Raw genomic sequence first — 69,573 nt, 5'->3', positions numbered from 1 at the left:
CTCTCACAATGATATCTCCATAACCATTTTCCCAATAAGAGCTTTGTTAAAGAGCCTCAAATTATGCACCCCCAAACCTTCACAAGAAATTGGTTGACACACCTTATTCCAACTTACCAAGTGAAACTTTCTTTCCTCCCCTTTACCTTCCCACAAGAAATTCCAAAAAATCCTCTCAATTCTATTTGCCACCCCTGCCGGCATAGGGAGAAGAGAGAGGAAATAAGTAGGAAGATTAGAAAATGTACTTTTTATCAAAGTAATTCTTCCCCCTTTAGACAAATATAACTTTTTCCAAGTAGCCAACCTTCTCTCAATCTTCTCGATCACCCCATCCCATATCAAAACAGATTTGTGAGAAGCATCCAAGGGAAGACCAAGATACTTCAAAGGCAGTGAAGGTATCTTACACTCCAAAATATTAGCCAAATCTGAAATATTGGATACAGAGCCTATTGGTCCAATTTCAGACTTGATTAAGTTAATTCTGAGACCTTAAACCGCTTCAGAACATAACAACAAGGCTCTCAAAGAACGAAGATGTTCTTGATTGGTCTCACTAAAATTAAAGTGTCGTTGGCAAAAAGCTGTGATGCTTTTAAGCTATTCTGAGACCCATCTCTCACCACAAAACCCAACAAGAAACTTCCTTCTACTGTTGCTTCAATCATTCTACTCATAGCATCCATGACTAGAACAAAAAGAAAAGGAGATAACGGAGATAACAGATCTCCTTGTCTCAAGCTATGTGAATTATTAAAAAACCCAACCGGGGTGCTATTCACCAAAATGGAGAATATCGACGTTGAAATGCAATGCTTGATCCACAGACACCACTTCTCTCCAAAACCATATCTCCCAAATAACTACAAAAGGAAATCCTGACTAACATGGTCGCATGCCTTTTCCATGTCCAATTTGATCAAAATCCCAAATTCATCCAATCTAATTCTATTATCCAAACATTCATTAGCAATTAAGACTAAATCAAGAATTTGTCTCCCTCTCACAAAGGCACTTTGAGATTCCAAAATAATTTTATCCAACACCACACTTATGCGATTAGCTAGCACCTTGGAAATGATCTTGTACACCCCATTTACCAAACTAATAGGCCGAAAGTCTGGCATTTCCACATCCCCCCCACCCCCCTTAGGATTTAGTGCAATAAAAGTAGCATTGAAACTTTTCTCGAATTTCACATAAATGAATAAAATTCAAGAAAAACCTTCATAATATCTTCCCACACTATGTCCTAACTAGCTTAGAAGAAAGCCATTGTAAACCATCCGGGCCTGAAGCCTTATCCCTCACCATTCCTCTATCCACATCAACAACTTCATCATCTTTAAAATTTCTCTCCAACCAGTCTGCACTTACCAGGTCAAAGGAATAAAAAAACAGCCTATCAAGCTTAGGTCTCCATGAAAATTCTTCCCTGAACAGCTTCTCATAGAAATTGACAATATGTTCCTCAATGGCCTCTTGATCTTAAAGGATGCAGTCATGAAGTACCTCAATAGCATTATTCTTCAATGAGAGTACTCCATTGGGTGCAAAAAATTTGTACACTAGTCACCTTCCTTTTCAACCAAAGGACTGAGATTTCTGCCTCCAAGAAATTTTCTCCATTAAAGTTATCTTTTCTAATTCAGCCATCTCCTCTCTTTTTTCTCTCCAATTCCTCACCGGATATGTCCCCAACAGCTCCCTATCCTCCAAGCACTGCAGTTTTTGCAGCAAAAGCTTCCTCTTATTTTCTGTGATCCCAAGCTCCTCCACATTCCATTTCTTCAGAGCTTGTTTTAATGCCTTGAGTTTAACAGTCAATACAAAGCTCGGAGTACCAGAAAAAAAGTACAAAGACCACTACGACCTCAACCTATCCACGTGGACTTGTACTCCAAAAGAATTAATCCATGTTACCATTCGAACCCTTGAATCATTATAAGATGCAAGAACTTCTCAGTCTCAAGTAATGGGGGATCACATTAACTACCTTCTCATACAAAATCCAGGATATTACAATACCAATTAACAGTTCCAAAAAAATTAACAACGTTACAATTAGAGCTCCTTGGAATTATCATAGACCATAAGAACTCCCTCCAAGGCAATATAGAATTCACCTCTCATACTGAATTGGGGTATTGCAAGAGGTACCTTAAGTTTCTAAACCTTAACAATTCCAACGAGTGGTACAGACACGAAATCAGATCTTCAAAAGGAAAAACTCACTTGGTGTTCGTTGTCACGGATAGACAGAGAACTTTATACACAACTGAAATATGTAGTCAATTAGCATGAAAACCCCAGTTTAGCATACTTGAGCTCATAGGCTTGAAATCTCAGTGTTCAACAACAAAAACTCCCGTATTGAAACTGACTAAATACTAGGTCATGTTCCCTTTATCTATCACATCTAGGATATATTTGAATGCATCCAGTGCGCAAATTACACATAGGAGGAAGGGGAAAGACTTCTCTTATAGAAGGTATAAAACCTACCAGCTACGACAAGATCTGTAATCTTAGCGTTATAGAACAAGGCATTTGAATTGAATAAAGCAGAGAAGAAATCGAAATCCTTCACAGATGAGTTCAATGGTCCTGAAACCACATAAATGCGACATGTATGGGAGGTTGATTGGCCAGCCAATCTAACCAATAAGATGTTTCATACAAAACACAGCCAACAAGAATTTTATATGATGTCAGTCAGGACAGCTGAAGATGAAATTTATCTCTAGTCCCTAGAAAACCAAACGCCAACTGGAACATCTACAGGAAATTAAAAACCTAAAAAATTCAAATTAGGAAATAGGAAAAGGGATCAAATGAAGATGAAACTGCACAAGCACAACCCAACCTCAAACTGTTCCAAGATGGCATAAGCTCCACTAGTAAGTTTATTCCTCACGGTTCCAAAATCCATTGGGTGCTCTATCACCTCATGGTAGTCAGGAAGCTGCATAAACAAAGAAATAACAATACAAAAGTAAGAAACAGATGCAGACAAGCCTCAGAAATTAATGCGTCACCTTTCATTTTGAAGAACTGACCTCATTCGGGTCCACTGGGTCAGAGAACACACCATAAGTGTCCTTCCTGGTATTAAAATCAAAAAACACATCAGAAAACTGAAAACCTAAAGCTACATCAAAGTAATCAAAATACGATCTGGGAAACTGAAAGACACACTTTTGAAGCCTGTCGAGAATGAACAGTAACAGCTTTTTATCCGGTAAAGGCGTTGAGGGTCCCGAATCCAACTGACTCCCTGCAGATCACCATGCACATAAGCACCGACCAGAAGCGAAAGGCTAATTTTTTTCTTATTTAAGCAAATGGGCGTCAGGCTATTCGCAAACCTTGGTGGGCGTCTGTGGGGTTTGCACCAGAAACGGACTTATCGCCCTGCAAAAAAATAGAGGGAAACATATATTTTCCATTATGGGTATGGAAGAAGAACCAAAGTGGCTGAAAAAGCAAAGTACGCTAGCATTCAAAACGTCCAAAAAGGGCAAATACAGTTACAAACTGTGAAAACTAATTATTAAAAAGAAAAAAGAAAAAACAAATTAAAGCTTTTCATCAGATTTGACAGTCAACTCATTATAAGAGACGTTCAGTAAATAAAGACGGATTAAATGTTAAACAATCCCAATAAAAACTCGTACGATAATTGTAGGATTACAAAGAGACTCAATTTCCCAGAGCAAACCCGGGGCCAAGTCAAACCTTTTACCGCCTGAAATTCTAGAAGCTCAAAAAAGGCAAAGTCCAAACGGTGCGAAATTCAAGGAGTTTTCAAATTTATGGCAACGCATGAGTCCGCCGAGAAAAGAACAGTTGTCCAGATTAAAAAGCCAATTTGGCGGGTACGGCCGCAAAACTTTTTTTTTTTTTTTAATTCAGGCAAAGCAACGAGAAATTCGATACCTTGGGGTTGTCCAGGGACCCAGATCCATTCCCGATCGCATTGATCTTCCTCTTCTTGTTGCTATTCGAGGCAGCGTTGTTCTCGTTCACTTCCTCGGCCTTGGAATCAGAACCGCACAAATCGGGAGAGGCGCCGGAATTGAGTGGCGAGTTCTGGGAGGGCAATCGGAGCACCAGCTTCAGCTTCTTCTCGCGGCGCTTTCCGGCCAATTCGTCTTCTTCGTCGTCGTCGTCGTCCTGGGTGTTAGGGTTACGGCGAGTGGAACGCCGGAGAGGGGTAGGAGAGGCAGCTGGGAGAGTTGAATGATTGGGGGTGGAATGACGGGCAGAGTCGTGGTTCCGCTTCTGTAGCTGGTGCTGCTGTTCTTGTTCCTTGAGCGTACGCTTCTGGAGATCTAATAGAGAAGGCCGTCCTTTCTTCTTCTTCCTCTCCACTATCTTACCCATCTCTCTCTCACAGACTCTCTCCCTCTCTCCCATCTGTGGCCTCTCCCATCTGTGGCGAGAGAGGGACAAACAAACAGGGTGTTAGTTTTTTTTTTTTAAATTATTTTTTAATTAAAAAATTGTTTTGTTTTGTCTTCCTTTATTTTAATTTTTATCTTATTTCGGAAAGAGGGGTTTGTTCTGTGAATGTTAGGAAAGGTGGCATTCTAAGCACGTGATGTTGGCACGAGTTACCCTGCCTTTGCCACGTCTTCTTCTGTTTCGAACTTTCGAGCTCGAGCTCTGCTGGCTTGTTCTGGTTCAGTCGGAGTAAACATGTACAGAAACCACAGACGAGATCAAAAAGTTCAGTCAACAAGCTGACAATATCTACCTTGACCATCAGAAAGCGAAAGAAGAGAACAGTCGCGGGGCGCAGAAGAAAAGGAGACGAAATTTATTAGCTCAAAGAAAAATTATGATCTTTATGCCACCGAATTAGCCATGTGTATTGCAGCGTTTCTATGGCAAGTTCACCCAGTATACTAATTCCTTATCTTGCTTAATAGGTACGAATATCACAGTTGGTGAGCCGGATTCATCTTCTGGGTCTTTTTTTTTATTTGGATTGATCTTGGTTTCCCTGATATGGTTTCCGAGGTTGACGAGGCGCTAAATTTTTGGGTTTGTTTTGGTTTGGCATTTGAAGCCCGATTCCTCTTCTGGGAATGTTTTTTTTTTTTTTGGTTTACTTTTTCTGCAGTCTGATATAGTTTCCGAGGTTGACGAGTGCTAATATTTCTGGTATGTTATAGTTTTTCGCTTTTGAAGGCCTAAAAGACCATTGGAATGGTGGGAAGGTGGTGACATTTTGGGAGGGAGAGATGATGTTGCTGGTGGGACATGGCTCGCTTGTAGCGGGGATGGACCGGTGGCTTTCCTCACAAATGTCAGGGAAGTTCAGAAGCTTCAAGAGGCCAAGAGTAGAGGGGATCTCCTAGTCCGTTTCTTGAAGGCTATTGGTTTGATCAAATTTTGGCACCCGGTCCCTGTTTGATCTGTTTTCTGTGTGAATGATTTAAAGGGTTCTAGAGATATGCATGTTGATTCGAACATATGGGTTTTGCCGTGTACTTGTGGACGAAGACGCGCAGCAAGATAGTATAATATTTTATACAATATAGAGTAGCGTTGTTGTTGCAGGAAGTCGTTTGGTTTCGTAAGAAGTCATTTTTGATCTACAATCTGTAAATTGTCAACCATAGACAACTTATCAAAAAAATTGCCAACCATAGAGAACTGATCTCATTTTCATTTCAAGGACATGCAAAGTCTATCATACCTCTTTCCTCGTTGGTTGGATTATTTGATTTGAATATCGATTGTGATTGATGTGAGATGCTGAAGTACTTTAGTTCTCATGCACATCGGGGACGTTTAGAACTTCAAAAGTGAAATTTCAACTTTGAAGCTTTAAGCTTAGTTCATCAATTGAGGCCTAACTCAAGTGATCTTGATTAGAAAAAAAAAAAAAAAAAACTTAAGTGATCTAGAGTTCGAAGACCAACTTTGTTTCTTAGAAAATTATTGTTATAAGTTTCTATATCATGGTGAAGAAACCCATAATGGGTTTAACCTGATATTAGCTGATCGATCTTGGTTCCAAAACCATGCTTTACGTAATTAATAGTGAAAGAAGGTAACAACTTCGTTACCCAGGTGGAACCTGGGATTCATGTGTACACAAGTGTACGGTTAGATTCTCCATGGTCAAAGGTAGAAGGTATGTTACCCCCGGTGTACATAATTGCAATTCTGGTTACACGAGAGTTTTATTTCTTTATGCCTTGATAAGAAATGAGAACTCGCAGATACAAACTGACAGGACAGATGGCAGATATCAAATGATTTAATAGCCACTTCATTTCCCAAAAAGTATCAAATGTAATATGTTTACAATACCCTCACCTCAAACTTCATCACTCCATCCTTTATTGCTTTCTTACATCATTTTCTTCATCTTTTTTAGTATATAAGCTACTGATTTATTATGACGTTACTTACGTTTGTGGTGAGATTTGAATGGTTTACTCTATTGCAAATTATAATGACTTGTCTTCTTTTTCAAGCTCAACAACTGGGTAACAATTTCAAAGAGCTACGGAATAAATATGCCGAAAAATAACTGCTCATGAAAGAGATGGTTGAAAATCTAATGATGAACACGGTTAAAGATGATGAAAGCATGCTCCCTCGCATTTTCCCCCAAAATGGAAATACCAATTAAGTTTTATACTTGTCGATGCAGACATTCCGTCAGGAAGTCAATTTATTGGTCAGCCAAAAAAGTTATCCTTACGTTGCATAGGGACAGGATTTCTGAGGTTGTCTCTTTTATTTATATGTTGCATAGGGACGTTATGGCACTAGAAGCGCTTCTGCATTGTTTGTGAAAGCAACGGGCTGAGTAGATTTTTATGAGAGGCATCTGGAGAATGAAATTTGGAAATGGAAAACCATAACTTACTGGGTAGAAGAGACGAAGTGACTGGTAAGAACATAACTGGTTCAACAAATTCATGTGGCCAACAGTGTCTGATGAGAGTACAAATGGATAGCTTTTCAGTTGACACATAAGTTTTATTGTACACATTGCAGTTGACACATGAGTTTTTTGGTTGTACCTTTGTTGTACACATTGCAAACAATTTTTCATATACATTTTAACCTCTCTTTTTTCTCTTTTGATTATAATGTAGATTTGCCACTCTACATTAGTTAAGCACTCATTACTTGTACGAGCTGATAGAGAACACACTGCATATGTACTTATACGTATAGTATGCTCTTTTACTCTCTCCTAAGGTACGGCAAGTTGAACACGTGCAAGCAACAGCACAGCACAGCCCATTGTTAGAACCAGGACTCCCTGCCATTCCCAGCCATCAGAGCTCTCTTGGGACATGTACAAAGGTTGCAGCTGCAGTGCTCGCCACATGAACATATTGTTTTTGGTCGTGCACTTGTTCATCACATTACATTTCAGATTTTATAGTAACTGAGAATGATCCAATTATCAAACTTGAACATTTATTAATTATGCTAGGTGTCAAACTTGGATTCTTTTTAAGACTTTAAGTTAGTGAACAAGTGAATTCTTTTTATCCCCAGTTACATCAACTGATGTATTATATTTTTAATTTACATTAGAGCATTTTTAGGACTTGGTGATTAGGAATTAACAATGGAAATTCAGGTAAGCCGTGAGGGATCATGGGCACCAAGACTATTTGCATATCGTACATGAAATACCTTTATTTCTCCTGAGTTCACATTTAATTATCTTCATTCATGCCCATTCTTGGACTTTAAAGTTCAAAGTCCTAGTTCATCCTCGGCCATACAATGTAGCTAGTCTTAATGCAGTGCCAAAATCATCTTTATAACGCTCGAGTGCAACTGAGCCCCAATTCCTATCACGACAACAAAAATCAATTACATGCATGAGCCTAGTGGTAAATTGAATGCCCAACTACTTATAATTTATTTATTAGGCATTCATGTGGGGAAATGGTAGAAATTTGGTTATCATGGTGCTAAACTTTTTATCAAATAAGTTTTACTATATACAAGCACAGTCGCGTACTAATCTGTGTACCAATACTGATTCATTCATACTTAAAATTTAAATTAATACTATTTTTAATAAAATTTACTTTTTGACCAATTACATCATATTATTATACAGATTAGTACATAATTGTGCTTGCAACTATATTTTTCTTTATCCAAATATATTGAAAAACGTGCTCCATGCAATCATGTTTATAGCTGAAGTCCTAAAGTTGTGATAGCCAACAAGAGAGTTCAATGAATGAGGGGGATGGGTGTATGATGGAATGACTGACAGACGTGCTCTATTTATCATCCACCCTTTTGCTCTGTTCATGCTGTGTATCTTTTAATGTTTTGTGTATGTCTTCTTGTTCATTATGCATAGCGCATCTAAATTTTAAATGGCATGTAAAGATAAGCAACTTTTATGTGTTTTTTTTTTTTTTACAAGTGATAAGGAACTTTTATGTTATAGTTCCTAAGATGCCAAAAGTTTCCAATTTGTTATTTATTTTAAATTTGTGTGTTGGAGGATATGACATGGACATAAATATTTAATTTACTAGATTTAGTGCACTCTTTAAGGTCACCAATTTTGGAGCAAACTGAACATATCCTATTCGTAAAGAGCCTATTGGAATTAACCTTATATCTATTTACATTTGAGTACTTCTGCACTTAAAGAGTTTGAGAAAAAGTAAAAAATACTAATATTCTTTTATGCATTTTCCTTTGTTTAATCCCATAAAAATAGAACTTTATATTGAATCATGTAACTCTTTCTAATGCATTATATGATCTACACACTGCATGTATGGAACAACATTCCCATGCAAGCGATCGAGAAAAGGCATCTTGATGGATAATCAAGATTCAAGAGTCACACTTTCCTTTGACAGATGACGTACAGACGACAGAACTTTTATTGTGGATTAACAGTCAACAGTCTGAGATTGTACATGTTTAATGCCTAAACTTGGTTGGTGAAACACAGGGATCTGCATCAGATCGTCTCTGTTTTTTTATCCATTGAGGGCAACCTCTTCATGGGATCGCATCTGGCTCTCCAGCTCACAGATAGGACCAGCTCTTTGTTGGTCCTTTCCCCCGGTGGGCCATGCGTTACACAGACAAATTATTCCCATTGATATTCGAACCCCATACAACGGATATCCTTTTCCTTTCTTCTATATCTCCATTATTTGTTTTGTTAGAAGCCCAGTCACTGCCCCGTTTGGATTGTTGCCAGATTCAATTGAATTTAATTTAATTTTTAAATTATTAAATTATTTTCATTTTAAAACTTTTTTATATGTAAAATTTATAATTTTTTTTCGATTCAGTATATCTTTATACGTGAGATTTATATTTTTTTTAATTTTTTATAAATAGTATTAAATTTACTTTAATATCTAAATTTATTTTAAATAAATCTTATATAACTCTAATAATTTTAATTTATTATTATTTATAAAAAATTCGATTCAACTTAATTAAACATCCAAACCAAGCTAAGAGTCTAAGAAGACACGTGCCAGTTAGATTTTCAAAACCATTTTCCTTGTCCTTGTCCTGTGAGTGGTTTTGATATTCAACTGTATCATCCCAGAGAAAAATCCTGTGCCCAAAATCGTAATAATCAGCATCCTTAATGCTAGACAACCGGCTAAACAATTCTACATGATTAAATCCAATTAATACTGGCATTTTTTTGATTAGGAATCTTGAAATCATGTCGTCTGTCTGCAAAACTCTTTAAATATTCTCAATATTCTTAAAGAGAAATATTATAATCATAAATAAAATTTATAGAATAAATTTATAAATTAATATAATTTGATACATTTAATTTATTTTATAATAAAATTAATTTTATAATTTAATATATCATGTCAAGTCAATTAATTTATAAATTTATTTTTATAAAATTCTTTTGATGGATTAAGCATTTCTCTATTCTTAATAACAATTAAACAATTTATTATATATTGTAACAAGTGATGACTACAAGGCTGGTTTGGAGTCTCAAATAAAATATAAAATTTTTATTTAATCTCATTTTATCATATTTAATTTTATTTTTAAACATAATTTAAATATAAAATTTTCAAATTACTCGTTAAAATTTTTTTAAATTTTTAAATAAAAAATTAATCCAACCTTTTTTAAATTTCTAAATAAAAATAATTTTACAAAACTATATTTTTATAATATTTAAACTTTATAATATTTTTTATTTAATATTTTCTTTTTTATTCAATTCAAATTATCCTACTATTATTTATTACTATTTATAAAATTCATTATCTCACCTAACTCTCCAACCCTCCACTGAAGGATAATAATTCAGACTTCGCGTCTAAAAGTCCCCATCATCCATATTCTCAACTTCAACTTTTGACAGAGATTCCACGAACCAACAAAAATATTCTATATTATTAAAATGGATGTCTGGTGAGTATGCATTTTTTGTTTCTGAACAGCACCAACAGACTTCTGCAGAATTGGGTAAATGAAGCCATTTTGTATCGTCGTTGAACTCAATAGTCATTGAAACCAGCTGTAACCCTACAACAACAGACTTTCCCACCGCCCAACAAGTGGGCCACTATAACCGGTCTGCGGCATCATGGGTCTGAAAATATCTACTATCTCATAATAATATCATGGGTCTGAAATATCTATCTCATAAGTCACAATAATATCTACCTCATTTATGTGTACTTTTGTGGGTCCCAATCTTAGCTGTAAATCACATATGTCTACCCCCACTCAATCTACAGTCTCTACCGCCCACTCGAATAGGCTTGAATTAAAGAGGATGACGATCTGCCTGCTTTTGTCCTTTCAAGATTTTGAAGACACAAGCCAAAACCCTTTTGCCCAAGGATAGGGAGGGAAAAAGTAACAAAACAACAGGACAAACAGATACATAGATATCTGCTGCTCTCACGATCAATTACCATCTAAGTGGAGATCGAGGTTTTGGGTAAACCTTTTTGCTCTATTTGACTTCGATCATAATCATTAGCAGTGGGCTTATCAAATTACTTCGCTCATCTCATCATTTTGACAGTCTTTCCTACTAGTTGTTTTCCATCAAAATGGCAAAATATGCAAATGCAATCACTCTTAACATTCATTTGAACTGGCATTTGCAGTGGAAGACCAGTAACAATGGCGTAGACAATGCTAATGCAGGAATCAGAAAGGGTTTCAATCTCCAATTTCACCTGGAGAATAGCATTCAACTCTTTTGTCATTGTAATTTCTGTCCCAACAATTTGTATCAATCTTTGATTATGCATAAGTTCAAGCAATGTATCAATCTTTGTACCAAAACTTGGAAAAACTTAATAACTCTCCATTCATGAATATGAACTCTTAGATTTTCTCAAAATAATAACTGAAATCTAGAAAATCTCACAAGGGAAAAAAATTGAAGACTAGCTAAAGCATAGCCTATCAAATTCATTAAAATGAAGGTGGGGAATTGGGGGAATCAAGAAAGAAGTGGCTAATCCAAAGCATTAGGACCAGCACAAGCCTGCAAAGCAGGGCTCCAGATCCACTGCACCAGAAACCTCCTTCCATTCCTCCCATTCAGATTAAATGTCCTCCCCACCCTATCCCTCGTTACCTGTCCTATATACCCACCACCACCTCCCGTGCCGTACAACCCTTCGCACAAGTCCCCGATCTCCGTCGGTGCCGTGGGATCTTCCCCGGCGTACCACGCGTTGACCAATGGGTTCGACGACAGTTCGGCCAGCTCGTGTCCGATCACGCTGATCATGCCGTCCACGCCGATGTTCTTGTTTGGCGGTCGAAGAGCCCCGGGACCACCGCCCGCCATGTAACCCGGTAAAGCGAAGGGGTAGGCACACACCTCGGGGCACTGCTTGGCGGAGTTTCCGATCCAGGCGTAGGGGATCGTGGAGCCGACCATGGACGGGAATGTGAAGTAGTGGAAGCCGCAGACGGCGCGGCAGAAGTCCTGGACGACGACATCTTGGGCAGTGAGAACGAGGTAAACGCCATTCCGGTGATCCACGGGGAAAGGCGCGGACTTGACGGCGGTGGCGATGACTTGCTGGATGCTGAGACGGGTCAGTTGGGTCCCGTGGGAGTATTTGAGATCGCAATACTCGCCTGCGATGAGGACTGTTCGGGATACATTGGCGCCTGTCTGGTCGGTGTAGAGCGAGACTGTCCGCCACCATTCCGAGACCGACGGTGATGGGGCGGCCGGAGTGGAGGGGGAGAGTGAGAGGATGAAGTCTTTGATAAGTAGCTTGTGGGAACGAGACCAGAGGCCGTACCAGACAAGGTAGATGTTGATGGGAGAGGAAGAGAGGACGGGACCCATATGGTAGCGGAGGTGGACGAGGTTGGAGGAGCCCTCGAATTTGTTCGAGGAAGAGAGCGCTCTTGGTGGGAGTTTGGGGTTGATCATGTATTCAGCGTGCGTGTTTAGGGTCTGCGATGAAGAGGAGGAGGTGGATGCATCGGCGGTGATGGCGAAGTGAGAAACGAACAGCAAAGCTGCAACAAAGAAAAAATGAGGTGGTGGTGGTGATAACGACATTTTCAGTGGAGATTGTGAGTGAAAAATTAAGAGGCAGAGGGAGGGGCTATATATAGTAGTACAGAGGGGGAGGAATTGCGACTGCAGTGGCCAACGTCCTTCGGCCGATGTATCGTCAGCCTAGCCCCGTTTGCACGTTGGAAGATTACTAGACCAATTGTTTAGTCTAATTTTAAGTTAATCTAATATTTAAATATTTAATTTTTAAATTATTAAATATCATTCAACTCAAAAATTCTTTATACATAAAATTTATAAATTTTTTTAACACAATATTTCTTTACATGCAAAACTTATAATCTCTTTTAAATTTTCATAAATTCATTTAAACTATCTTAACACTGGGGAGGAATTGCGAGTGCACTGGCCAACATCCTTCGACTGATGTATTATGAGCCTAGCCTGTTTGGAGATCAATTGTTTAGTCTAATTCTAAATTTAATTTAATATCTAAATATTCAATTTTTAAATTATTAAATATCACTCAATTTAAAAACTATTTATACGTAGAATTTATAAACTTTTTCAACTCAATACATCTTTATATGTAGGATCTATAACCTTTTTTAATTTCTCGTAAATACATTTAAATTATCTTAACATTCAAATTACACATGGTTTGGATATTGAAAATATTTCAGGTATTCTCATAATATTTCACTACTATCATTATTTTATTATTACTTTTTACATACTTTTTACTCATATTCAATATTTTATTATTTTTTTACTATTATTCACAACACTTCTCACTACCCAAACCCTAAACTCATATTAGGTGAGTCTGACAAAACTCATTTCAGCATCTTAACTCACTATTATTTATAAAGAACTCAACTCATTTCAGCTCAATATCAAAATGGTGTACTAAGTTGTGATGTGTATTGAGTTTTGTGAGGCCACTTAAGATGAGTTTAAGTATATTTAAATATTAAAATAAATTTATATATACTTATGGAAAGTTAAAAAAAGTTATAAGTCTTATGTGTAAGGAAATCTTGAGTTAAAAAATATTGTAAGTTTCTTGTGTAAAGGGATATTGAGTTGTGTATAATTTAATAATTTAAGAATTGTATATTTAAATATTAGATTAAGTTTAAATTTAAACTCGACTTAAATGAGCTCTACTAATTCCATATTTCAAACACATCCTAACAGTTTCAAACTCTCACTCGTATGGGGTTGTAGGCAACAAGAGTGAGAGTTTGAATCTTGGTTCTCCTTTAAGGATTCACCAGATGAGAACCACTATTTTACACTGCCCATTTATATAGTACTATAATTTGATTTATAAGATATATTTAAAAATGTAAATTATTACAAATCAAGTTATATCACATAAATACTATATAATATACAGATCTTCATTCTAACTAGAATGTTACAAATCAAACTACATTACGTAAATTCTACGTAGTATAAAGATCTTCGAATAAAATTATTCAAACTAGAATAAAAAAAATATTTGACATATCACATCAACTCATACCCATTTAAATATGAGAAACGATATTTACAATTTTAAAGTATATAAGTAATATGCACTCTTTATAGAAAATGATAAAGATAAAACTTATATAAAAAAATAATTTTTGAACAATAAATTTCATTTTCTTACAATAAATTTCATTTTCTTTAACGAGAATGAACTAAACTTACTCATCCTATAACTATTTGTTGTTACTTTTTAAATATTCATAAAAACCGTCTAAAATATAAATGGGGATAAAGTTTTGGTTCCCTAATCTTTTTTTTTAATTAATTAATTTATGTATTGAGTATTTATTGGAATGAGGTGTTTGTGAGGAAACATCATTCTCTTCTTGTGGATTTTGATATTTTTATGTTCATAAAATTACTTAGGAAAAAAGGTGTGGCATACGAGCAGACGGTGACCCTTTCTCTTGTAAAATAAATGACATTTCCTTTACTTTCATGCTTTAGTTCACCGTATGATCATTAGTTAGCATTTTACACCATTTGTTTATTCAATGATGTGGTGGTGTTGGGAGTATCAACTTCCCTTAGGTACCAAAGCTTTGATAAAAGAGAGATGTTACTTTTTTTTTTTTTTAATTGGCATCGTATTTGGAATAATATCTCGACTAATTTCGTAAAAAGTAATGTTATTTAAAACTAGTAAAGTGTACAAATTTTCTATATTTATTTTTAAATAATGTAAGATTTATGGTTATAAATATAATTTTTTATATGAATCTTGAACAAGAGTCTAAGCAACTGCCCTTTACTCCCAAAATTTTCAAATGTTCTTAGTAACTTGTAGCATTTAATGACAATGGAGGACCTTTCTCTTTGATAATTCTAAAGATGTGGAGTCATATATATGTAGAGATTGTCCATGGTGATGATCTATTAAAAATTTGGCATCAACACATTTGTTCAAAAATGGTCATTATGATGATCAATGACACTGTCCCCATCGCTCGTTTTGCATTTCGCCATCATGTCTGGCTGTGGCCAGAGGACCGGACCCCAACACTGGAATTACCAATTGGAATTTTATGGGATGCCCACATGTTTTTCCCATGTTTCCAATTGATCGAGATGGACCTCTTTGTTGCCAAGATTTACGCAACAAAGACACTTTGGGTGCCATTAAAAGCCATATTGATAAAGAGATGAATAGGATTGGTAGTGAGCTTTCTGGCTGTCGTTTGTTTTGTTACTTTTGTCACAAAGGTCACGAGTCAGGACAAACATCCAGTAAATTTTCATGGAAGTTGGCAGCTGAGGAAGATAAGGGTCAAAATTATATTGTCACCCTCTTTGTGATTTTATCTATAAGGCAATTGAGACTGTGATGAGAACAGTAAGAAATGTGTGGTCCATACAAAAATGTTCATATTTTTAATAGAGAATTGATATTTAAAATCATGGTTGTGCAAGTACAGTGCAGTCTTTTTGAAAAAAGTGAATTAATACGGGACTTATATAAAAAAACTAACTTTTTAATCGTGGATCCAACTCTTTTTCAAAACGATTGCGTGACGTTTATACACTTTATAACTGTATGTAACATTACTCTTTTTAATAATGAATTTATTTTTTAAATGCTTGCACATTCTAAAGTTATATTTAATATTTTAAATCATTGAACACCCAAACAAGACGGTTTTGACCATTTGAGGGCAACAAGAAGTACGTTAGCGTCCCATGCAATACATTCAATATATATAATATATAATCGGATATAAGAGTAGGGTTGCATGATTTCTTAATCTTTTTTTTTTTACCACAAAAATAGTTGGAGATGGCGACCAGAGATGACTTCCCTACCAAGACGTGACCATAGTAACACTCAACTCACTGGAGAGCCAAACAAGAGGGGCTTAGACGGCGAGAACCGCAAGCACTCCCTACAAATTGGGCTTGAGCCATAATTTGATTCCAGCCCTACAAAGACATCAATGGTCCATAAGTCAATGGGTCACCAATAATCCTAAACACTTACCGTTGCAAGATTCAAACCCAAGATCTAGTGCCCACTACCAAGCTCAGGGACCACTGAGCCATCACCCTAAGTGGTCACCATTTATTGATTTATTCATTGAGCTATTATTTCTTAATTTGTGTAACACAATACTTTGTTTGATCAACAATAAGCTAGCGTGTCATTTCCAATTTTTCACGGATGTGCTTTAAATTAAAAAAAAAAAATTATTGTCATAAACAAAATAAACCAACAATGTATTTGCCCCCATTTTCTTATTGTTAAATGGTATTTGGCACCAAGTTTCTAATATTGAATGAAATGGTTTTGGTTTTAATTTCTCGTGTGGTGTTTTGGTAATGCATCACTGTCTCTATCTAACTATCAGTGCAATTTCGAAAGGCTGCAGAAATATTTTATAGAAGAGCTTTGCTCATCATTTTTATACATTATATACTATATTTATTTATTTATTTTTTGTTTTATTATTCTTAAATTAATTAAATTATTCTACTCATCATCCATATACTACATATTTTATAAGAAAAAAATTTAAAATTATACGCAGTGTATGGTATAGGGATGATAAGTAAAATTTTCCTAAATATATATGTCTTCATATAATACGTTAATCTATTTTATAATAAAATAACTTTACAATTTAATATATTATATCAAGTCACATTAATTTATGAGTTTACTTATATGGAACCTTTTTGTGATTACAAAATTTATTTTCCTAATTTTATTCCCTTGAAAACACTTGATATTAGCTACCTTTTCTTTCTTATTTATTTCCCCCCAATTCTCATTAAAATCTGATTTTTTTCAAACAGAAAGAAAAATATAAGAGTGAGGGAAAGAGATATAAATGGAATACTCACAAGTTGTTATTTGCATTTGAGGATTTTAAATGGGAGAGGGATAGATTAGTCAAGTGAATATTAAAATATTTATTATTATCCATATAAATATTTTAGACAACTTTAAATAAACAATAAATAACATATAAGTTATATAACCATTTGAGATGGCCATCTCCCCCTCACTTAAGATCTCTTCAAGCTCAAAGACTTTGAACTATTTTAACCTATCCACTATTTCAATCTTGAGATATGCTTTGGCCACAAAACTCTCACTTAATACATATAATATTATATCTAAGATCATATCTACATATAACACTACATTTATTAGAAAATAGAGAGCCCAAGCCTAGTAGAGATCTACATGCTACACGCTGCCTTACGTGAAAGAGAATGAATTCATGCATGTATGTGACTGTTTCGGTTACTTAGAGATTATCTGAATTGATAAATACTGTACAAGATAGACATCACATAAATGTGATATCATATAGTGCTGAGCTAATCCAACAAGAAACCTCTATATATATCAAGTAACCCTAAAGACAATTAAGATTTAAATTCTTAATTACTTGAGTGGAATATTTACTGACTTAGACATCGGAGTGTTTTTAGACATATTACGTTGGCATTGTTTTACATCATACAAGTGAACAGTTACATTTAAGGTGATGGGAAACATTCTTAATAGCTATATACAGTTATTTTTACAAATTTTTTGAACATTCTAATTATATAATTAGTTAAAATAATTATTTTATATTAAAAAATAACATAACTAATTAGATTAAGAGAATACACAAAAAAAAATATATAAAAATAATTACTTATACAATTTTTGTTATTAAAATCTCAACGAGCTGTTAAATATTATCGTACAATGGGCCGTACTCGGTGACTGGGCCTACGGTATTATTGAAATATAGCAATAAAAACGGGAGTACTTTTGTCCTCAGGTAATTTAACAACGATTTTTATTTTAATTTTAATTTAAAAAAAAAAAAAAAAAACAAAAAGGCTTCGAACTCCTTGTTGCCGTCTCCATCTTTCCATCTTCTTTGTTTGAATAAAAAAAAACTTTCTTGGAAGCAGAGGCCAAAGCAATCAAATTATCCGATTTAGGGTCTCGAATTTTGGCCTCGGTTTCCGCTCCTCTTGCACACGGACTCCGATTGGCTTTGACTCCATGTTCTAATCTGCGAGAGTTGGAAGAGTTAGAAGGTAATCCCCTGGTGCTGCTGCTGCATCCACGCAGATGGCGTCGGCGCAGAATCAAGCGCCGAATGTGGATCTATTTGATGCGTATTTCCGCCGAGCCGATTTGGACCGTGATGGAAGAATCAGTGGCACGGAAGCCGTGTCCTTCTTCCAAGGCTCCGGTTTGTCCAAGCAGGTTCTTGCGCAGGTCACCCTCTCTTCCTCTCTCTGTCTCTGTACATATAGATATGTGTGTGTACCTGTCTGTGTGTTTGCGCGTAATTTAATTCGTTGTCTGTACCATGGATCGGATTGATTATAAATTAGTCCGTGAGTGGCTTATGCTGTTGACGTTAGCTTACAATTTCACAGTTCTCTGATTGATACTGGTTTTTTGAAGCTTAATTTAGTTCTGGAATTCGTATCGTTTTGTTTTGTTCTGAAAAGGTTTTTAGTACGCCTATATTGTGCTTAGCTGTTACTACTTACTCCATTTTGGTGCATTATTCAGTGTACTTTCTCGAACTCAGTTTTTAAGGCAGATTGTGGTAGCAAGGGGCCAAGAAATGTTATTTTCTTACACGGGTCTTTGAGAATTTGATTATGGAAATACAATTTAGTAGTGCATAGAAGACTTAATTTGTAAATCACCGTATCCATTGAAATTACCCAAATCTCCCAATATTGTAATGCAATGTCGTACCAATTCATTCAACAAATTGGTTAGTCGTCAATCATGCAATTATATGATAAGAAAGCATTAACATAAAATAAATCAATTGCATAACACCAAGATTAGTAACGAAGGGAAACCCTTTAAAGAATTATTTAAAGATAAAACCCTACGGAGCAACTAAACCCATAAAAGTGACTTATATTATTTGAAAATCAGTTACAAGAAAGTTTTAATTACAAAACCTTTGTCAATTGACTCTTTTACTTGATCAGACAAATGACCCGTTTGTCTCTACCACAGTAGCGGCTAGAACATTTGACAATCTTCAAACATTAACTTTTTTCTTGGAACTCTAGCGACTAAATCACTTTCACTCAATCTCAATTTTGGATCAACGATCACACTCTTTGAGAGAAATAGTAAGAAAATTCTCCAAAGAATTTTCTCACCAAAATATGCATTGGAAAGTGCTCTAGAAAATATCCAGAATTGAATCTCTACATATCCTAATCAGTATGATCCCTTAAATAAACAATCTGAAAATAGTTTGAATTGCAATAGGATTCTGCTGACGGATTGACTTTGTCGCGACGGACTCTTCTAACGGGATGCTGACACCTGACATTTTATCTTCTCAGTAGTAGCAGTCTGTCATTCAAATTCTTCTCTGGATAATACGAAAACTCTTGGAACTCGATTTTTACACTCTTGACTTATCTAAAACACTTCCTAACAACTTCTAGATAAAATCAAAATAGTTATAGATAAAGTCAAAGTGTTTTACATTCATCCATATTACAAAATCAAAAATGAGATGAAGTCTATCATCTTAGTCACCTAGTCTTATCCAAACTTATCAACTTCGTCACATAGTCCAGCCAAACTCTTGTTTCTACCCCCATGAACAATTTGAACGTAATTAAATGGAAGATGGTTGTTTCAGAACAATCTGATCATCTAAATATTTTAGAATTTCTGCTTTTGAGGCAAAGCTACACACTCAAGGCATAAGTTCCTGTGCTGGTTGTTAACAAGCTTTACAGTCAATTTTATCGGTATGAACTGATATACTTTTGGGTCCTAGTAGTCTGGTACCCTATAAGTGCAAGATATAGTTGAGCATAATAGTTGGTGAGGGACCGTTTGGGAACACAATTGTTCTTAGGTGTTTTCATATATTTTTAGATATTTCATTTCCAAACATCACTCAAACACAAAACACCTTTTAACTTCAAATCTTCAACTTTTTTATCTAATCATTACCTAATCTTTACAACTTTTCCAAACTCTTAAACAAAACAGTGAAAACACAAAACCCTATAAAAATTTTCCAAAATTCCAAACAAAAATAATTTTAAAAAATTATATTCAAACAATTTTTTAACTTTACAATATTTTTATTCAACTTTTTCTCTCTCATATCACAAAACCCAATAAAACATCTTAACTCAAACTATTTCACTACTATTCACAGATATTTTGAGATATTCTTAGTATCCAAACGAGGCCTAAATATATTCTTTTTTGAGATTGGATTTGTAAGGGTCGTGTATTGTCAGTGAAATAGAATCACAACTATTTATTTTCTTTATAACTTTCAATCAATCATTTATAGGATGTGAACATTGGAATAATGTGTCACTTATAACTCATATAAGAGACTTGCGAAGAAACCCAATATACTTCATATAATAGGACCAATTCAAATCTTGTTGCCCTACCCGTTGGGGTGCAAGATAGTGGTAAAAGGGCACAGTTCGCCTGAGCTGTAGACTCAGACATCCTAGGTACGATTCAGCACTAGTAGTTCTCCTAAATTACTTATACACGATTTTGGTGGATGTGCTCATGTGTCTGGAGTTCACTCCCCAAGGGCAGGTTACCTTGCTAAGACTCCACATCATTTTAAAAAAAAAATCACGTTGCTCTCTTTTTGGGTAGAAAATTTGTAAGGAAAGAGAGAATTAGAATTAAAGAACTATGGTAACTTATTCCAATTGTCTTATATATATTTATTTATTTTTATTTTAGGGAACCTCTCCAAGGCAGGGTCCTTTGAACCTCTCCATTTTTTTATTTTTATTTTTTTTATATTGACACGTATATATGTGTACTTTAAGTAAATATTGTTGGCAGTGGAAGTAAAAATTTGGGATTTCCTAAGAATATGTTTGGATGATCACTTAGCCATTTGTGGGTTATTGGCTTTTGAGGTTTATTGTGGAAAGGAATGGCTTTGTGTGAAACTTGAAAGGTGGTGGCCTTAGAGCATGTGGTTGGTTGGGATGATTGTGCTTTGGAAATGAGTAGATCCCGTGGGGTTAGTCTTGTAGAAAAGATAGGAGTAGGAAGATGAAGGTTGTTAATTCATTTATCTGGGGATGCATTTCATGTTTGATGTGCAGTATAGTGTTGAGAGATTCATTTTTTTTCTTTAGGAGGCTAAAAATGAAAAATGAGCTGACTATACAGTTCCTTCTATAGGTTTCTTATGTTGGAGTTCTCAATTTTGGATTGGGAAGTAGCTCTATGTTAATTTGTTTTACTCCTTTTTAAAGGAGCTTTGTTTGGGGTTGGAGAGGATATGCTAGCATGGTGGCAAGCTATCATTAAAAAACCTGAGGTTCAACTATTTCATTAGGTTCTTCTGGGATAGAGCCAGATGACCTTCCTTGGATTTGGATTACTTGTGGTGCTCCTACTGGGTTAGTGTTTTTTTTTTCTCTCTCTTTTGAAAGCTCTCGTGCTGGAAAACTTGCTTAAAAGAGATCTCTCATGGTGAAATGGTGTATACACTCAAGAGAGATGGAGAGTTTTTGGGTTCTTTTATTCCCTTGATAGTTGTTAGAGATGTTTGCAATTTCATATTTTTTTTCTCTTCTTGGTTTTAGTGGTTAACTTTCTCATTGAGCAAGATCAGTAAGTGAGAGTTGGCCATGGGAGAGAATGGCTCATGCATTATGGCAGTTCTTATTTTTTGAGACGTGTTCTTGTTCTTTTTCTGAGTGATGTTTCCTTATTCCACTTAATTTCTTAATTTTTTAGATTTTATTTACCGAAACCTTATTGTTTGCGAATTTTTTAGGGTTGGTCTTCTCTGTATACTTTTTTGTGTACATGGCTGCCTCCCTCTGGGGCTTAACTTTATTTTGCAAAATAGAAGGACAAAATTATGGAATTACTAAACTCGAGATTGTATCTGATTTAATCAGTTTCACTTTATATTGGTGTCTTATCTTATTATCTTCAGGTATGGGCAATTGCTAACCAGAGCCAGAGTGGTTTCCTTGGTCGGACAGAGTTCTATAATGCCCTTAAACTTGTTACTGTGGCACAGAGTAAACGAGACCTAACCCCCGAAATAGTGAAGGCAGCATTATATGGGCCGGCTTCAACAAAAATACCCGCACCCCATATCCATTTTACTGCCATGCCTGCTCCTCAGGTCAATTCTTCTGCAGCAGCAACCACCACTCAGGTTGGTACTGTTACTTCAATGCCCTCCCCCAATCTTGGGTTCAGGGGACCGCAAGTACCTCCAAATGCAGGTGTACAGCAGCAGCATTTTACTTCAGAAGGAAGTCAGTTGATGAGGCCTCCACAAGGATTACCAACCGGAGGTACTGTTACTGGGCTTCGCCCTCCAAACTCAAGCATTTCAAGTGATTGGGTAGGTGGAAGGGCAGGTGCAGCTTCACCAGGAAGTGCCTCACAAGTCCCATCCAGTGGAATGGGTCCCTCAACAACTCATGACGGATTTGGACTGGCAACATCTGGGTCAACTGCTGCATTGCCGCCTAGATCACAGGCTACATCTGGAATGAATACATCTGGAAACGGGTTTTCTTCTCACTCAGTTTTCGGAGGTGATGCTTTTTCGGCTACCCCATCTCAACCAAAGCAAGGTTCTTCTGCACCTACGGTTCCTGCAGGCAATTTGCAGGTCTCATCAACCTTTGTCCCAGTATCTGTGGGGACCCAGCCTCCTGTTAGGCCAAACACTCATGATTCTTTGCAGAGTCGACTAATGCAACCTGTTGGTGGTCAGCTCCCACAGGTCCAGTCACTTGTGAATCAGAACCAGAAGCTTTCAACACAGACTACTGCATCTAGTTCAGCTGGAATATCAATGGGAGCTGAGAGTTCTGCTTCCAGTCCGTCCCAGCTGGCATGGCCTAGGATGACTCCGACTGATGTTCAGAAGTATACCAAAGTATTCATGGAAGTAGACAAAGACAAAGATGGGAGAATCACCGGTGAAGAAGCCCGCAATTTATTTCTGAGTTGGGGACTGCCCAGAGGTAGAAACTATTTTTTCATCATTGAATTTTATCCGTATTTTTTGCCTATTACTAAACTTCCAACGTGGTTCGTCTTTGTATGTTCTGTTAGTCTGAATATGTAATAAGTAAAATCAGTTTAAAGCTTCCCTTATCCCAATCAGTGGTTGTGGATTGCTATTTTGCTCCTTCCTGTTTAACTTCTTACTGTTATGGTGGTTTATATTATTTAGTCTATGGCTTCAAGTGCCAAATTTTCCAGTTGAACAACCTAGATGATGTCGGAATTTTTTTTTTTTTTTTTTTTTTTTAATGTCGGGGAACCTCTCCAAGGCAGGGCCCTACGGACCCACCCCTTCAGAGTAAACCTCGGTCCCGTGCACCGCCTCCTCGGAAGTTTCCCTACACAAAATTGGTTAAATCGTTGGCTTTTCACCAGGGGTGTGTCCCCAAAGGATTGTTTGTACCCATGAGGTGTTGAACCTTGGACCTTGAATGGAGTGATACCCCAAGACCAAGGCCTTCACCACTTGGGCCAACCCCTTGGACTTATTGTAGGAACTTGGCTGCTGGATCACCTATGTGTGTTTTACACAAGTTTCTAAGCTAGTTGGATTCCAAAGATTGGCTTAGGTCTGGAAAATGTGAGCCTTGATATTTGTTTAAATTCTAATTCTCGTTGAGTGCATTTCTTTTGTTCCTTTGCCAATAGTTCTTTTTAATAAGGCTATGTCTTTTTCTTTTGTCTAATTTCTCTGACATGTTTAATCATATACTCCCTAGAATACTTTAATCACGCAATCACATTGTTCTCACTGTAGTATATGTTTTATACTTTCCAGATGTTTTAAAGCAGGTGTGGGACTTATCTGATCAGGATAATGATAGCATGCTTTCTCACAGGGAGTTCTGTATTGCTCTGTATTTGATGGAGCGGTATAGAGAAGGACGTCCTCCTCCAGCAGTGCTTCCAAGCAACATTATGTTTGATTTACCGATCCCAGGGCAACCTATGACCAACTACACCAATGCAGCATGGCGACCTCCATCTGGTACCATTCTCCACTACTAATCATTTAGTTTATATTAACTGGTATAATTGAATGACAATTAGCTCCTATATTTACTTTATTTGTTCAAAGGTTTTCAACAACAGCAAGGGATGCCTAGTTCTGGTGCTCGGCACATAACAACTGCTGCTGCAGCAAAGCCTCCAAGGCCAGTTCCTGTTCCCCAGGCTGAAGGGTCACAGGCCAATCAGCAGAAGTCTAAAGTTCCAGTGTTGGAGAAGCACCTCGTAAATCAGCTCAGTACAGAGGAGCAGAACTCGCTCAACTCAAGGTTCCAAGAAGCAACTGAGGCTGATAAAAAGGCACTTATTCTAACTCCATTTCTCATATTTCCCTTTTTGAGCTATTTTACCTTTTTAGAACATTTCCTGTATTCTCATAATTTACCATATCTATGTATATAGCAATAGAAATAGGTTTTTAAATAGCAGTTGGTTACTTTGGTTGGTTCTCCATTTGATTACAATTGTACACTACTCCTTACAATACCATGTTTTGGATGTGACTAATGATGAAAGGTGAACAAGTAATGATTTCATGATCAAACTGCAAGAGAAACAGGTTTTCAATCGCATTGGGCCACTTGCTAGCATCATTCCGTCCTCCCCTTCAAATGGATCCACATCAGTGTTAAATTCATGTTCTTTCTTCATGCATTATTTTCACTTCGAAGCCCATGCTTCTCCGCAACCTCTTTATATAGCAACCAAAATTATAAAAAAAAAAAAGAAAAAAGAAAAGTCTGTTTAGCTTTTCTAGATTTATATAGCTTTTCTATATTTTTTTAAGTTCTTCCCTTTGATCCTCTGGACCTGACTCCTTTTGTCCATGGTAGGTAGGAGAACTGGAGAAGGAAATGCTGGAATCTAGACAGAAAATTGAGTTTTACCGTGTTAAAATGCAGGAACTTGTGAGTACTTAATGTTCTTTCTTTCTTTTTGAAGATTATGTGCCATCTGATGTGTGCACTTGTTATTGTTGATGGAGATCTAGTAGCTGCTTTTGGTAAGTTAAAGATTTCCAAGTCAGAAATATTGGTTGCATATGATTAATCACTGAAGAGGGCGACTTGTCACATTATATACTTTTTGCATATGTGCAAGAAGTTGACGTTGATTGTGGATGCATATTATGTGAGCATTAGGCATATAAGTGGTAAGGACAAAAGGCAAAGAGCTTCCTAATATGCAATTCTCTGCATACCCATGTACTCCAGTCCTGATGATTAAAATAAAAACATTTTGGTACTAGCACTAAGGACATGTATTGGTTGTATGATTATGTTACTTTTCTCCATAAAAATTCTACTTGACAACATTATCATCTTGTTTGTAGACCTTTTCTCTTTCCCTGGAAAGATTTCTTGATTGTACTGTATGTTAAGCTGGAAGAACCATGCAAAAACATCACATTTCCTTGTCTGGGAACTAAATATGTGTCGTACCATTACCCTTGCAGTCTTGCACACTTTGTATGTAGTATTAGAAGCAATAATGCATCATTATTTTTCTTTATTTTACCTAAATGTCTTTTTCATTTTGGTACTAGGTTCTATACAAGAGCAGATGTGACAATCGCCTTAATGAGATCACTGAAAGGACATCTGCCGATAAACGTGAGGTATCTTTTGGATGCAGAGCTTTTGTACATTTCATCCTTCTTTTATAAGTATTTGCCCATCGAACTGCATATGTGCTTCAGGTTGAGTCCCTGGCCAAGAAATATGAAGAGAAATACAAGCAAGTTGGTGATGTAGCCTCCAAGTTAACCATTGAAGAAGCTACATTTCGTGATTTACAGGTATCTGTTACCTTTTTTCATGAATAAAATATAAGGAGCCTTCCATTGCTCATTCAAGTATTAAAAGTCTGACATTAAACATTGCTTACTGTTATATTTATGTTTAAAAGTCTGGTGCTATTCATTTACAGGACAAGAAAATGGATCTATATCAGGCAATTGTCAAGATGGAACAGGATGGTAGTGCTGACGGTGTACTCCAGGTATGTTGTAACTAATATAGTCCCATGTAGGCATTTTGAGAAAAGTTTTAAAGTTCATTTGCTGAAACTTTCAGGTCCGTGCTGATCATATCCAATCAGATCTTGATAAGCTAGTGAAAGCTCTAAATGAGCGTTGTAAGACATATGGGTTACGTGCAAAACCAACAACATTAACTGAGCTTCCATTCGGTACATTTCTGTGATACTTTCCATGTATTTTTTATTCCATTTACCGAGTTAGGCAGTCTCAGTCATCCTCCACATTTTTTACTGTGTTATGTGGCATCCACATGACATTCTCCACGTCTGTCTTTTATTTTTTAAGATGGTGATTGCTCAGGATTGTAGTTGTAGATATGTTAATTCTAGTGGGTCGTTGAGTCAACTGGTTATGTCCTATGCCATAACTCGGAGGGTATGATCAATGGAAGCATATCCCAATATAAGTAACGGCAGGTGGCAAAGGCTTGACTTTAATAGGATGGTAATGTGTAACTTCAGCAACAAAAATAAAACCCAATAAAAAAGGATGCTAATGTGTAACTTCAACTGGAAACTTTGTCTAAACCAGAAAGAATTAAGACTCACGATATATGTGTTCTCATGAGCCTCCTTGGCATTTTCAAGATCTTTCTTTGGCTTTCCAAAACCTTTTATAGAGCACTGGAATAAGTTTGAGTGTGACCTTTTAGGCTTTAGGTAGGTTCCTTTACGATGTCGATTCTTATTTCTCTTTGAAATTATGGTTGGAGAAAGCATTTTCACTTGCCCATGAAACTTTCTACAAGTAAGAACTTAAATTGCTTTGTATTTTCCATTTACAACAAATAGAAATAGTTTACTATTATAACCGTATCCCCATTTTTCTTGTGAAATAGTAAATTATGTACCAAGGCTGGGTTTTGATTATTGAGAAGAATGCTATTGTGTTGTGTTGGGTATTGCTGCCCATATTATTTGCATATCTCTTTCCTTTTTTTTTTTTGAAGAATAGGCAAAGCCCAAGTACACGGGACATTTACAAAGGAAAAATCTACATCTTTCTAATAACAAAAGAAAATCTAAAACAAGTTCTGAAAGTTATCATCTTCCATTACAAGAATTTTAGCCGACAAACATGAAGTACTAAAGAAAAAATCCCTAAGTTCTACCATCAAACGTTCTTTGTCTTCGAAACATCTCCCATTCCTTTCATGCCATAGACACCATATGAGACATGAAGGGATCATCTTCCAAATATCAGCAGCATACTTTCTTCCCTTTAATCCATAGCACCCTGCCAATAAATCCACCACTTCCTTAGGCATCACCCACAGTAAACCTGTCTGATTAAAAATCTCATTCGACAAAAACATGGCCACTTCACAGTGAAGAAATGGATGATTAACAGATTCTCCAACCTTCTTGCACATGAGACACCAATCAGCTATGTACATACCTCTCCTCCTAAGATTATCTGTTGTCAAAACTTTGCCAAGGGATACCACCCAACTGAAAAAAGCCACCTTGGAAGGAACCTTCACTCTCGAAATATTTTTCAAACGGAACTCACAGCTCCTGTGACAGGTTAATATGCTTTAATAAGAAGAAAACGAGAACTTAGAATCTCCTGCATGAACCCTCAGCATGCTGTCCTCCCTTCCTAGCATCACCTGTGAACAATAATCCAGTGTATTCTATTCATTCTGTTAGTGTTGTCGTTGGGTTTACCTTTTCTGTTATACAGCACTGACTGGAAGTGTTATATGTTTCTTTTTATTATCATAGGCTGGCAACCTGGTGTCCAACAAGGTGCTGCTGACTGGGATGAAGATTGGGATAAGTTTGAAGATGAAGGTATGCAAAAATTATTCCACAAGCATCAAAGTATTCTTCTTTTGTAACTGTGGTGAGACACATTAAGAGGTGTTCACCTTTTTGCATGTTTTGCACTAGGTTACCAATCATGCTCCATTACATGATAATACTTGAGAATAGTTATTTCAGTTTATATTCAATTATAATTACATGAATATTTTGGTACTTTCCATTTGTCAATGGTTTGGTACACTGATTGCGGTTTGATGCTTGTACACCTGAGGTGATAATGGTTTTTTATGTTTTGCATGTGGTGGTTTTTGTACCTAAAAATCTTGAAACGGTGTAATATTTGTGTTGGCTTTTAATAATCTCCTACGTTCAGGGTTCACTTTGGTCAAGGAGCTCACATTGGATGTCCAAAATGTTATAGCACCTCCAAGGGAGAAATTTAAATCAGCTAGGAATGAAAAGGCCTCCACAATTGATAGCCCAACAGCCGCTTCTTTGCCCGATGCTGATATCAAGCCAGAAAAACCTCCAATTATGGATGAACAGGCTGTTGAAAATGGATTGGCACATAATATAAGTGAAGAGGACTCCGCAAAAAGTGCTCCTAACAGTCCAGCAGTGAGGAGTGCTATTTCAAGTCCACCTAGGGTATTTCCAGATTTTAACTTTGACAAGGCAATAGATGCAGATGCCTCACCCCGTGATAAAGATTATCAAAGGTATTCTTTTAAAGATTTCTATGGTATTTAGAGAGAAGGGAAAGAAAAGAAAAGAAATATATCATGCTGTCTGATCTGAGAACCTTCCCCTGTGTATTCTTTTTGACATCCGTTTGTCCTCATGTATTGCCTTCTGATGGTCTAGTTTAAATATTGATTGAAATTGTTCAACCATAATTCCTTATGTATCCTATATCGTTAAACGGTGATACTTAAGTTATCATGTTATTCAAATGATAGCTATAAGTAGTAAGATCTAGAAACATACGTGCATGAAGAACATTTACATGTGATGACTGTTTGTCTCTCCATGAATGGAATTTTTTTTTTTTTTGATAGGTAATAAGGGAATGACACATTTTTTGAATGGAAAATTCTCATATTTAATATCTCACGTTCATGACAAACGTAGTACTTGATTGCTTGATGGGTCATTAATCTGTTCTCTATTGCTTCTATGCTTTATGTTTAGTACTAATAATGTGCCAGTTTATATCCTGGCCGAATTCAAACATTTTCTCCTGGTTTACCCCTTCATTTTATTTCATTATTATAAGATATATCTAACTATGTAATTATTTTGTACAGCGATCATGGTGGTGCTGGGTCTGTGTTTTCTGGTGATAAGAGTTTTGATGAACCAACTTGGGGATTTGACACTAATGATGATGTTGACTCAGTCTGGGGCCTTCCTCCAATCAGTACTTCCAAGGTAGGGAAATTATACACCATGCAATTATCATGCTAGAAACATGAAATTATCATTCATATTTTAATGTTTTTTTGAATGAATTGTTAATAAAATAAGAAAACATATGGGGAAGGAAAAAAGAACTGAAAAAGTGGACGTAAAGGACATATTCAGAATCTCGCATCATAAAAGCATGTATGCCTTAAAATCTTTTTTGTAATTTCACATTATTTTTCTTTATGATTGCCACCAACTCAACCAAAACCACATTCTCAATGTGGTTTTTCAATAGGCGGCCGAAAAAGTTTTTGTTTTACAGCTATATATGTTGGCTGTTTGAACTTTTATGTTTTCATTACCATGCTGGGTTCCCAGTTAATGTGCCTTGTAAAAATGCCTTGGCTAACATGAATCACAGGGGACGGATCTTGAAAGAAATGGAGATAACTATTTCTTTGGATCTGGGGAGTTTGGTCTAAATCCTATCAGAACGGACTCACCGCAGGCTGGTGGCTTTTTCCAGAAGAAGAGTGCATTCAGTTTTGACGATTCTGTTCCTAGCACACCACTCTTCAATTCAAGCAATTCACCACATAATTACGATGGATTAGGACCCTCTTTTGACAGTTTCTCAAGATTTGATTCTTTCAACACACAAGACAGTGGATTTTTCGCTCCGCGGGAAACATTGGCACGATTTGATTCAGTTCGCAGCAGTAGAGACTCTGATCAGGGTCATGGATTACCATCCTTTGACGACTCAGACCCTTTTGGAACTGGGCCATTTAGAACGTCACTGGAGAGTCAAACTCCTAGAACCTCAGATAATTGGAGTGCATTTTAGCTGGGTGGCTATGCACCTTATCCGCGTGTGCTATTCTGCATTAAAATCTTCTCCGAGTGCTCTTTATTCATACGATGCTAGCTTGGGAGTGGTTTGTATTAGTATGTTTTTAGTTTGCAACCACCAAGTGCTTGTATTTTTGTCCCCTTTTTTTTGGGTATTTCTCCTGGCGTATCCCCGGGTTTTATTCCTTCAAATTCTTTTTTCCATTTATTTTTCTTAGCTTGTTGGGATGATGTATATTTTCCTTTGGTAGTCTTAAGTTGTGTTGAAATTAATATCCAGAGAATTTTACACGACTTGATGAGTATGTTCCTTGTCATCAAGGAGCTATCTGTCTTCTATGCAATCTTGAATTAATTTTTGGTTTCTGATTTGGCATTGGACCAAGCTAACACACTCAATCAAGCTAATACCGATCAGAAAATTAACGAGAATAAATATAAATATTTTGTGGTCGTACATGTAATATTTTGTTATAAATGAAGAAGATTAGGGCTGTAAAATTGTATTAACGGATCATGTTCGTGTCGTGTCAAAACATATATATTATACTATATCGTTTAACCTTAATCCGACTTGTTAAGTTTATCGTATCAAAATCTCAAATCCTAACACGATTTATTAACATAACGGGTCGTGTCGTGTCAACCCGTTTTGACTTATTAGTGAATATTATGAAATATAACACGATATAATACGACTTATTTCAAACTGTTTATATAAATGAGTTGAATATGTTTGAAGTTAATCAGTTTGACCTGATTAAATTTTGTATAATTTTATATAAATTTTAAAATCACAATATTTATAAAAATTATAAAGCTAACTACAAATCTAAAATTACAATTCAAACAATAAAATTATCAAAATTGAAATTCTAACAATTTTACTTTTAAATATAAGGGTATAATTATAATTTTAACTTTCTTAATATGTCATAATGAGTTGATTCATTATCAACCCGTTAAACAATTGTATCTTAACATGTTAACCTGTTTTGACCAAAATTCGTTAAGATTAAACCCTAACCTGCTATTATCTTATTATGTTTCTATTGAATTAACAGGTCATATAACATATTGACACTCTTATTAAAAAATAAATGAAAAATCAGTCCTGTAATGTCCCTGTTTTTCCAAGTCGAGTCCGATAAAATCCTAGTTGCCATTGGCTTGTGTCAAACGTCGATGCTGACAATTGAAAGCCTAGCACCATGGAGAAACAGACGAGAAAAAAGACATTTCATACTTGAGACGTTTATAACAGGTTAAAGACCACAAGAAAATAGGAAAAACTGCCTTCCAATTCCATCACATGCTATTCTAGAATAAAATGTAAATGCCAGCGTAATCAACCCCCACTGGAACATCACATATTACAATTTCTTGGAGATTGTAATATCATACCTTCATTATTTGTGACTTGAAACTCCATTTTTTACCTTTTCATTTTCCTTTCCTTCGCGCTCTCTCTTGCAAACATACAACCCCCTTGTACTTGGGCGTGCTTCTAGTAAAAGACAATTTCCTACCAAGATTGGTAAGACAGATCATAATATATGAAAGATCATTTCCTACCAACATTGGTAAGACGGATCATAATCGATTCTATGCTACCATTCACAGTTGATTACTGGTTTGACATTAATACATTTTTGAGGAGAGAATTGCTTGCAGAGCATACCAAGTTCCTGAAACCCCAAGAACAATTCCTAAAACCACAATCCCCACATCCAAACACCATCCTTTCCACCCCATCTCCTCCTTAAACACCAGCAGGTGAAACACGGCAGGCAAAACAAATCCCAAAGCACAGCAAACACCACTCCCCACCAAAGACAAGAAATCAGCAAAATTTGGGACCAACAAAGCCACCAAACTCACCAAGAAAACCAGCAACCACCTGAGCCACAGGCAGTAGGCGCCATCCCAAAACTTCCTCTCCACTATCTCATAAACGGGGTTCATCATTATAGGCAAGGTGAAGAACAGATTCACACACAGACCGAGTTTAACCAACGTGCTCACCAAGCCTGCGCCCAAGTTAGCTGTGATCATGTCCTGTGTTTCTTCCCCAAAAGCGAGGTAACCCAAAGCTCCAAATCCTCCATAAAGCAAGGAAATGAAAGCCATTGTCAAGGCCAGAATTCTACCAAACTTGTCCTTATCTTTCATCTCTGATTCTAATGGCAAAACCATCCCAATCCCTTCAAAGGAATAAACGGCCACACCCATACCATAAAAGAACACGGAAAGACCTCCAAATGCCTTCAGAGCAGGCATTTGTTTCAGAAAAACCAACACGTCCTCAAACATCACCACCCCCATAGCCCCAAGATCAACCACATCAGCAAAAATACTCAAGGGAGCTAAATGGGTCAACGATGCTATCGAACTCAACCCCAGCTGAAACGGCAAACATCCCCATATGTAAAAGCTCTTGGGCGCCAACCCCAGAATTTGGGGGTTCGAATTCATAAGATCGGCTAAAGTATTGCCAATGAAAATTAGATAACCAATACAAAAACCAGTCTGGGATAAAATAATCAGAATGTCAACAAGAAATCTCCCGACAGGGCCACAAACTGTAAAACCCAAATCGCCAAAAGACGCAATCTTGGAGAACTCTTTTAGGGATTCGAGCTTGCGGCGAGTGTAGACCAGAAGCATCATGCAGTGGTGAGTGAGAACGGCCACGGCGAAGAGCATGAGGAGGCTCATGACCCAGCCGGTGCGCTTGAAAGAGTAGGGGAGGCCTAATACGCCAGCCCCCACAATAGCAATGAAAACATTGGCAAAGGTCTTGGATTGTGAAGACAAAGCTTGTGGTCCACCCAGAAGCGGTGTGTCCTCCCTGGCTGGTGGTGGTGGCTCTCTCAAAGCATTAGAGGACGACCCTTTGTCTAACCCCATTAAGCAATGTGCGTAAGATTAAAATCTGCACCTTTTCTTCTTCGTCTTCTCTCTTTCTTCAAATCTACACCTTCTCTTCTTCTTCTAATCTGTTTCTTTTTTTTTTTTTTCAGAATTGATTGAGAGGTTTTGTAATGGAGACTTCAGGGACTGGATAAGTTTCGATTAGCAAGAAGCACTCTGGTCTAGATACTTTTTGCATTGAGATTGTGCCGGGTAAAAAAAAAAAAAATATGTAAATTTACCCAGAATTTTGGCAGAGTGCAGATGGAGCGGGGTAAATTTCTGGGGTTTTCTAGTTTTTATGCAGGATTTTCTGAGGCAACGCTGGATAAGAGTTGGCAATGTACCATTTGTGAACCGGACGTAAACTCAATACGAAATTTAAGGATTTCGTGTTCAATATCAACAATTTCGGGCATGCAACTGGTAAAAGGGGTTAATTGTACTCACGAAATTCACATTTTTTACACCATTTTATTTATTTATTTTGATATATACTAGGAATTCGGATTATCTTGATTAATTGGAGTTATGGACATTAGATATTGATTCTTTTGTGATGGTATAACTATGGATGTGTAATTCATACAACTTTTTTTAAAAAAAATTCGTAATTCATATAACTTAATGCTTATGAAATATGGTAATTTATGACCGTAAATTATGAGAATTTGTTAATCAGGTTGGATGAAATACTTGGATCATCTCAACCGATTTGTATAAAATAGGTTAAAACAGTTTGAACATTTCGTATTTAGTCTAATCCAATACCATTTATTTATTATATATGTTAGGTCAATTTTCATCCTAACCTCAGTTTTAAAAAAAAAAAAAAAATTAAAAGTAGATTGATAATAGAGTAATGCTACGTATTTTCGTTGAGTTTGCAAGCGCCGCGTAATCATTTTTAAAAAAATATGATGTGTATTAAAAAATTATTATTATTTTATATAGATTTTTCATTTACTCATTTTTTTAAAAGATTACGTGATGTCTGTACACCCCCAATTGTGAAACTACACTGGCTAAGAAAAATGCTAGTTATATTTTATAAAAATTTATAAAATATTTATTTATCTAGTTATTGAAAATTATAAAATTTAAAATTTAAAAATTAAGTAAATTGATAAAATAAATCTTGTAGATAAAAGTAGAACACCACTCAATTCACAACAGCAAATGCCCAGACAATATTTATTGCACATTCTAAACATTTCACATGAAACTCAAATAACAGTATTTTAATATATTACGTCTAATATTTAAGTAAAAAATAACAAAATAAAAAGTCAAAAGACTGGCGCATGTTAGCAGGTCATGTGTGTTGACTCGGAGTAAGCTAAACGGTAACGAAGCCATGGAACATTAGCTTTCAAACTTTCTTAAATTTTGTTTGTCCGAATTGTGATTTATGATAGATGAGAAAGAGAGATATTTACGATCGATCTTATATTATTTATAATTACTCTTAATACTTATCAATTTTTGGGGACGATTATAAAATATTATAATCATAGACTCTAAAACCCGGACAATAAGTTTGAATTCATCCTTTAGATCCAAAACCCTCAGCTACGCAGCGCACGTATCATTTTTTAATCGAGAATGGCAAACGTAGTCTGCGATTATCGGTTCCTCCTCCTCCTTGCAGCCTTGGCCTTCATCTACATCCAGGTACCCTTTCAATTTCAAAGACGCATTAATGTTTGTGTTCCACCGCCCCCTCCTCCTCTCCCGGGGGGCCAATTTAGACGAAATTTCACACCCAAAATCCATCGCTTTGCTATCACTAATTTTTCTTTGTTGATCAAACGGATTTGCTGAACGCTGAATAGGAAGGATGTTGGTAAACTATTTGTTTTTTTTTTTTTTCTGATTATTTTTATAGAATGCAAAATTTCGATTTCGGAAAGTTAACTAAGTAATAATTTTCAAATAAGTCACATGGTTTTTGTTGTTGTTGCTGTTTCTTTTCCGTGCTTCGCGTAGATGCGGCTGTTCGGCATGCAATCGGAATATGCCGACCGCCTTGCTGCAGCGGTGCGTGTCCTAACCGTGCTTCATTTCAAACTGTGTATTATGTGATTCTTACAGGTTAATTTTTGGGCATTTCTTTTACTTTATTTGTTTTTGACAGGTTGAATCAGAGAGCCATTGCACGAGTCAAATGCGATTGCTAATTGATCAAATAAGCATGCAACAAGGTCGAATTGTGGTCCTTGAAGGTGGGTTGGGTTGGTTTGTTTCAGTCTCTTTTAGTAATCGACAGAGGTAGCTGTAAGTAAAGTACTTATGATTGCTGAAGTGTGAATTACCAAGATTTAAAAAATAAATAATAAATTGCGTGGTTAAATTTTTACAAAGCTTTATCGAGTAATTAGTAAGTCTACATCATTGGATGGGTTCCCAAGTTGTGATTTGTGCTGTTGTGTTGCTATGATTGTCGGGATCGATTTTGCATAATAGCTTCACATATCAATGGAAAATGTGATATATGCAATCGGTTGTCTAAATCATTGAATGAGTTCCCAAGTTTTCTAGTAATGACAAATGATAACTGTTGTTAGGTTCTATCTGGAGAAGTATGGTCTAATCCTCAACGTTGATACTTTTTCTAAAAATTAAGAAGTTTCTTTCCTAGGTTGTAGACTGTAGTCCAGGAAAGCCGAAAGAGTTTGTTCCTTTACTTCAATTCCTCTCTCTCTCTTTAACTGGTGGCTTAAAAGTCAGAATTATTGTTACTTATTCTTGTATGACTGCTACTATTTCAGATCAAAGTAAACGCCAAGAACTAGAGTGTGGACAACTGAAGGCCCTTGTTGAAGAACTTGAAAGTATGTCTTTATCAATACTTGTAATAAACTTTCTTTTTACCCTCGTTTTATCTCATAATATTTCATTCACTATGCATAACATCTGATAACCATTGCTGTTTGGAAAATTTTGGCTCATTGGATATTGATTGAGCAAGTAGTATAATGAAGCCTATCACCAAGGGGCTCTTTTTATTTTCTAAACAATTGGAAGATGCTGTAAAGCAAGCATGTATTGATCTTCAGGTTCTATGTTTGTTTTTTTCAAAAGAATATGTAACCAAGCAAATCCTTCCTGGACATATCGAACCCAATTAGTAACAATGTTTAGATGTTTATATTTTCCAAAATTTCTTGGGTTTAGCTGAAGCTTTAATTGCTGGCAATATATTAGAAATGTTAAAATAGCTCGTTTGGAATTACAAGGGCTTCAGAGACCAGCAACTGGTGCAACAAGATTTCCCTTCTCATTCGAACCATACACTGGGGAAAAGCCCATTATTGAAATTTTTTAGTAATAGAATTATATCTGGATATCTGCAGAACAGGGAAGGAGTGTGGAAGATAATCTTGAAAGGTTGCTTTCATGTTTTATTGTGTCATTTAAGATTTCTTCCATTGTGTTATTAAGGGAGAGAGATAGGCTTGGTTTTGTGTTTTTCATCCTTGAAAGATGCTGGGTAACTCTCTATACATGTCTGTCTTGTATGGATTGTACACATTTATTGCCTTTGCTGCTCTACGGTCAATTGATCTTAGCTCTTTACTTTTTGATTGGTCATCTGGTACTTGTATTTTTCTCCAAAATGATTGATTAAATTTGCTGCTGCAGTAACACATTTCTTTTATGTCATTATGATAATATTTAAGTGCCCATTTGACATGATCCAAGGCACTTAGCATACTCTCTTTGTTAATTTTTCAGGGAAAGGCCTACAGAGATTGACTGACAAAGAACAGGTTAGGGCGCCTCATAACTTCGTTTCTTTTTCTCAAGTTATCACTTCTAATCCTTCTAACAAGTTGTTTTGCCAAACTTATTAGGTGCCAGTGGCAGCTGTTGTGATTATGGCATGCAATCGTGCTGATTATCTGGAGAGGACAATTAAGTCCGTCTTAAAGTATGTTTCACACTTACACATGTGTTCCAGGTTCATGCATTTTTTCTAAACATAATTTTACATATCTCCAGCTGACCCTCTGGCGTAATTCTCCTTTTCCCAGATATCAAAGTTCTGTTGCTTCGAAGTATCCTCTTTTTGTATCCCAGGTACGTTTGTACCATTCTTTTTGCTTTGACACAAATTTAGGTTTGTCTTATGGGAATAATTACTGCATAAACATTACTCTAGCTATGATTTAGATGAGACTAGGTTCTGCTTGGCCACTAAGAATTCTCAGATGAGAATTTTGAGTTTTAAGATTAAATGTTAAAATATTATATTTTAATATTATTATTATTTTGGGATTTGAAAAAGTTAAGAAAAAGTTGAATTGTTTATTATATTTTGTATGGGGATTTGGGAAAGTTGTAATGATGAGATGAGAATTTTGTGTTTGAGATGAAAAATTCCAATGGCCAAACAGTACCTAAATATCTCGACACAATGGTTTTCACTTTTTCCCAGGACGGATCAAATCCAGATGTCAAAAGTAAGGCTTTGAGTTATGATCAGCTAACATATATGCAGGTAATGTATGATTTTGATGTTGCATTTTTATGAGGTAAAATAAAGTGAACTTGTTTGTGCTGGTCCAAGCTGGAGCTCATGTGGACAGGAAGCATTTCCTGCAACTGTTTAACATGCAGATGTTTTGAATCATACTATCTAATGTATATCTTCAATAATTTTCTTGGGCGCTTGTAAATGAGTTTGACATGGGCTTATATGTCGTATAAAGAGTTGGATTTATTTAAAATGCTTCCATTACAGAGTGAGTAGAATGGTCAATCATTAGTTATATTCTTGAACACTGACTCAACTTTATTTTAGCACTTGGATTATAAACCAGTGCAAACGGAAAGGCCTGGAGAGTTGATTGCATACTACAAAATTGCTAGTAAGTATATTTTCCTTCTTTTATAACTCATGAAAACTTCACTGCTTATATACTTGCTTTTTCCAGGTCATTACAAATGGGCATTGGATGAATTGTTCTACAAGCATAAATTCAATCGAGTAATCATACTTGAAGGTCAATTGATTGTCTTGCTTTTAATCATACTTAGTTTTTTTCTTTTTTAATTCTATCACCCCTTAGTTTGCGGAAAAAGTATATACTGATAAAGAAATGTACCTGGACACAGATGATATGGAAATTGCCCCTGACTTTTTTGATTATTTTGAGGCTACAGCAGCTCTACTTGAAAAGGATAAGTACGCATCCTGGGTGAACTCAACCTCTTATGTGTAGGATATTAATTAGGAGTTATAGTTCCAAATTCCGTAGCTTTGATTTTTGTTTTTTATATCAAAACGTGGTAGGTCCATAATGGCTGTTTCCTCATGGAATGACAACGGACAAAAACAGTTTGTGCATGATCCATGTGAGTTCTTTTCAAAATTTCTCCCCTTTTAGTATAATTCATACATTATATGATTTTTTTAAAGATTTCAATGATTATATGAACCAGAATTTTTTTGTACCTTTCCCTCCCTGATCTAACATCTGATGTCTCTATAGATGCACTCTATCGTTCTGATTTCTTTCCCGGACTTGGCTGGATGCTAGCCAGATCTACTTGGGATGAGCTATCTCCAAAATGGCCGAAGGCATATCCTTGTTGGTTTAGTATATTTTTGTGCTTAGATTTGACTGTCCATTTATATTGATCAATCACTTTTTAACATCTTCTTTAACAAAACCTTACTTACTGGGATGACTGGTTGAGGTTGAAAGAGAATCACAAAGGTCGACAATTTATTCGTCCAGAAATTTGCAGAACATATAATTTTGGGGAGCATGTAAGTATAATAATTTACATGTTATTTTGGTTGTTGTCATCCTTTAATCTCATGCGTACTTCTTATGCAATCATAGATTGATTTTTTTACTTGGCAAACATTTAGTGATATTTTTGCATGCATGTTTATGCATTGAAATTCTTGAAACTTGGTAGTTATGCCACCAAATCTTCCAATGTTAAAAACATTTTCCTTGCAACACAAATAGTACAGAGAAATGAGCATATGTTTGTGTTTCCCCCAAGAGGAAAAAAAATTATTTTTACAAATTGATTGGAAACCTAAATGCCAGGTAGTCACCATATGCAATACTTGTTTGCACCGTTAGAAAAAGGTAGCCATATGCAAGCTCCCATTCTATCAGCCAGCAAGTATTTTATGTCCTATATACTATTGGATTTATTTGCTGATTTGGAAGCTTTGTTTGAAAGTGAAAGAATTTCAAAGTGCCACTTTATGGCTGATGGTAAATGTTATGAAGCTTTTGTTGGTTCATCAATGAATGTTGATGACTTTGCTTAGTGATTCAACTTGTGAGTGCATGCATCCATCTTTTATAACTCTGGATTTGTGAAGTCTTTATGTGATTTCTTTCAGGGTTCTAGTTTGGGGCAGTTCTTTAAACAATATCTTGAGCCAATTAAGATGAATGATGTCCCGGTAAGTATCAATCTCTCTGACTATGATGCCTTGTTTGATTCAATGCATGTCTTTACATCTTCAATTTGACCTTTGCTTCTGCCTTTTCTTTCCAAAAGATTGACTGGAAGTCAATGGATTTGAGCTACCTGATGGAGGTAAAAATTATCCTAGTTCTTTTTGAAGTGGCTGTGTCCTCCATTACACTCATGGTCAAAAAATTTCTTTCAACCTTCAGGACAAGTTCACAAAGCATTTTGCTGACACTGTGAAAAAAGCTAAATCGATTCAAGGAACCGATGTTGTTCTGAAGGCATATAATATAGATGGTGATGTACGTATAGAATACAAAGACCAGTTCGAATTTGAACGCATCGCACGCCAATTTGGAATTTTTGAAGAGTGGAAGGTCGTTCCTCACTGTTATTGTGTACCTTACCTTTCATTTGCACTATTGCTAGGAATAAAATGTTTTGTTTTATATGAATGTAGTGGGTGATATTTGGATAACTCGTGTTTCTTCAGCACTCATGCAAGTGGTAGAGCTTTCAGTTATGACAGTAGGAAATGGCTTGGTTATCTGGCTGGATAAATAATTGCACCTGATCATTATCATATAATTGAGCAAATAAATTTCACCCGGTTGCCATGTAAGCTAGAATCACAGAATTTGCAATTTTGTGAAACTAGAACCTTACATCGCATATGATATAACGGGAAAAAACTCAGGTTGACGAAAGAAAATAATGATAAAGTCGCATGATCTCGCTCTCTCTCTCTCTCTCTCTCTCTCCATACACACAGAGACGCATACAAATGTGATACTTGTATTATAGTACATTAACAGCTACAAGATACAATCTGAATTATTCAATGATCAGGCTTCTTCTTGTTATTGTAAATGTCGTTTTATCCAGCATTTTCATGTAAAAAAAACCGTTCTTGCTTTGCCGAATTTTCCAGGATGGTGTACCAAGGGCTGCATATAAAGGAATAGTTGTTTTCCGATACCAAACCCCAAGGCGTGTATTCCTCATTGGTCCAGATTCCCTCAAACAGCTTGGGATTGAAGACGCTTGATGCAAAAACAGGTTCGTGCAATGACCATGCTGTATTCTATTGTTTGTAATGGACTACCATCAACTTTGTTACTTAGAACCTTTTAACAAAATAGAGTGGAATGGAAGGTAAGGATGAGTAAATTTGCTTTGATTTCATTTTAGAGCAAAAGAATAGAAAGTTCTGATTGATTATTTGCATGAATAATTTCTTTTATTTTAATGAACAGAGTTTATGAGGGAAGTATGCGTTTACACTGGCAAGCTCCGAGGTTCAGGCAAAAGGATTGATTTTGAAGCAGACGGGCCACTCATGCAATTAGATAATCAATATCATTTATGCTAAAGGCTCTGGCCCCGAGTTCACAAGCTGAGTTTCTAACAGCTATATCAATTTCTGTAATTGTCACACTTAACTTAATGTAGCATACACCAAACTTCTATGCTCATCAAGGTGGTATTCTCCCTAGTGTAAACATATACAGATGGTCCTAATATTGGCAAGTCGATGCTATGGGCCCATGGATTTTGTTAACTACTGCTTTTATTTTCTTGGAAGAATAGCCACTGAAAGAGTTTGTAACTCTAATATTTGATGTGTCATGTGTAAATAGAGTTACTATTTGGCAGATTGCAAATTATTCTTTTGATACTGCAAAGGGATCTCAGCATGATAGATTCGGTAAAGGATGCAAGCCAATACAGTCGGAAGGGTGAGGCTTGAAAGAGGATAACCCAACAAAATCCCTTTACAAACTGTAACTTCAAGTGAGGTAATGGAATTAAGTAAGGGCTGTTAAGATATACCTTAATGCTTTTAAATGTTTCCTTTTGTTTTATTGGCTCCGGAACATTGTCGGTGGTGGCGAGTAGATTGACAAAGCAACAAATGACCATATTCTTTTCTTTCTACTTTCAGTTCGACAGACATGGCAGCCACCTTCGCCCTGCGTGTTACTTCATTGCCGAGAGGCTTTTATGGCATAAGTCGGGCTGTCTTTTGGTGGAACACTACTGAAATCAACATGAAAATAAAATAAAAATCTACAAGGACCATCTTGGCTTCAACACATAATATGATCTCAAATGCATAAAATTGACTTAAAGATAATATACAATCATCTCTAATCGCTGATTGACACAAAATCGATTTACTATAAAATAGAATAAATGGATGGTTTCTGGGTTCATAAGTCACCAACGCAAACCAATATGGTTGAGAAATCACTAGCAAACAGAAGAATAAAAAAGGAGTGAGCTGAGCCGTTGAGGACCCATGTAGTTATGAGAGGACCACCTTAGAGGGTTTGCGTTGGAAGTGACTGCCAAGAACCTCTCCGGAGCAAATTCTCTCTAATAAGTTGGGTGAAATGTAGAGTTTAGAGTTTAAAATTAAAATTAGTTTAATTATTTTAATTATACCTTAACAAAGCTATGATAGGCCATGGTAGCAACAAGTAAGGTGCATCTTATTGGAGTGACCTATAATACTCGATGAACAAAGTTTTCCTCCAATTCATTTAAAAAATTGATGTGTGTTCTTGGATTACGTGACAATTACTTATTTTTTAAACAAAGGAACACAAGAAAATATATCAAATTAAACCTTTAAAAAAATATATGCTTATGATATGTTTAACAAATGTTTGTTATACGAGCTTTTCTACTTGTAAGTTAGTGTGTAAAATATATTTTTTATGCTGTTAACATGATAAAACTTGATTTGTAAGAGATTTAAATTTTAAATTTCTCTTATAAATCAAATCTTACCATATTCATAAGAAGGTTTTTCCCCTTATCGGCCTGCATAGCAAGCCCATGATCTATGAGGAGTGGGTCAGAGAACTTGACCAAGCCCAACGACCCTCTTCTAAAAGTAGTTAGTGAGCGTTTGCAGAGTACTCGCCCCACGAGCAAAGCCCATCCACAAAGCAACCCACAAGGGGAAAGTGGACAGTAGGGGCAAATAGGACTCACTACCTTGACACCCTGTCTTGACACCCAACCCTTGGAAACTTGTGCAGGTAGGTGGTTAGAAAATGTGAGGAATCCTTGATCTCCTGACAGCAGGCATGAAAGGGGTTGATAAGGAATGCCAGCAGAGTAAAGTAAGTCAGAGAGTCACGTCGCATTAAATGATTCTGACTAAATGAACAGTTTAAGTGACATGAATCACCTGCCTCCACCAAGGCCCCTTACTCTCTGTGTTTTCTTTAGTGTGCAGGTGAAAGACTAAAGACCCGAGTTGCTAGTACTCGATCTAAAAATATATAAAACACGATGTTAACAAATAGTATGAAAGATGTGGTTTACATGTTGACTTTCAAATATAATTTTTCTTATGATCGTTGAAAGAAAACTTTGTCAATTGTTGATAGAGATGTCCAGGTTCATGGCCTTATGATGGAGATACAAGAAAGACCAACCACTTACTACCAAAATGTTAATCGAACTTGTTGGCAAGTCCATTGATTTTAGGGGATGAGGTGATTTAGTGGAAGTTGGACAAGTTTGTTGGAAAATTCTTTGATCTTAGAGATGAGGCGGATTTGAGGAAGTGATCAAATTGTTGCTTCTAAAAATTATGAATTTTATCAATTTGTTAATTAGTAGATTTATTTCATTAATTTTAGGGATTATTTCCCTTAGATTTAAGAGTTTGAATTATTTTGAATTGAGATCTAGATTGAGGGAGGGTTAGCTTAACCCTAACTCTATTTATTTTGGTTTTGTATTGTATTTTCATTATGTTATTTCTTTTTAAATGAAAGTTTCATATCTTATTTTTAAAAATCGAGTGCTAGTCTGAATTAGTCTTGATTTTCAAACTCAAACCAATTTAGATCTTGATATTATCCCAAGGTAAACCTTGATTTATTCATTCAATACGACCGTAAACACCTAAATACGAGTGAGGCTTCCATCACCTTAGAGGAATCAAAACTAAAGAGTCAACCAAAGATCAGTACATACCTGATCAGGCAGATCCCCTTCCAGGGACAAGAGAACTAAAACACGCACCCAAACAGTCCCTCACCCTTAAACCCTCGAGTTCGTTGCTCTCCGAAATGTTAAGAAGTTAAAACCTAACATGGTGCCTCTCTCTCCCTCTCGCCTAAGCACGGTGAAGCAACCGACAATGGCTTCCGTTGTGTCAACCATTAAGCAAAAGAAGAAGAAAGCTAAGCACAGCGTCTCTCTTTCAGACCTGAAAACCCTAGGCCACCAGCTCCTCTCCTCCCGTGCCCATATCAACAATCTCCCTCTCCTTCTATCCTACGTCTCCCCCACCTCCCCTCCTCCCTACGCCCTCGAATCCCTTCTCTCCCTCCAATCATTCTTCACCCCTCTCCTTCCTTCCCTCCCCCAATCTTCTTCTTCTTCCAAGCCCTCCGCACCCGATCTCCAGGACGACCCTGACTTCATCTATCGCACCTGGCTCCGCTCCAAGTTCGATCATTTCGTCCGTTCTCTAATTGATCTCGCTGTCTCGCCGGACTCTGATGAAACTCTTAAAGTCAGTATTTTATTCGCCAACATATTCCGTTAACTTTTGGGTTTTTATTGTAATTTTGTTTTGTTGCTTGATTGTCTAAATCAAGGTGTGTGTCTGTGTTTCATAATTTTATGGGATCGTTGTGAATATAGGAGGTTGTGTTGGATACGATAATGGAGTTTGTGAAGGTGGGAAACTGTGGGAGGTTTCATTCAGCTATATACCACAGGTTATTACATGCTACTGTAAGTTGTTTTACCACTTTTCCGGCAGCATAAACTATGCGCTGCATTGTCTCTGAGGCCTTGCATGTGTTTTCTGAGGTTTTACGTTGTCTTTATTGTGTCGGAGTAGTTAATGTATGCGTCTGTATCGATTCTTGCAGGTTCATTCTTCAAATTCTATTTATTTCTTGATAGACTTGCTGGTGTCGAACTACTTCAAGTATATCGATGTACGGTATGACCCCTTTCCTTGACTGCTTTTTAATTTCGTTTTTTGAGATATGATGGCATGATTTAAGTCTCAGCAACACATGAGATTTTAGGTGATCTTGATTGTGTCTATGCGATCCGTTCTGTTCTGACTTCTTTTAGACGGGCTGTTTCTGGTATTACATAAGACTTGTTTTAATTCTTATCTTCTGTTTTTTATTGTGTTTTTCTTTGGGACAGGCATGAAAGTAATGCAAAAACATGTTATGGTTGATTCTGATTTTTCTAAATTGTGGTTATTATTTCTGCTTCTTGCAGTTATTTTACGTACATTAGCCTGGAAAAAATTTCTAGAACTCTGGAGGCAAAAGAAATCTCTGGTACTTTTCCTGCCATGCTCCTGTTTTGGAAATTATTCTGCTAACTTCATCTACCTCTGTTTTTTTTTTTTTTTTTGTGGGAGGTTGGGGGCGCGGTTTCACCTGTCACTTTATTAATTGTCTTCCTTACTAAATGACAGATGTGAATGAAGATAGTATTGACGAGAGTCATTCGAGATCAAGGTCAGTATTTAGTATGTAAAGTTTCATGTAGCAACTGCCAATCAAGTATAGGTGTCTCTGGGCTATGCCTATTATTTTCATCAATAAAACCCTTCATTACTAATCCCAGAAAAATATTTTTACCTTAAACAAAAGATATATATATATATATATTTTTGCTTTTCTTTTATGAGTTATTTTGGATGGTATAATCTTGTTTACAATCTGCATTCTTTCATGCAGATTAAATTGCTTTTGTGTGAAGTTCTTTTGAAATTAAATATTCTTCTTGCACTCACAATGTGTTTATCGTCTATGCCATTTTCTATTAAATTTTCCTACTGGGCATGTTTTAGAAATAGAAATATATGGATATGAGGCTAAATTCTAGTGTTTTTTGTGCACAATATCTCTCTTTCTAGTACACTGATGTTACAGTTGTATAGCTATTGAATTTATTGGATAAAAGTATACTTTTCTTGCAGCATGGAGGTTTTCCTTCAGAACATACATTATATTATCTCACGCATCCCTCATATGGAAGGCTCAGATGAAAAATCTGATTACGAGATGTGGAGCCGATCAGGTGATTCTTGCTGGTTACCCTAGGACCTTCTTCTCATGGTTTTAGTTTTCTTCAATTAAATTATGTATTTTCTCCAATCAGTATGTGTCTAGCCAATCCTTTATTATGACTTATAATCAGTTGCAGTACATAAGCACTGCCCATATTCTGGAACGTAAGTAATAATCATTTTATTATGTAAAAAGCTAAAGGCGAGTTCCGAGAAATGCCCAGCGTTTTGTTGTAACAACCTGGATGGATTTAGAGAAGATGAAAGTACTTATCAATAATTATCCTTCGAAATTTTTTGCTCATTCAAGTTTTGAGTTTGCTAGTTACCGATTAAGATTCTTTTCTAAAGGAAATGATAGTAAGGAGCCATCTGGGAATTCAAAAGCAGAAGATAAAAAGCTCCAGACCAAGAAGTCTAACAATGATGTATGTGATCATGTATTCACTTGTGCAGGCTCATTAATATTTTACTTCTAAAATAATTCTAATTGCTTTATTAATTATCTCTTAATAATTCTTTTACAACACTGTGTTTAGGTGTTGTCTGCAGCCAAAATTGCAAAAAGGATGAAACTAAAATTTACGAAAGCATGGATTTCCTTTCTTAGGTTACCGCTTCCACTTGATGTGTACAAAGATGTAAGACTCAAACCACTTATTGCATTATATTTTGGTTGTCTTCAACATACAAGAAAATATGCTGTTTCTGGCTGGTCTTGAGGTCAGGCTCCAGCCAAAAATCCCTGCCATGCAAATTTGGATGCTCATATCCTAATAGGTTTTTATTTCATTGATCGAGCCCACCAATGAAGATTGTGATTGTAACCTTTTCTTTCCCCCCCACTGAAAATCTGAGCAAAAATGTTTGCTTTTGCACAATTTTTGCGATTGTTTATAATTTCATTTTTCATGGCAATAGTCTTTTGACAAAATGATGTGTTCTCCCCTATTAGTGGTGGCCTTTTATATGGATTCACGGGGTGCTTTTACATATGGAATATAATTTATGAGTTGAGTAATGGTAATATACTTGGTTTCTGGTAATTGCAGTTTCTCCCATCCTCTCTGTCTGTGTTTATTCCCCCCCTTCTTATTTCTTTCTTTTCAAATTTGCTTCCATATTTTCTGAACTGCTTGCTTTTTGATGTTCAGGTTCTTGTAAGTCTTCATCAGGTTGTCATTCCTTATTTGTCTAATCCTATCATGTTATGGTAAACTTACATACTGATTTGTATAATATTGTTTCGTATTTAGTTCTCGAGTCTTTCTCTTCTGAATGGGGAACTTGAGTCTGATTTACCACCTGACATCGTGCAGTGATTTTTTGACGAGGTCATATGACATTGGTGGTGTTGTCAGTGTCATGGCTCTTAGCGGCCTCTTCATCCTCATGACACAGTATGGATTGGAGTACCCTAACTTTTACGAAAAGCTTTATGCTTTATTGGTCCCTTCTATCTTTATGGCCAAGCATCGGGGGAAATTTTTTCAGGTAATGCAAAGTGTTCATCGTTGAGTTTGAAATAAACAATTTTTTACCAGCCAAGGATTTTTTTAAAAATAAAAATGGAGTAAAACAGTGAAAAAAGTGAATTTGAACATGTGATATCATAAGCTTGGCCACTTATGTGATACCTGGGAATTAGGTTGAGTTTGATATGATGTATATTTCTTGATTTGGTGGCATGGTAGCAGCTGTCTTTAATTGGTGTAGTTGAAATGTTGATGCAGGACAAACAGGATTAAGAAGAAATTAGGAAGGAAAAGAGAAATAAAAAACATTAGAGAGGAAAAAAACAGCCAAGAAAGGAAAAAGAAAACGATTGAGAAAGAAAGGGGGACGGGAAGATAGAAAATCACTTCATCAATATTTTAATTCATTCAATAACCTGTAGACTCAGAGTACAAAAGGCCCTTAAATAGACTGAAAAATATATATAAGTAGATCTTTCTAAAGTCCTCAACAAATAAAATTCCAATTCTAGTTTAACTTTGGCTGTCTAATCTTAATTGAACTCTTAAACACAAAATAGCAACTCTTAAAATTAATATCTAAATTTTATTAAAACTCTTCATATGCGTCCTTCAGATATATTTTTGTTTTTGATTTGAAAACTGTAGCACATCTGATTTTCTTTTCTTTTCTTTGAACCTTAAGTGGATATTTGACATTTGTGATTTGTCACTAATTTATTTATTTATTTTTTTGGATAAGTAATATGATATTTCATTGATAAAAAGATAGGCATAGCCCAAGTACACTAGAGGTATACAAACATTTGTCATTAATTCTACGAAGCTTCCTATCATTGGGGGTTGAATTTCTATACATCAATTTTGGTGGCTTAGCTGCTTTGGAAGTAGGGTAAATACAGTCAGAATTCATGGAAATGTTTTACTAACAAATGCACAGAAATCTTTTAGGCGCATATTGAAGATAAAAGAAGATATACTTTAAGGTGGTTGAAAATTGTTTGGGAACAAAAGGATCGCTGTATATTTTATCTTTGAGCCATTGGTTATTTTTTAAGTGAATACTATGTATCTTCTGCAGCTTCTCGATTCTTGCCTAAAATCTCCACTTCTCCCAGCATATTTGGCAGCTGCTTTTGCTAAGAAACTGAGTCGGCTGTCGCTTTCAGTTCCTCCATCAGGAGCGTTGGTGATTATAGCTCTGGTTCACAATCTTTTACGGAGACATCCTTCAATTAACTGTTTGGTGCACTGGGTAGCAATTACAATCTCCCTATCATTTTTTCTTACATCAATGTTATCCATTATCCATTTGAACTTGGTGCAAGTGGGGATTGGAAGGCTCTATAATGAGTGGGCTTGTAGATATGATTTTATGTTTGTGAATGACATAGATTTTTTTGATAGGTATGTGAATGACATAGATTTGCAACTTCTTTGCATGTTTTGTGAAAATTCTGTTTTTTTTTTTTTTTTTTTTTTTTTTTCCGTAATTGTTGCTTAATGCACAGATACCTTAACATATGGTGACTGCATGAAAATTATTAATAGACTGGATGGTCTTCTGGAGTTGCCTGTAAGTCTGTTTTATTAATAGAATTTTGATGGAAAGATTTAAACTGAAGAAGATAGGTCTTCTGGTAATTAATGATTAATAGAAGGTAGTAGATTGGGCTTATTGGGGAACGATATCAAGGTTTTAGTACACAAAGGGTTTTTACTTAGATACCCTAAGAAAATTTCCGTATCTGATTTGATTGATTACTGATGCAAAGAAAATTTACAGGTGGGACATGTACTTTCCATGTTACAACAGAAGTAGACTAGTTCCTATTTTTTTACTCCCCCTGTACTTTTTCAATGGCGAAAGCCTAAAATAATTCGACCAAATTGGATTTGGCTACTCTGATTTGCACTTTCTAAAATTTGGTGACTAGTTGGATGATTTGACCCTGTTTCTTCTGACTCTTTAGATAGCATCTTGATTACAAATTCCACTAATCTTATCTGTTATAACGCTTCCCAATGGTTTCTATAATTTTTGTCGTGTTCCATGGGAAAAAAACTGAATTAGTTTAGTCTGTGCAGGAGGATGGTGGTGAAACTGCAAAAGACCTTGCGGAAGGTGACTCTGGAACTGGCTCAGATATTTCCAGTAGGAAGCCAGGCATGGATTGCTTTAACGATGAGGAAATTAATCCTATAAAGTCCAACGCCATGAGTAAGTATCTCTTTTTCAACTAAGTCTGGCCCATTTACTGCCATCAACCAAACCCAACACGTAGTTTCCATTAAATTGATAGATCTGACGAGATATATTTGGGTCATAGGGATTTGAAATTCCTAACAAACCAAAAATAGAAAATTTCAAAGATTGGAAATAAAGAAAATTAAATAAGACGTTCTAAAATGAACATAAATACTTAAATAAGGCTATTGATTTTACCAGTAAAAAAAAGACTTAAATACAGAGGTGAGAAAGAATATCATTGGGATGAATAAGGGCTAAAAAAAATGCAATAACAGGGGAGTTTTGTCCATAAAAGAGCCCAAAAGGGTTCATCTTTGAGGATGCTATAGTAATTTCGTTTTGACAGGTCATGTGCCCTGTCAATCTCCTCAGATCAGAAGTTGTGGCTGTTTAAGTTTGTTCCTTGATCTAGGTTCTTTATTTTTGCTTAGTTAATCTAGGCTTTTTTAGGAGCTGAACCATTGAGCTCTCTCCTGAATGTCTGTCTATACATTCCACATAAAATATTCTTCTGGATGCTACCAATGAAATAGAACTATACGAAACTACTTTTTAGAGCATCCTCACTCGTTGAAAAATATTTTTGGATCAGGAAGTTCACTTTGGGAGATTGATACCCTCCGTCACCACTACTGCCCTCCAGTTTCAAGGTGCATGCTCCAATCCTGGTCATCACACTACATATATGTGATACATGTGCATGTACTTCATAGGTGATTGTAGTTTTGTAATGGCTTTTTTCTTTTGGTGTTAGGTTTGTTTTGTCACTTGAAAATGATTTGACAGTCAGAGCTAAAACAACTGAAATGACAGTAAAAGATTTCAGCTCGGGTTCATATGCAACAATTTTTGGGGATGAGGTATTAATATGCTCATTTATGAGAATCTGTCAACACAATGGAAAACTTTAATACCTCTTTTCGGATTGCATTTTTTAAGTTCTTTCAAAGCTGATCTCTTTATTTATTGCAGATGAGGCGAAGGGTAAAACAGGTTCCACTAGCAATCCACAAAGTTACTCCTACATCTTTATTCACAGAGTCTGATTTTTCTGGTTGGACTTTTAATCGTGAAGATGGCAAGGAAAAGAATGATGGTAGTTATGAGAATGAGATTACCAATCAACATGGTCGAAGTTCTGCAAAACGACAAGTAGAGAGTTCCTGAACCAAGTGCTGTCTCTCTCGCTTGGCATGTGTACCAAAGTTCATTTTGTTTGAGTTACCATTTTCCTTTCTGGGATAGGCTTGTCTTCTCTGCAATGGGGTTGGGAATTTTGTTAGTCTAATTTGTATACTGCACAGCCGGTTTTGACCTGCTATTAACTACCCTATGCCTATTATCCTTTCCTTATCAGTGTAATAATCCGCAATTTGCTTGAGATGAAGTGTGATTACAGCCAATTTCCTTGGGGTTGCTGAGCTGAAAGAAGTGATGCGAACGCCTGACAAGTGGTGGTTTCAAGATATTTTCATTAAATATCCAAAGTGGTTGTTTCAGGATATTTTCATTAAATATTCCACGGGCTTTTAATCTTGAAGGTTGTTCAGTTGGTTAGGTTTTGAATTTACTTTTTAATAGTCATCAGTTTGAGCTTCTCATAATTATTAGAGGTTTACGTAACTGTTAATTTTAAGATTCTGTAAGATTAATCTTTAATCTTAGTGCGCGAAGCTGATCTTGACGCTCATATTAAAAGAAAATATATATCCACGTGCTTTGGAAAAGAAAGCTGGTGAATGAAATAAATAACATGGATATGGTTGAAGGCAGTGGGGACATACTCATTACTCAGAGAACGTGGAACTGGAAAAGCAACCACAAGGTGGAGCTTCCATTGATCCATCATCCACTTGCGGTTTAGCAGACCACCACTCGTACCAGGCTTCTGTCATTAAATAAATAACAATACCCCACCTCCCAATATATTAATTTGACTTTCATTATCCAAAGGAAAATACTAGTTTCACACAGATTTTCTCTACGGAAATGTTTTTTAATTTTTTTTTACTTAGCTATTAAGTGTGTGTTTTTAAATGAATATCTGATTTTTTTTATTTTATAAAAATATTTAAATAGTTTAAAAAAATGGTGAAAAAATAAAAAAATAAAATAAAATTTGCACTGATGGGTAAAGAATTTCGGTGGGAATTCTCTGTACGTAGCATGATCCTTATCCAAATACTGCCCCCGAAAGCATCAGATCGCCTGCCTTCAACCACGTGACAACTGACAAGTACCTCTCATCCGAAAATTCTGAAGCTGCTATTGCTCGGATCAATTATTTATGGGACTGTTCATGTACTCAGGAATCTTTCCTAGATTTTGTGAGCTATCAGCAATAATATATTCATTATCAAAAGCGAACCATTGGCCTCCTTTACACAAGATGTAAGTTACAGGCTGCATAATATTTCGACTCCAGTGGAAAAACCATGCACGCTCGAGCCCTCAAAAGCTATATTTTTTTTTTCTTTTTCAACTTCACAGTAACGGGGGAAAAACAAAAACAAAAAGGGATGAGAGGCAGTGAATGGAAACTCCAAAGCAGGAGGAGCACGAGCGCCACCAAACTTTCCAGCCTATTTTTTTGTCGGCAAGAGGTAACTGTCAAGCAATACATGGGAGCAATATCCACCAAACTTTACGGTCCATGACCATTGACCAATACCATTACGTACCTCTTTCATCACCATCATCAAATTCAGTGCCATCATGATCATCCGAACGACAAATTTGAGCATTGCAGCCACAAAGATGAGATCCCACAACGAAAACCAGACCCAAAGACCTTCATTCATGGTGATTTGTGCATTCATTCACTATCATCATCGAGGGGTTCCACCACTACCCTTGTTCTCCAAATTATTCCCACACCAGAGAAGCATGCTCCTGCTGATTTCCAGCCCTCACTGGCACCGGGGCTACTATCTATATCACACACACAACATGTGGAGTTTCTGTTGTCATTTTTAGAGTGATGTCATGCCATTTTTAGAGTGATGTCATGAGCTAAGTTGACTGTTCCCTCCCAATCTTCTTGGGACGCTCAAGTTTTTGCCTTATGAGTGTTACGTTGGAAATATTTTTAGAATAAATAATTGTATATTATAGATGATTTTTTTAGATATATTAATATGTGGAATTCATATTAATATATTAATAGATGACTCCTTTACACAAGTTTTTACCTTGTGAGTCTTCTGCATAATATTTTGAAATTCTCTCTCCTAAAAAGTTTTTATTTTTTCAAAATTTGTTATTAGGATATGTTTATTCTATAGTAAATAAATTTCTAATCTTTTGGTTGAATAGTAAATCTAAAAGTATTTAAAATTTAATTTCATGTGTGTATAATGCAATTAAACAAACAGATTTATTCTGACCTACGGTCCTACATTATATCTTACATGCGAATTCACTTATAACTAATGTGGATGGCATAATTGACGTGGACGAGTATTATCTTAAGAAAAAGCGACATTTATCACACACTATGAAACAAACTTTGTCACACTATTTTTGTTTCGCTGCCCCCTTTTGTTCTAACACGTTCTCTTTAGGGTCTCTGTGTGTGTGTGTGCAGACTTTTCTTTACATCCAATTTTTCTAGCACTAACCAGGTTGAATATGAGAGCCGAAAGCTCAATGAGACCGAAAGTCTTGGTCTATCATTCCTTCTTTTTGGAATTGGTATTGGTGGTGGTTTGCCTCACAGCTCTGCCTCCTATTCCTTTCTAATGTTCTCTCTCGAAGTTCGAGGTGAGAACGTCTTCCTTGTGAAGTTCTGCTATCATCTGGTAACTTTCTTTTTTTCCTTGCGCTAAGCACGTGATGCGTATTTCTTATATTGAAGTAGCTGCTTTATTAAGACAGAATTGTGTTTGTTCTTTGTTCTCTGCCTGTTGCTTTTGGTTTTAAAGTATAACAAATCATAGTCGATTATTTACTTGCCTTTGTTCACGCATGTCAGACATGGGTAAGTCTTCTACTTTTTTGGGACTTCCTTGGCAAATTGGATTTGTTGATACTTCTCAAATTCTCTGCGGTTTAAGTATGTTAAAGTTCTACTTGCCTTGGATAGGGACGCGTAAGGTGTCGTTCTCTAATATTCTTTTGATTAAAGATCCTACTGTTCTAGTTCAAGTTGCTATTATTGATCGGAAAATATATATTTACAAGCCCGTTTTGACATACTAAACACACCACTGATTTGAAAGCCTAACACATCAGCTAGGATAAAAAAGTATGTGTTTTGATATATGTATATTTTTTAAACGCGCAATAAGTAGTGTGTTTATGTATTGGCTCGTAAGGTGCAGAACTCTTATTGCCCAGGTGGGAGACATTCAGCATGTTTTGGTAGTTTTGTTTGAGTACTTCTTTTATTTATTTATTTATTTTTATTTTTTATTTTTATACATTTGGTGTGTTCTGTTTCATATAGGATGCTCAGTGGTGGGTTCATCATTTAGTATCACCATGAATCTGGTTTGGCGTGTGTCAGTTTTCGTTCTTTGTATCGGAGCTTTCACAGCAGGGGCTTTGAGACCTAATGTCGTGAAAGTTGGAGCTATTTTCACGTTTAGCACCATCAATGGGAAGGTAGCAAGGATTGCCATGAAGGCTGCCGAGGATGATGTAAATTCTGATCCGATCAATCTAGGTGGAACTAAATTGTCTATACTCATGCATGATTCCAACTTCAGCGGACTTCTTAGCATCATTGGAGGTAAACTTTTCTCTCCTGTTCTTATTTTAGCTTACATTAGTTTAGTTTCTATTTCATGATGAGTTTTTATTCTTGGTGGGATGATGACATTCATGATTCAATTTTCTTCATTGATCGCAGCATTAAAGTACATGGAGACTGATACCGTAGCTATAATCGGTCCACAAAATGCTGTAATGGCTCATGTACTCTCACATATTGCAAATGAACTCCATGTCCCGTTATTGTCATTCACAGCATTGGACCCTACCCTATCACCTCTGCAATACCCTTACTTTGTTCAAACAGCACCCAATGATCAATTTCAGATGAGTGCGATTGCAGATATGATCAGTTATTTTCATTGGAGAGAGGTTATTGCGGTTTATAGTGATGATGATCAGAGCCGAAATGGGGTTATTGCTTTAGGTGATAAGCTTGCAGAAAGACGCTGCAAAATTTCTTACAAAGCTGCACTTCCCCCTGACCCCACAGCAACACGAAGTGAGATTAAGGATCAACTAGTGAAGCTACAAATGACGGAAGCTCGAGTAATTATTCTACATACGTTCGCCAAAACGGGTCTCTTGGTTGTCGATGAGGCCCGGAATCTTGGAATGATGGACACTGGGTATGTTTGGATAGCTACTACCTGGTTATCTACTGTTTTAGACTCAACTTTACCGCTTTCTTCCAAAACTGCAGACTCTATCCAAGGAGTCCTGACGCTTCGCCCACACACCCCTGATTCAGAAAGGAAAAGGGCTTTTATGTCACGGTGGCACAAGCTGAGTAATGGTTCTATCGGGTTGAATCCTTATGGTCTATATGCCTACGATACTGTTTGGATGCTTACTCGTGCAATGAAGTTGTTTCTTGATCAAGGGGGTAACATGTCATTCTCTAACAGTGCACGTTTAAGTCATTTTGGGGGAGGGGCTTTGAATCTTGGTGCATTGAGCATTTTTGATGGGGGCAAGCAATTGCTTAACAACATATTGCAGCTCAATGTGACAGGTGTGACAGGACCTATCCAATTTAATTCCGATAGATCTCCTTTTCGTCCTTCATATGATATCCTTAACGTGATTAAAAATGGTTGTAGAACTATTGGATACTGGTCTAATTATTCGGGGTTATCTGTTGTGACCCCGGAGACGCTTTACGCAAGACCACCCAACCGTTCAAGTTCAAGCCAGCAGTTAAGCAGTGTGGTATGGCCTGGAGGAGCAACAACAAAGCCTCGTGGGTGGGTTATTCCAAATAATGGAAGGGAATTGAGAATTGGAATTCCAAACCGAGTTAGTTACCTGGACTTTGTGTCACGATCAGGAGTAAATGGTAATGATAAAGTTCAAGGATATTGCATAGACATTTTCCTTGCTGCCATAAACCTACTTCCTTATGAAGTTCCACATAAGTTCATTCCATTCGGAGATGGGCATAAGAATCCCAGCTATAATGAGCTTGTAAATATGGTCACAGCCAATGTGAGTATAACTTAGTGGAAATGTATACTAACTTTATTTTTCTTATGGACTAAATGTAGAGTTTGTCGATCCATCTGATCCTGAAACTTCATTTGTAGGCTTTTGATGCTGCTGTAGGAGATATTACAATTGTCACAAACAGAACAAAGATTGTGGATTTTACTCAGCCATATATAGAGTCGGGACTAGTTGTGGTGGTCCCAGTCGGGAAGTTGAAGTCAAGAGCTTGGGCATTCTTACGACCGTTTACTCCTTTCATGTGGGCTGTCACAGCAGCTTTTTTCCTTCTTGTTGGAACTGTTGTTTGGATTCTTGAACATAGAATAAACGATGAATTCCGAGGGCCTCCTAAGAAACAGCTCATCACAATTTTGTGGTGAGTGCTTAGTACAGAGGACATATGACTCAGGTTTTTTTTGTCATTTCTTATTTGAAGGAAAAACCAGCATTTGACTTCTGTTGAATGTAAACAACAAATAAATGAAGCTTGACTTGCTTACATGAATGAAACCAGCCGATCTTAGAAGTGCTAGGACACACAAAATTCAGCAACCCTCTTATTCCTGCAGAATTATATCATCCACGGCCCTTTCCCTCCTAGTTCCAGTACTCCTGCTCATCTTTGTTTTCTTACATGCTTATCATGTCCCAACCAAAGGCCTTCATGTCTCTCTCTCTCTCTCTCTCTCTCTCATGCACAAATTTTCTACTTCATGGAATAATCATAATATATCATCAGATGATGGATAGTTGTATCAGGGAACTAAACCGTTGAAACCTAATGTGATTCAACACAACTAAATGCAGCTAAAGATTGAGCCGTTTTAAGATCAGATGTCACGATTCATCCAGTTAGAAATCATGTCACTTGTTTTGCATTATTTCTGTTCAACTTGCAACTTCCCATTGGTTCTTTCCGTAACTCCTCTCTGCCTTTATTTTCTTGTCTTTGCAGGTTTAGCTTCTCTACTATGTTTTTTGCACATAGTAAGTCTCTCCATTTTGACAGTCTGATTTATCTTTTCCTAGATCTTGTTAGTAGCTTAGCCAATAATGTCAACTCCGATTTCTTGACGTTGCAGGAGAAAATACAGTCAGTACACTAGGCCGGTTTTTGCTTATCATCTGGTTTTTTGTAGTACTGATAATCAACTCAAGCTATACAGCAAGCCTGACATCAATCCTCACAGTGCAACAGCTTTCTTCCCCCATCACGGGAATTGATACATTGGTGACCACCAATGAGCCTATAGGATTCCAGGAAGGATCTTTTGTAGAAAATTATTTGTCCGATGAACTCAACATCCCAAGATCTAGACTAGTTGCCCTTGGCTCACCAGAAGAATATGCTGATGCACTTGAGCGAGGAATTGTTGCTGCTGTGGTTGATGAACGGCCATATATAGAGCTCTTCCTGTCAGACCATTGCAGGTTCTCAGTTAGAGGCCAAGAAATCACCAAAAGCGGCTGGGGATTTGTGAGTATATCAACCTGCAGTTAACGTTTTCATTTCTCCACTTGCTAATCAAACTGGTTCGTTTTCTTCAAATTTACATGGCCTTGAAAACTTGTGGGAATATTTAAGCTGGATCATAAATGCTTGCAGGCTGATGTTTTGCAAATGGGTCAATTAAAGTTAAAATAACGCAGAGTATTTAGTGAACAGTAATGTTAAGGAGTATGGACCATAATTTTACAAGCAATTACACTTAGAGATAATGTAGAAGAATGGTGTCATTCTTCTCTACAAGAGAATCTAGTGAATGATCATTTTGGGTATAAGAAGATGTATTCTATTAATAGAAATAATATTTGCAGTCATAGAGTGCGTAAGTACTATGCATTTCTTTTGAAAAAAGTGAGTAAATATAAAACTCACGTAAAAAAATTATTTTTTTAATAATGGATTCCACTCTTAGTCAAAAGGAGTGCATTGTGCATGCACATGCACAACTTTTATATTTCTAGCATGAGAAAGGTTGAGTCGTTGACCATATCCTCCCTACTGTTGTTTCTGTAGAGAACATTGGAATAGAGCATTAAAAAACTCATGTTTATTGCATTGGATTCAATCTTCTAACAAACCAAGATATAATTAACTGATCCATGCTCAAGGAAATTTTCTCAGCAACTCTTTCTTTGTTGTTTTATTTATTTATTTTTATGGTGGTGGGTGGTGGGGGAGAAGGCGTTTCCAAGAGGCTCTCCTTTAGCCGTTGACATGTCTACCGCCATACTGGCTCTATCTGACAACGGTGATCTTCAGAAGATCCATAACAAGTGGCTATTGAGACAGGCTTGTGCTTCACAGGCAACAGGGCTTGTATCAGATCACTTTCATTTACAAAGCTTCATGGGGCTATTTCTCATCTGTGGGATATCCTGTTTTCTTGCTCTGCTACTTAACTTCTGCTTGATGATGCGCCAGTTCACCCGTCATATCCCTGAAGAAACTGATCCTCAAACCGCCGGTGGTACCAGCACACGTTCTGGGCGCCTCCAGACATTCTTATCATTTGCAGACGAGAAGGAAGGCGTGTGGAAGAGCAAGTCAAAGCGAAAACGAACGGACGGGTCAACAGATGGTTATTGGAATGAAGATGAATACAGGAACTCGTCTAATAAAATTGAAATGCACCCTTCCCGTGAAAGACTCGACTCACGTTCCGATGAGACGCACTGATCATTAACTCTGCTGGAGCTTTCTACAATTTCGAGAGATAACACCGCATGCATGTAAATTTTATTATATTTCATATTAAGATTTATATTGTCTCTATTATATTAGGGTCTACATATTTATATGAGATACTACATATTTATATTGTGTTTATCTCTCTTTTAAATTTCAATAGTAGAAATATGTAAGGCAAAAGTTCAAAAATCTCATATAATTTTACTCATCATTTTCATAACATATATTATACATAATTTTTTAATTTTTATTTTTTTCTCTTACTAAATATGTAGTATATAGATGATAAGTAGAAGAATTCAATTAGTTCAAGAAAAATAAAATTAAAAAAGTAAAATAAAAATAATTATAGTGTGTAGTGTATAGAATGATGAGTAGTAAAATTTAATTAGTTATAATTTTTACTGTTTAGCTATTCAAATCTATATACAAATAAATAAAAGTATTGTTTTTAGTAATATTAGATATAGTTTTAGCGCAGACAAATCTTGTATATTTTTTGAAAAGTTTATTATTAAAAAATAATTTTTTTATAAGAATATCAAATATATCTATTTTTTTCAAAAATGAGTTTACGAGATTTACACACTAATTATAAATATATATTATATTAATATAAAATTTTTTTCTTAATTTAAAAAAAAAAAGCACAAGTTTAATATTTAAAATTCCCTCCTTATTTCTATTACGTGCAAGATAGATTTTGATGGGTCATTTAATTTTTAATTTTTAAATTTTATTTATAAATGTGAGCAACAAGAGTTTTGTATATCTTATTTTGGAATTAAATATTGTTTTGATTTGAGAATTAAGGATATTTTAACTATGAATGGCATCTGACTCTGCCATTCTTGTCTTCTCTCCTCTGCTCTGCTCTCATAGTCTCATGCACAATGGCAATTTGCTACCAACCTCCGTTGAATCCCAAAAGCGTTCGAACCTCAACTACTTTCTCCTCCACTCCCAAACCCCCGTCTTTGCGCTGCAACCTCTCTCTTCCCTTCACAACCCAAATATGCGAACCTGAACCATTATTGGCCTCCGTCAAGGCCTTCGCACCGGCTACCGTGGCCAATCTCGGCCCCGGATTCGACTTTCTCGGCTGTGCCGTGGACGGCCTCGGTGACTTCGTGTCACTCTCCGTCGACCCCAACGTCCACCCGGGACAGATATCCATTTCCCACGTCTCTGGCGACGCCTCCTCCAAGCTCAGCAAGAACCCCAACCGGAATTGCGCCGGCATCGCTGCTATCGAAGTCATGAAGATGCTAGGCATCAGATCGGTCGGCCTATCGCTCTCCCTTGAGAAAGGCCTCCCCTTGGGGAGCGGCCTCGGCTCCAGTGCCGCCAGTGCTGCCGCCGCCGCCGTGGCCGTCAACGAGATCTTCGGTGGGAAACTGGGGCCTGAGGAGCTCGTCCTTGCCGGGTTGAAGTCGGAGGAGAAGGTCTCAGGTTACCACGCCGACAACGTGGCCCCGGCGATCATGGGTGGCTTCGTTCTGATCCGCAACTATGAGCCTCTGGAGTTGATGAGACTCAACTTTCCTGCCGAGAAGGATCTCTTCTTTGTGCTCGTGAGCCCGGAATTCGAGGCACCCACCAAGAAAATGCGGGCGGCTTTGCCTCGTGAGATCGGAATGGCGCACCACGTTTGGAATTGTAGCCAGGCCGGGGCGCTGGTTGCATCGATCTTGCAGGGGGACCTGGTGGGATTGGGGAAGGCCTTGTCAGCGGATAAGATCGTGGAGCCGAGGAGGGCGCCTTTGATTCCCGGAATGGAAGCCGTGAAGAAGGCGGCCATTGAGGCCGGGGCTTTTGGTTGTACGATTAGTGGGGCGGGGCCGACGGCAGTGGCGGTGATAAATAGTGAGGAGAAGGGGGAGGAGATTGGGGAGAGCATGGTGGAGGCGTTCTGGAAAGAGGGGAATTTGAAGGCGGTGAAGGCAGTGAAGAGGCTTGACAGGGTTGGTGCCAGGCTTGTTTCATGATACCTGCAATTTTTTTTAGGATAATGTTTCTGCTTTTTGGTGAAAGCATTTTGGTTTTGGTTTTGGTTTTGATGTTTGATTTTGTGTTGTAAGCTGCAAATTGGAGTATATGATGGCCAAGGACCATCGAAGCAGTGATATGATTGCTGTGCCGAGTTTTTTGCTGCTGTTTCGATAATATTTGATTAAAATCACCCACCAGTTCTAACGAGTGTTCTTTGACGCCATGATCATTATGAATACTCCTGCATGTGAAATCAATTGGGAGCTTAATCTTATAAACCCACAACATAAGAGGGAAAGAATGTTGCAGGTTGTCAGTGTGGTGCTCGTTTTGCGGCATGTCATAATGCTGAGAATGGACTGCTATTCTTTTCATGGTCTGCGTTTGGCAAAGTTTTGCAGAGCAGCACATGAGGAACTTGGTGATGTGTATGAACTCATGCCTTTGGGAATTTACATGGAAAAGACTTTCACAAGGGAGGCAGCGTTTTCTCATTGTTGTGTATAGTGGCTTAACAAATATCTCAGTAATGACTACTGGAAAAATCGATAAACAAAATTAAAAAATATAGACAGATGAACGTTTAATTCCCTATTTTTGTTAACTATCCATATCTGCCTATGGAGAAGGATTTGTTTATTGTGATGGGGTATCTAGATTCTACTTTTCGATGTTAAAAAAAATAGTAAGATCTGTAGATATGAATGAGTGATCGAATTGAACTTCGTTGATGCCAAAGAAACACGAAAATCTGTATTTGTGGAGGGGAATTGGCAGTAGGCCACAGGACTCTAATGAGGTGGCGAGTGTTGTATTGAAAGGCTCGAAGATGAATGATGCGTGTCTATCTCAACAAAAAGGAGAAAGGAGAGAGAGAGCCAGTCAGATCAACACAAAGTGGATGGATCCATCTGCATATTCGCTAAAGCCAGGGTGGGGGGGATCCTTGTAGGAAGGCACCAAATATTCACGAAACCAATATTGCGATTCTTCCTCTGCCTCTGAATCTTACGTCCGCTGTGGTTTCCTTTATTCCAAAAGTCCCGGCATGGGCCGATGGCCATCGTAGAGTCACTGTTTACACAGCTGTAGAACAAGCCTGGCCGTTTTACTTTACACCCACCTCAGCCCCTTCCAGCGCGCAAAGGCTTCAACGGCAAGAAGATTCTTGCATTTTCGCATGTGTTTTATCTCAAAGAATTTTGAGTTTTAAGGTTAAATATATTATATTTTAATATTATTTTTATTTTGAAATTTAAAAAAATTAAAAAAAAAAATAAATTATTTATTATATTTTATATAGAGATTTAATAAAATTGTAACGATGAAACGAGAATTTTGAATTTGAGATAAAAATTTTTATATGCCAAATGAACATTATCTCATGCTTTTTAATACCCATCGCTTTGAATATCTAAAAAGGTCATCCGAAACTGCAACTTGCACTGTACAATGTTCATTCCACTAGATGTGTTCTGCGATTAGCAAGCATGTATTGGCGACATCCCCCTAAAGATCAGCTAGAGAGCACTACAAGAATGAATTTCAGCAATCTCTCAATTCTGAACACCGACAAAAACGCTGAAGTCGTTCATATTAAGTACACACCAACAAATAAATAAATAAAAAAGACATTTATTCTCTACAGAAATAGATGAAGCAAGAAGTAGATGAAATAAGAACCCAGGTGAAACGAGAAAGATCAAACAAAATCAAAATTTTCAATCCATCAGTGACCACATTAATTGTTCTTGTTAACTGCAGCCTGCCTTGAACCCAGAGAGAAGAATTCGATAATCACTTCAAGGGGCATGCCCTTGGTTTCTGGGACTTTCATGAAAACAAACACCCATGATATGAGGCACACAACTGCATACATGCCAAAAACACCGGCAAGACCAACGGATTTGAGCATCACCGGGAGTGTGTAGGTGACAATGATGTCACCTATCCAAAATGTGAGGGCACATATGGCAATGCAGAGGCCACGAACTCGGGTGGGGAAGATCTCTGCACAGAGTATGTTGGGGATTGGTCCAAACCCCATGACAAAGAAACAGAAGTAAAGCACAACACTAACAGTTGAGACTGATGCATTCACGACACTGCCCATATCCACAACACTTCCAACGACTAGGACTAGGAGAGATAATATCAAGACAGGGATTGTGCAGAGCAGCAAACTCCTGCAACGGGTTAACCAACAAACAAAAAGTAAGATGGACAAAAATTGAAACAAAACAGAAAAAGCTGTTGAAGAAAAACACATAGCAAACTCCATAGCAAACACAAATTAGCATAAGGGAACCTTCTGGCCGCATTTTCTGCCTCCTAGGCTGTGACACTAACATGGCTGAAGTTCAAATTTTACTTGGTCTTTTACTTTGTGAAAAGATTACATAACGCAAGGTAGAGGTAGAAACAGACTCAACTAATTGTGAATTGGTGGTCTAGGAGTGGCGAGGTATACTGGAAGGTCAAGGAATTTTGGGATCAGTTTCAATGTTTTATCATCTTCCATTAGCTTAACTGTGGGTGAATAAAGCTGAGGACTGGATGCCTAAACAAGGAGCACATGGGATTGTGACAAGCTTTTATGATCTTTGATCTATACCAAAAGAGGTTAAAGGAATACTGAGGCTGGATAAATTCGGAATACCAAAAATGCGCTGTAAATGTGTTTTGTTTGTCTTTAATAGAAAGTACAGATGATATACAGGATACCGTAGGCTTTTACATTTCATTTACCACAAGTTTTTTTTTTTGATAGGTACATTTCCTTTACCACAAGTGAGGGTGATTAATAAAACTACGGGATATCGTCCTCCTTAAAAGAAATCAAATTAGCAGACTTTGATATGTTGATTTTATGTCAATATTCAAGGAAATATTATTGTAGGCATCCTTACAACAATAGGAATGTCAGGGACAAAGGACCTCAAATGTTACCCCTTATCATGTACAACACTTAAAACGTCTTTGATCCAAGCAAAATGTTATAGAAAAAAACCATTTAAAAAAAAGGTCACCGATTCCAGTACACACTAAGATTTTCTTCCTAGAGAAAAACAATAAAACAGAAAATGGAAACTTAATTCTGTGATTCCGGCTATTTGTTATTTTAAAGACATTTCAAGAGTCTAAACAAAGTTCAACTAGAAATCAGAGGGAAAAAGAAAAGCCATTATTGCTCTTTACTACTTATGTTTCTTTACCTTTCTGGCCAGATAACTTAAACCAAAGTGAAGTGGCATGGAAAAATGAGCAGTTATTTAAGACATGTCTACACATCTGCATGCTCCAGTTACAGAAAAAAATCTACATTTCCATGATAGAGATGAACTCCAATGGTCAGGTTTCAAGCCTTTTCAAACAGCCTCTCACCATCGTTTAGGAATTTTAATATACATCAAACACCATAGATAGAATATTAAACCATAAACATAACCATACTGTACAATGGTCAAAACTGAAGCACACTACAATTCAGTTCACATTTTGTCCATGTTGTAGCTGAAATACAAGAAATTCTTACAAATTTGATATATTATCTATCCCACAATAGAGATAGTAACTGGACAGAAATTTTTACAAATGACCACCCTTAACTCAACCCAAAACTGGGACAATCCTGCTATAAGTTCATGATGTGTGCCCAGCTACTATTTCATTAGCAGTTAGATAAAGAGGGAAGCTAGTTATGAGCATATCTTGCTTCATTTGAAATGGATACCCTTCTTTTGACTTACCACACCAGAGTGGACCAAACATAGAATCCCATTATGTAAACCCCAATTTATTTAACTAGGGGTGTGGCAGGTCAAGCAGGAGCAACTTAATCAAACTTTTTCTTTTCTTTTTTCTAAGTGGGAGCAACTGAATTGTGATTAGTTATGAATATTGATCTGTCCTAAAAGTGTAAGTCCATGCATTACTATCATAAATACCTAATTCGCATGTATGTGGAAAATGTGAGCCATCTAATCCTAAACAAATGTGTATCCACTGCATTAACCTTTTCATATCTTAATATGGGTACCAACTAAGGAACATTTTTGTGCATCTCAAATGAGTTGCAATTATGCAGCATGGTAGTACAAAGAATAGATCATTATGTATATACCTGCCTAAAAAATAATTTCTAATCATTATGGCAATTTAGACATTTTGACCATTCAATGAAGATAATGATTATGGATTTAAAAAAAAAAAAAAAAAAAAAAATAGAAGAAGGAAATTACCTTCTGCCCGATACATCCATGAGCCTCATGGCAACAGCTATACAAGGAAGCATCAACAAAGTGGTCAGTGCACTAATAAGCAGAGATGCAGAAGCTGAACTAATGCCTATGTTGGAAAGAAGAACTCCAACACCCGCCTGCTCAAGGATTTGTGGTGTGTAGTAGAGAACCCCATTTATTCCTGAAAACTGCATATATAAGAAGTAATATAAGCAGCAAGTAGTGAAAACATGAAATTGAAAGTAGCATTTAGGCAATATTTTTCCCCACTGACAAGTTAGTCTATCGCAAACTCCTACAGGATCCTGGATACTCAATATTAAAAAAAAAAAAAAAAAAAAAAAAAAAGAGGAAATTTTGGTTTAGGATAATTACCTATCGCACTCCTTTTTTTTTTTGGGTAATTACCCATCCCACTCCTAAACTACCATTCCTCTGAAATGTGCACCCTAGACTACACAAAGTTACAACGTGCATTGAGACAATTAATAGGTTTCAATGTGTAGCATCCTATAAGATCTGAATAATTTGGTAGTGTAAAAGATAAATCTCACCCCCCCCCCCCCCCCCCCCAACAAAAAAAACAAAAAACAAAAGAAAAAAGAATTGCTCAGAATTTCTAACTAATCAAAAAGAGAAGATGATTATAAACAAATGGTACATAGAACTTGAATCAATGGATTTAAAGACAATCCACCCTTCCCTGAATCACTCCTACACAACCTTGGATCATCCTCAAGATAAACTCCAGCATATTCCTACTAGCATTTAAACCTTTGCAGTATTATTCCTGAATTCAGATCAGTAACAGCTTAAAAAAAAGAAGTTTGAATCCATCAAAGTGATGAGTTTTGATGGGTAATGGCTCCTAATTCACATGCAGGATATCTTATCCAAGCATGCAATTCAGTGAATCCACACGTACTTAAACTTCATCAACCTATTATTCTTTTCGCAGCTTGGAGGAATGAAATAAACTGAGGTCATTGTAGTGGGAAAAATAGAAACAGCTTATAACAGGAAAACAGAAAAATAAAAATCTGCAAGAAGAGGATAGCAGGAGATGCTCCAGTGTTTTATGTGTAAGAAGGATGGTGAATCTATTGACAATCTTTTTCTTCATTGTGAGGTGGCGACATCGTTGTGGAATGAGATTTTTGCAAGGATTGGCATTTTATGGGTGATGCCTATGCATGTGGCAGATTTCTTTGCTTGCTGGCAAGGTATCGAGGGGAGAAGTAACAGTACTGCAGTGCTGAAGATGATCCCCCTGTGCTTACTTTGGTGTTTATGGTTAGAGAGGAATGGGATGTGCTTTGATAATTGAGCATGTTCTAGAGGGGAACTTAGGGAGTTTTTTCTTGATAATCTAAGCTTTTGGGTGAAGAATCTTGTAAGGAATGGGAATGATTGTAATGTTTTGCTTTAGTTGTATTCTGTTTTAGCTAGTAAGTAGGTGCTCTCATTTGTATACATCATGTGTACTTGGGCTATGCCTATTTACTTAGAATAAAATTTCTCTTATTAACTATAAAAAAAAAAAAAAAAGAAGATGCTTCACTGTACCGCAGGCACATTTACCAGAAGACCAACTGAAAGACATTATTTATAAGTAAAAAAAAATAAAGAAATATTCTGTTTAGAGTTTATATAGAGGAAATTTACAAACAGTAGATGTTCGCTGTAGAGACTATATATACCTGCTGAAGTAGTTGAATTCCCACGCCAACAACCAGTGCGTGTTTCACTCCTGGTTCAAAGAGATCACTCCAACTTGGTCCATTTGCAGCAGTTTCTGATGGATGAACCATAGCTGGTCCAATTGGCTGCTGATGCATAAGCTCGGTGGAATAAAGAGCAGGTTGACTCACCAAAGCAGCAGCCTGGATAAACTCACCGTCTGTTGGTGCTTCATCACCAGGAATAGATACTAGAGACCCTCGCTGAGATCCAGTTACACCCTCTTGGTGCAAATAAATTCTTTTAAAACCTCCTTCCTTCTTGCCATCTTTCCCTTCTCTCTCAGACCATTTCCATGCCAGCTGCCAACCGCCACCAATTCCCATGCTACCGACTGGTTCCCCAGTGTTTCCTTGCACGAGACTGCCATGCCTCATGCTTGACAGGCTGCCATGGGGGGGTGGGCCCAAGCCCTTGTCCAGGCTCATTGTCTGATGGGAGATCAATGGACTCTGCAAATTATCGTCAGAATCACCGGCATCAGCATCAGATGCATACTCCTCACCCTCTCTGGCAAGACTTTCCTCATCCCACTCTTCTTGTCTATGTTGATTTCCTCCCACACTGAACATACTGCCAAAGTTTGGAAAAAGCATGCTTCGCATGCTTCCAGTTTCAGGGAGCTTCTCATGGACACTGCCAAAGAGCGTGACAAGAGGATCTACTAGCCCACTCCGACTTGCCATGCTTCCATGCCGGGATACAAGCTCAAGAGTACTCTGCCCAGTGACAGGTCTGGCAATCCAGGAGAGACCCTCTTCAGGGGCATATAATTTAATTCGATCTTCACCAGATGGATCCTGGTCATCTGTGAGCTCATTGTCTGGGCCAATTATGTATTCCTCTAAAGATGTTTCACCTCCAACTCCAAGACCCTCAACCAGTAAAGCCATCTCACCTGTGCATTTATGATTCATCATTACTCATCAAAACACATTATCAGACTTGTAAATGGAGCAGTAAAATACAGGAGCAAAGTTAAGAAACAGACAGGACATTATATGTGCAAAAAGAGTGGAGAATCGGTTGACAATCTACTACTTCATTGTGAGATTGCTAGAACATTGTGGAATGAAGTTTTTTCTCAGGTCGGATTAGCTTGGGTGATGCTGAGACGGATAGAGGACCTCCTAGCTTCTTGGAAAGCCAATCAAGAACTCTCATATCGCCTCAATTTGGAATATGGTTCCAATATGTGTATGGTGGTGTATTTGGAGGGAGAGGAACGAAAGAAGTTTTAAAGATAATGTGCGGTCAATGGATGAGCTTAGAAATCTATTTTTTAATACTTTTCTCCATTGGTTGACTGTAATTGAATTTCATGGCTTGTCATTTCATGAATTCCTTGTATCTCTAAACTAAGCAAGCTTAGGTGTTGTTCTTGTATATGTCCCGGTCACTTGGGCTTTTACCTATTCTTTTGATCAATAAAATCTTGTTTACTGATAAATAAATAAAAATAAACAGAAATCAGAATGCAAAAGGAAAGAGATGACAGCTATTAAAAACCCAATTATGTTCTCGAGTCCAATTCTCAAATTCTTATAAGTACAATGTAGAAGGTTGTTTGGCATTTTTTCCGCACTTTTAAATGAATATGGTTGCAACCATCTCGTTATAAATTCTGGCATGAATATTATAATCCACACATCTTCAGGAACACTCAGAGACACATTATAGGCAGTAGCAGGCACTAATAGATGCTGTGAAGCGGAAGGAGGACCTTGAGTCCAAGAGTCTCAGAACCTTTAATGTACCTAATATCTGTGAGTTACAGTGAGTTTGAAAATAACTGCCCAGAAAATAACAGAAGAAGATGGTCAAAGCTCATGAGACAGAAAAATATGGTTTTTGATTTGTACATAGTGGATCTTCTATTCTCACTATTTATCTCATTCGGCCGTCAGAAACATGCAGAACAGGCTGCACTGGAGTGACTATTCAGATTCTTTCCAGATGCACTCTAAGTTCTACATTATAATTTATTTTTTTTTAAAAAAACAGTTTGTAATTCGGGACAACAACCAAAAATTTCAGTGGAATGTGGCACAAGAACTACTAACCAGAGACATCTTCTCTCCCACTCAGCCTCTGCAAAACCTGCTTGGCCTCTAGCATCCGCCCTTTACTAACAAGCCAACGTGGAGACTCGGGCAAGAATAATACGGTCAATACAATATAAACAATGGAAGGAACGGAAAGTATCCCCAACATCAACCTCCAGCTCGGTGATTTCATCAGCGACATCCCAAACACCATGCAATACGACATAAACATTCCCCCGGAACCAGAGAACTGGGGAAGGGTATTCAAAGATCCCCTTATTTCAGGTGGCGCTGTCTCAGATATATAAACCGGAACTATAGTAACAGACAGACCAATTCCAAATCCATCTAAAAGCCTAGCAAATAATAGGACATAAACATTGGGAGACCACAGCATTACAAGACCACTAACAAAATAAAGGACAGATGAGGTTATCAGAAGAGGGCGGCGTCCCAGCCAGTCTCCTAGGGCTCCAGAGCATGTTGTAATCAAAGTGGCTCCAATAAGTGACATCGCCACAATTAGCCCTTCAACAGTGGGTTCACTCTCTAATTTGAATTCCCTCTTTATGTATAAAACAGCCCCTGCAGCCAAAGCATCAGAATTCTCAATCTAAAGAATCGACTTCTACTGATATACGAATACAAAAAGCATTTCACGCCTACAAAACGCGTCTGAGACTTTAAATTACCTGCGATTGTCGCATTATCCCATCCTTGCAATAAGTTACCAAACGCAGCAGCAACAGCCACAAGCGCAGCTCCACTCATGTTTTCCAGAAATTTGAAAGCAATCCTCCCACTCGCTTATAAACCAACCTGAAAGAGAGAAACCCAGATCGCTGATGAAAAAAATAAAACCTTTTGCATGCTAACCCAGTTCAAACAAACCGATCCCTTGAGTGTCAAGAGTCGCAAGACCTGTATGGGTCAGGGTATCCTGGTTATTGGTATTAGAATTTAGACCAATGGATCACCGAGTCATTAACACCTAATAAACAAAGCCGAGAGAGAGAGAGAGGCTGGATGCAGATAGATCATACCCAATCGTCCAAATCCACTACGAGAACAAAATGCTGGTCATATACACCTTCGGGACTCGTGGGATGCAGAAAAGGCCAACGGGCAAAGTGACTTTTTAATAACCGAGACAAGGAAATGTAAATATCAAAAAATGAAAAGGAAAGGTTGTGCGGTCCAATTCGCCGGAGAATAAACTTAAAGAGAAAAAAAGGCCAGGTGACTTACGACAGGGACACCTGCCCTTTTATGGATCTCTCCCTGCCCTGCACGTAAGCTTTCTCCTGCCTCCAGG

At 36.9% G+C, this 69,573-nt stretch overlaps 9 protein-coding genes, 1 long non-coding RNA gene and 1 pseudogene across 17 annotated transcripts in view; 7 read left to right on the top strand and 4 right to left on the bottom strand.

The window, feature by feature from the left end:
• LOC122314219 overlaps positions 1-4,569 on the bottom strand; it is a 9,195-nt gene extending 4,626 nt beyond the window's left edge. For both annotated transcript variants that reach the window (XM_043129643.1, XM_043129644.1), the window contains exons 1-5: positions 3,943-4,569; positions 3,372-3,417; positions 3,202-3,280; positions 3,063-3,108; positions 2,870-2,968 (exon numbers count right to left, since the gene is read on the bottom strand). In XM_043129643.1, the coding sequence (XP_042985577.1) occupies positions 2,870-2,968; positions 3,063-3,108; positions 3,202-3,280; positions 3,372-3,417; positions 3,943-4,422 (750 nt within the window). In that variant the 5' untranslated portion in view covers positions 4,423-4,569. The remainder of the gene's footprint in view (positions 1-2,869; positions 2,969-3,062; positions 3,109-3,201; positions 3,281-3,371; positions 3,418-3,942) is intronic.
• A 192-nt stretch (positions 4,570-4,761) lies between these two features.
• Positions 4,762-5,691, top strand: LOC122314221. Its single transcript, XR_006243645.1, has 2 exons — positions 4,762-4,937; positions 5,184-5,691. It is a non-coding gene; the product is annotated as an uncharacterized LOC122314221 (long non-coding RNA).
• Positions 5,692-5,766: 75 nt separating this feature from the next.
• On the top strand, positions 5,767-6,916 carry LOC122312757 (annotated as a pseudogene).
• A 4,410-nt stretch (positions 6,917-11,326) lies between these two features.
• On the bottom strand, positions 11,327-12,649 carry LOC122314473 (protein EXORDIUM-like 5). Its single transcript, XM_043130095.1, has one exon. The coding sequence runs from the start codon at positions 12,569-12,571 to the stop codon at positions 11,501-11,503; it is 1,071 nt and encodes a 356-aa protein (XP_042986029.1). The 5' UTR covers positions 12,572-12,649; the 3' UTR covers positions 11,327-11,500.
• Positions 12,650-17,917: 5,268 nt separating this feature from the next.
• LOC122313152 (actin cytoskeleton-regulatory complex protein PAN1-like) lies at positions 17,918-30,476 on the top strand. Its single transcript, XM_043127906.1, has 13 exons — positions 17,918-18,293; positions 22,012-23,062; positions 23,884-24,093; positions 24,184-24,413; positions 24,947-25,021; positions 25,660-25,731; positions 25,813-25,911; positions 26,043-26,114; positions 26,189-26,303; positions 27,882-27,950; positions 28,297-28,642; positions 29,231-29,354; positions 29,752-30,476. The coding sequence occupies exons 1-13, from the start codon at positions 18,144-18,146 to the stop codon at positions 30,175-30,177; spliced, it is 3,039 nt and encodes a 1,012-aa protein (XP_042983840.1). The 5' UTR covers positions 17,918-18,143; the 3' UTR covers positions 30,178-30,476.
• Positions 30,477-31,394: 918 nt separating this feature from the next.
• Positions 31,395-33,441, bottom strand: LOC122313560 (amino acid transporter AVT3B-like). Its single transcript, XM_043128670.1, has one exon. The coding sequence runs from the start codon at positions 33,090-33,092 to the stop codon at positions 31,824-31,826; it is 1,269 nt and encodes a 422-aa protein (XP_042984604.1). The 5' UTR covers positions 33,093-33,441; the 3' UTR covers positions 31,395-31,823.
• Positions 33,442-34,442: 1,001 nt separating this feature from the next.
• On the top strand, positions 34,443-41,209 carry LOC122313559 (alpha-1,3-mannosyl-glycoprotein 2-beta-N-acetylglucosaminyltransferase-like). Of its 2 annotated transcripts, XM_043128669.1 has the most exons (20): positions 34,443-34,769; positions 34,931-34,941; positions 35,085-35,135; positions 35,233-35,320; positions 35,867-35,929; positions 36,834-36,868; positions 36,953-37,029; positions 37,133-37,178; positions 37,537-37,599; positions 37,903-37,969; positions 38,036-38,104; positions 38,217-38,286; positions 38,395-38,456; positions 38,594-38,684; positions 38,781-38,874; positions 39,472-39,534; positions 39,633-39,671; positions 39,752-39,922; positions 40,477-40,604; positions 40,802-41,209. In XM_043128669.1, the coding sequence occupies exons 2-19, from the start codon at positions 34,936-34,938 to the stop codon at positions 40,591-40,593; spliced, it is 1,272 nt and encodes a 423-aa protein (XP_042984603.1). In that variant the 5' UTR covers positions 34,443-34,769; positions 34,931-34,935; the 3' UTR covers positions 40,594-40,604; positions 40,802-41,209. The 2 variants fall into 2 exon arrangements, with proteins under 2 accessions (XP_042984603.1, XP_042984602.1); XM_043128668.1 differs by lacking the exon at positions 34,931-34,941.
• A 2,365-nt stretch (positions 41,210-43,574) lies between these two features.
• LOC122313558 (protein NUCLEOLAR COMPLEX ASSOCIATED 4) lies at positions 43,575-50,880 on the top strand. The gene is made up of 15 exons (XM_043128667.1): positions 43,575-44,088; positions 44,220-44,312; positions 44,453-44,526; positions 44,820-44,881; positions 45,022-45,064; positions 45,529-45,629; positions 45,970-46,046; positions 46,158-46,259; positions 46,773-46,831; positions 46,938-47,112; positions 48,175-48,348; positions 49,182-49,314; positions 49,937-49,994; positions 50,099-50,204; positions 50,317-50,880. The coding sequence occupies exons 1-15, from the start codon at positions 43,663-43,665 to the stop codon at positions 50,509-50,511; spliced, it is 1,878 nt and encodes a 625-aa protein (XP_042984601.1). The 5' UTR covers positions 43,575-43,662; the 3' UTR covers positions 50,512-50,880.
• A 1,733-nt stretch (positions 50,881-52,613) lies between these two features.
• LOC122313557 (glutamate receptor 3.2-like) lies at positions 52,614-58,378 on the top strand. Of its 2 annotated transcripts, none has more exons than XM_043128665.1 (7): positions 52,614-53,106; positions 53,792-54,076; positions 54,197-55,545; positions 55,644-55,921; positions 56,501-56,532; positions 56,628-57,022; positions 57,734-58,378. In XM_043128665.1, the coding sequence occupies exons 1-7, from the start codon at positions 53,085-53,087 to the stop codon at positions 58,226-58,228; spliced, it is 2,856 nt and encodes a 951-aa protein (XP_042984599.1). In that variant the 5' UTR covers positions 52,614-53,084; the 3' UTR covers positions 58,229-58,378. The 2 variants fall into 2 exon arrangements, with proteins under 2 accessions (XP_042984599.1, XP_042984600.1); XM_043128666.1 differs by having other exon boundaries at positions 52,614-53,144.
• Positions 58,379-59,033: 655 nt separating this feature from the next.
• Positions 59,034-60,439, top strand: LOC122314414 (homoserine kinase). The gene has a single exon (XM_043130002.1). The coding sequence runs from the start codon at positions 59,134-59,136 to the stop codon at positions 60,226-60,228; it is 1,095 nt and encodes a 364-aa protein (XP_042985936.1). The 5' UTR covers positions 59,034-59,133; the 3' UTR covers positions 60,229-60,439.
• Positions 60,440-61,771: 1,332 nt separating this feature from the next.
• Positions 61,772-69,573, bottom strand: part of LOC122313237 (monosaccharide-sensing protein 2-like) — an 8,253-nt gene continuing 451 nt past the window's right edge. For 2 of the 5 annotated variants that reach the window (XM_043128051.1, XM_043128052.1), the window contains 6 exons: positions 69,507-69,573; positions 68,951-69,077; positions 68,277-68,843; positions 66,174-67,111; positions 64,474-64,661; positions 61,772-62,418 (listed from right to left, as the gene is read on the bottom strand). The exon at positions 69,507-69,573 is cut by the window's right edge. In XM_043128051.1, the coding sequence (XP_042983985.1) occupies positions 61,974-62,418; positions 64,474-64,661; positions 66,174-67,111; positions 68,277-68,843; positions 68,951-69,029 (2,217 nt within the window). In that variant the 5' untranslated portion in view covers positions 69,030-69,077; positions 69,507-69,573 and the 3' untranslated portion in view covers positions 61,772-61,973. Of the gene's footprint in view, positions 62,419-64,473; positions 64,662-66,173; positions 67,112-68,276; positions 68,844-68,950; positions 69,078-69,179; positions 69,393-69,506 lie in introns of all 5 variants that reach the window. The other 3 variants (XM_043128053.1, XM_043128054.1, XM_043128055.1) reach the window with 3 other exon arrangements.

The sequence above is a fragment of the Carya illinoinensis genome, chromosome 6 (genome assembly GCF_018687715.1).
Source record: "Carya illinoinensis cultivar Pawnee chromosome 6, C.illinoinensisPawnee_v1, whole genome shotgun sequence".
NCBI classification, from domain to species: Eukaryota; Viridiplantae; Streptophyta; class Magnoliopsida; order Fagales; family Juglandaceae; genus Carya; species Carya illinoinensis.
Note: the sequence above shows the minus strand (reverse complement) of the source record. Positions and strands in the feature narration are given on the sequence as shown.

Bases quoted from the DNA above. Each gene is read 5' to 3' on its own strand.
- LOC122314414 (XM_043130002.1), top strand. From the start codon at position 59,134: ATGGCAATTTGCTACCAACCTCCGTTGAATCCCAAAAGCGTTCGAACC.
- LOC122313560 (XM_043128670.1), bottom strand. From the start codon at position 33,092: ATGGGGTTAGACAAAGGGTCGTCCTCTAATGCTTTGAGAGAGCCACCA.
- LOC122313559 (XM_043128668.1), top strand. From the start codon at position 34,701: ATGGCAAACGTAGTCTGCGATTATCGGTTCCTCCTCCTCCTTGCAGCC. The intron at 36,869-36,952 runs GTTAGGGCGCCT...CAAACTTATTAG, and splicing joins GATTGACTGACAAAGAACAG to GTGCCAGTGGCAGCTGTTGT. The intron at 39,923-40,476 runs GTCGTTCCTCAC...CGAATTTTCCAG, and splicing joins GAATTTTTGAAGAGTGGAAG to GATGGTGTACCAAGGGCTGC.
- LOC122314473 (XM_043130095.1), bottom strand. From the start codon at position 12,571: ATGTCGTTATCACCACCACCACCTCATTTTTTCTTTGTTGCAGCTTTG.
- LOC122313557 (XM_043128665.1), top strand. From the start codon at position 53,085: ATGTTCTCTCTCGAAGTTCGAG. The intron at 55,546-55,643 runs GTGAGTATAACT...CTTCATTTGTAG, and splicing joins TAAATATGGTCACAGCCAAT to GCTTTTGATGCTGCTGTAGG. The intron at 55,922-56,500 runs GTGAGTGCTTAG...TTGTCTTTGCAG, and splicing joins CAGCTCATCACAATTTTGTG to GTTTAGCTTCTCTACTATGT.
- LOC122313558 (XM_043128667.1), top strand. From the start codon at position 43,663: ATGGTGCCTCTCTCTCCCTCTCGCCTAAGCACGGTGAAGCAACCGACA. The intron at 44,089-44,219 runs GTCAGTATTTTA...TTGTGAATATAG, and splicing joins ACTCTGATGAAACTCTTAAA to GAGGTTGTGTTGGATACGAT. The intron at 44,527-44,819 runs GTATGACCCCTT...TGCTTCTTGCAG, and splicing joins TTCAAGTATATCGATGTACG to TTATTTTACGTACATTAGCC.
- LOC122313152 (XM_043127906.1), top strand. From the start codon at position 18,144: ATGGCGTCGGCGCAGAATCAAGCGCCGAATGTGGATCTATTTGATGCG. The intron at 18,294-22,011 runs GTCACCCTCTCT...TATTATCTTCAG, and splicing joins CCAAGCAGGTTCTTGCGCAG to GTATGGGCAATTGCTAACCA. The intron at 25,912-26,042 runs GTATCTGTTACC...ATTCATTTACAG, and splicing joins CTACATTTCGTGATTTACAG to GACAAGAAAATGGATCTATA.